General features: G+C 35.7%; 1 pseudogene; it reads right to left on the bottom strand.

Annotated features, from left to right (window-relative positions):
- Nucleotides 1-35,040: 35,040 nt before the first annotated feature.
- On the bottom strand, nucleotides 35,041-35,637 carry LOC107868842 (annotated as a pseudogene).
- Between the last annotated feature and the right edge of the window lie 36,452 nt (nucleotides 35,638-72,089).

Here is a 72,089-nt window from a genome sequence, read left to right as displayed (position 1 = left end):
TGGTTTAGTAAAAATTCTGTTTAGATTATGGTTTTTTTATATCATATAAAGAAATAGACTTTGAGGCCTACTCAATCCTAATAGTTAACTTATAAGTTGAAGTATGTCAAAATTAATCATGTTGACAACCAATTTTAATTCTCATTTTCATCAAATTAGTTTCTCGCTTCTTAATCCTGAGTACGTTGTCAGAATAATTTTTTATTTTTATATTAATTTTAAAAAATTTGACATCAATAAAAATATTATAAAAAATTATTATATCTATTACTTTATACTCTTTTTATTTGTTAGTCACTTTTACCTTGAAAAATATAATAACTGTTGATATCGTATCTGTTATATATAATTACTGAAAATATTTTATATTAGTAAATTAATTTTTAATTCAAACTTCAATAATATTTTATATTATTTTACTACTATAGTTACAGTTACAGTTTCTTATATTATGAATTGTAGCTAATCATATTAAATTATTTCTGTAATATATATAGAATTTTCTGTCATCATCAAACTAGAAATCATCTAAAAATATATGTTTAGTCTTTCCATTGATCATATTATGTGTAACCTAGTCAGACAACTACAGTTTAAGTAGAATTAAGTACATAGAAATTGAATTTATGATAGTTGACGTCTTGAGGACGTGGAGTAATATCTAATGATCTCGACAAATATTGTATCAATCCATTATGTCCCTTGGTGGCTTATACCAAGTATCACCTTGCATGAGTAATTCATACAACACCTTCATGTTCTATAAGTTGATCATCACCTCACCCATCCTAAAGTGGAATATATGAGTCTCAGATTTTCATTTCACAAATAGTGCAATGATCAATCTACAATCAACAATAGGTTAATGATATTTATAAATATCAAATAATTTGGATAGTTTAATCACTTTTATGACTCATGGATGGATTAGATCGTGCTTTATAAGGCCACAAAACTTTTCATTAGACTTCACTATGATAACTCTTTCTCGGTCAGCCTATATGTTTTGTACTCATACTATTGTTGCTGCATATTTGATGTAAATAGTGGTACTAGAAACCCTTATTGATTCTTATCTTTTGAGATTGTTCTTGATTCGAACTTATGGTGGCATCCTATATTTGAAGCATTAGCCCAACTTCATCTATGTTTTCTTTTTATTTTTTTGACATCGTAGATGTTTTGATGTATTAAACATTGATTTTCTTTAGTAAGCTCTTGCACTTGTGATGCTAGTTCTTAGGTGTATCTTGTTAATCCTATACTTATCATCTCAATTTATAAAATTTGTCTCAATACTACCTTTTGATGCCTTTATATTTCTACTTAATCATTTGACTATTCATTTGGATCAAATGATCAACTTATTCACAAGTTGAATAGGATATATGACATCATGACCTTAGATATCAGGAAAAAGAAAGAGATGAGTTGATATCCTGATTAAATGTAAAGAATCTTTTGTTCTATTTTTATGGTCGGTGAGTCATCCATGGCCCCACCCCTTCACCAAGGAAAAAATAAAGAAAGAGAAGGGTTTGACCTATGATGATGAATTCTCTAAAATCAATTCCTCAATTTTCAACATTAAGTACAGAAAATGGTAATCATTAGATATTTTAAATCTAACAAAAAAGAAATTAGTTCAGTTCAAACCAACAAGCATGAAGGTAGTTCATTTCAGCTTAAAATTATAACAATCGTAGTTGCAAATTTCACCTTTTTATATGTTTTAACAATTTCTTATTTCTCATAGTTGTTATATGCTATTTGTGAGTTGTGGGGATGATTGTGTAATTCTCGATGCATTTTGGAGTTACTAGGGTAAGTTTGAGGTCCTTAGAGGCTTTTAGAGTGACTAGTTTGATTGCAATTAATATATCGAGATGGACGGATTAGATAGTATTTTGAATAGTTTTATTAAATATGGAACATTGATTTTGGATTAGTAACATAGTTAGTTTGGGTGGATCATTTTTACAGATCTTGTATAGTGACCTTTGCAAAATATGAGACCTGGATAGACTTAATTATCTTAGATATGATTTATTTTGATGCGATCTTTGGTATGGATTAGTTAGATCCCTATCATGCTATTTTAAACTACTATGCCAAGACCGTGACCTTAGCTCCACTAGGTGTGCCAAGGTTGTCATGGAAGGGTACTTTTAATTCTGATCCAAAGGAAGTTATATCATTTCTATGTGCTTTTCACATGATAGAAAAGGGGTGTCTTTCTTATTTGGCCTATATTTGTGACACTAGTGTTTCTTCACTGCCTCCTTTAGATTTTTTTCGAGTTGTTAGGGATTTCCAAGATGTATTCCTTATAGATTGCCTAGTATGCCTCCAGATCGTGATATCGACTTTACTTTTAATATTGAGATGGTCACCAAGAGTTTTTATATTCCTTCTTATAGGATAGCCCTAGCTTAGTTGAAGGAACTGAAGGAACATTTGCATGACTTATTGAGTAAGGGTATCATTAGACCTAGTGTGTCTCCTTGGAGTGCTCTTATTTTTTTTATTGAGTAAAAAAGATAGTTTTATGCACATGTGTATTGAATATCAACAATTAAAAAATGTGACCATTAGGAATAAATATCCTCTTATTTATATTGATAATTTATTTGAAGAACTTCAGGGTGCTTCAATATTTTCTATGATTGATTTGATATTCGGGTATTACCAAGTAAGGATTAGACCTTTGTATATTTTGAAGACAATATTTTAGACTCGATACGGTCATTATGAGTTTTTGGACATGTCCTTTGGGTTGATCAATGTCCTTGAAACATTCATAGAGTTGATGAATCAAGTATTTCGATCGTATCTCTACTCCTTTATAATTGCATTTATAGATGACATCTTGGTTTATTTCAAGAATGAGGTCGATCATGTGAGACACTTAAGGATGGTACTTCAATGATTACGCGATGAAAATTTGTATGCTAAGTTCTCCACGTGTGAATTTTAGTTAGATTCTATTTCTTTCTTGGGACGTGTTGACCAACGATGGAATTATGATTGATCCATCCAAGATAGCAATGATTTATGATTGGGATAGACCTACTTCTCCAATCGAGATTTAGAGTTTCTAGGATTTAGTAAGTTATTATCAACATTTTACGGAGGTTTTTTCTTCTATAATGCCTCCGTTGACCAAGTTGACTTATAAAAAATGATGTTTCAGAGGTCGAATGCTTGTAAGGTGAGCTTTTAAAAGCTCAAGAAGTTATGGATTCGACGCCTATATTGAACTTGCCCAAGAAAGGTTTGGAATTTATCATATTTAGTGATGCTTTAGAAGTTGCAATAGGTGCTATGTTGATGCAGGAGGGCAAAGTTATTGCTTATGCCTCTCGTCAGTTAAAGCTTTGTGAGAAAAATTACCCTATCCATGATTTAGAGTTGGTCACAATTGTGTTTCTATTGAAATTATGGTGACATTACTTGTTTGGAGTCCATTATGAGATTTAATCATCGTAGCCTTCAGCATTTCTTCACCAAGCGAGATATTAACATGACAAGTAACGTTGGATTAAGTTGCTTAAGGACAATGATGTCACTATTCTTTATCATCCCGACAAGGCTAATGTGGTTGTAGATGCCTTAAGCCGAAAGGCAACAAATATTAGGAGTTTGGCTTATTTTTTGACCCAGGAGCGACTTTTGGCCTTAAAGGTTCAGTCTTTGGCTAACCAGTTGGTTAGGATTGACATTGTGATACTCAGGCATGTGTTTTCCTTTGTGGAATCTAGATTTTATTTGATAGAAATTATCGAGCTCAGCAGTTTGATGATGATAGGTTGGAGGTGATTCATAATAAGGTGTTAAATGGCAAGACTAAGGCAACATATCTTGATTTTGATGGTGTATTGAGGATTAATAGTCATGTTTGTATGCCAGGAGTTGGTGGATAGGTTAAATTGATCTTGGAGGATACCCATTGTTCTAGATATTCCATGCAACAATAAGAGACTAAGATATACCATGATATAAAGCAGCATTATTGGTAGGGTGGATGGAGAAAGATATTGTGGAGTTCGTGGCTAAGTGTCTAAATTGCCAACATGTGAAGTATGAGCATTAGAGATCGGGAGGTACTATGCAAAGGATGCCTATTCTCGTGTGGAAGTAGGAGCGGATTATCATGAATTTCATTTCTATACTACCTCTAACTTAAGGAAAGTTTGACTCTATTTGGATGATTGTGGATTGACTAACTTTCATACCTCTGAAAGCAAATTATAATGCAGAGAAGCTGGCCAAGATCTATATTAGGGAGGTTGTTCGATTGCATAGTGTCTCTATCTCTATTGTATCTAATAGAGGTACTTTTTTACGTTAGGTTTTGGAGTACTATTCAGAGTGAGTTAGGTTCTCAGCTTTATTTGAGCGCAACATTTCATCCTTAGATGGATTCTGTCACACCAAAAATTCGAACCAATGTTAGAACCATGCTTTAAATTCATGAAAAATCAAATCTCGTGTTTTGGAAGTTTATTGGTGATTTAGACATATGTTAAGACCCCACATAGCTCCTAGCTTATAGACAAGTCAAAACATCTCTTAGCGATTAAATTTTTGTGAAGTATATAACTATAGTCATCTTCAAACAAGCATAACTTTTGGTATAGTAAGGATTTTTGATATCAATATCCACCAACATATAGATAATTTAATTATCTTTCCAATGATACCAATTTTGTCTTAATTTGATATCGAGGTGAAAAGTTATGAAAAAAATACTAAAGCACTGTCAAAGCTGCCCAAACTATGACTCGTAATGTCTCAGTATGGGTCGTTAGGATAGAGTCATAATCTAGGCAGTAGAGGCTGAAATTGGACTTCTGACCACTACTCAAGTCACGACTCATGGCTAGACCCTTTGAGTCGTGACCTAAGTCATTGGGACTGCTTCCAGGCAACTTCCAGACGGTTTCTAAGGAATTTTTTTGGTCTTTTTCCACTATTTTAACCCTAAAATTAAGCTATTTTAAGGCTGAATAAAAACCCAAAACAACCCCAAATCACTCATTCTCAAAACAACTCATGAAATTCTCCAAGAACATGTAATTTTCTCTTCTCTAAAGCAAGATATTGGAGTTTTTCATTACCAAGTCCAAATCCTTAAAACTTCAATTCAAGAATCGACAGTAATCAGGTATGTGGGTATTCAATGAGGATCTCCTTTCATCCTCATGCCCAAATTATGATTTTTTTTATTGAATTTTATGATTTCCATAATCTTGGGCTTTTATCCAATTGTTATTTTGATCTTAAATTCAATTCTCCATGATATAATTTTCATTCATAAATATGTTTTAATGATTATTGATGACTTCTTGGCCCCATAATGTGTCAATATTGATATTCTCATGTCCATGCATGATTTACATGTTTTTATTCCAAATTTAAAGCATATGATCAAGTTATGAATTATATACCCATGTTTTTAAGATTTCTCGATCCTCAAGCTTAATTTCCTACAAGTTTTGGGTTTCAAGTCAAATATGAGTTTTTCCTAATTTTTTCAATTTATTTTGCAATTAAACCATGAATACATGTTTTTCCATAATAATAGCATCTTCCCATGTTCAAAATCATGAGTTTCTTATTATGACAAGTTGTTGAGTTTTTGGGACTAAATTGTGAATTTCCTCTTAGTATCAGTTAATGTTTTTAAGAATAGAGTTGGTGGATTATGATCACCCTATACCTAGGAAATCAGACATACATCAATTTACATGTTCATGATTACTTTAGATTATACTTGCATTATTATTTTCAGAATACCATGACTTGAGCAAATCAGTTATCAGTTTATGTTTTAGTTATACTTTAGTGTCTTTCAGCTGGGAGTAATACTTAAATCCGAGCTAACCTAGGGATGAAGTCTTACCCGCCAACTAAGGACTGAGACCTTTAGTAGAAGTTCCTAAGTTTTAGAACTATGTTATTGCGTAGGTTATGAGAGGTCACACACCATTTTAGGATTGACACTCTCTTAGGGGTCATATACTAGTAGAGGACTGATACTCTATTCTTTCAGGACATCAGATTAGTGAATCCATGCCATCCAGTGTTGGTACCCTTATCAAGGTACTAGCACCCCTCCAATTGGGGTTACAAGTTGGACCCCGATTAGCTCAAATTGAGGCATGTCAGTTGTAGTTAGCTCCCACAATTTGCAGTTCAGTATTCAGATTATGTTCATTTCAGGTTTCCATGACCAAGTGTTCAGTATATCAGTTATCCAGTTATTCAAATTATGTCAGTACATATTTATACTTAGTCTTGCATTTGATTTTCATGTTCATGCATTCATGCTTAGTATTAATACATAACCCTCAGTATAGTTTTACATCATATTTAGCTTTAACTTGAGATTTACACATAGTATTCATGTTTCTACCATATCCTAGTTTACAGAAATGTTTTGGTTCATTATTTAGAAATTTCACTATGCCTTACAGTTTTTACGTACAGACATGTTTATATGCATATTTCAGCAAATAGCTTATGTCCTTAGTTTTAAGACAGGTTTTACTTATTTTCATAACTAGTGCATATCTCACATACTCAGTACATTCCAAAGTACTGACGTACATATATGTGTCTGGGGCTACATTGTTTCATGATGTAGGTACCAGATATAGCCCACGCATCAAGGCCAGCCAGTTCATATCATTCAACCAGCACGTGATGAGTTCTCTTATTTCGAGGACTCTCGTCAGTTGAAGTTCATGTATTTTATTTTATTATCCTTATGTATTTATTAGGGATATTTAGGGGTCATGTACCGACTACCAATAGTCAGTATTAGTAGAGGCTTCATAGATAGCCAGTTAGAGCTGTTGTATGTAGTTTTAGTTCCCCATTCTTATAGATTATAGTATTGTAAACTTTGAAGAATAATGTTTTGAGACAAATTATGTCATTATTATGGTTCCTCTCAACAAATTTAGCTTTTACATATATTTTAAATCAGTTGCTCAAGAATCATGTCAGTACATGGGTTAGCTTGAGATCACTTGCGATTCTAAGCACTATGTTATGACTAGGGGTAATCTCAGGGTGTGACATAGATGGTCAGTCTTAGAGTACTATTCAAGTCATGACCCAAACCAGGGTCTGACCATGATCGGTATCTCAAGTCCCTCGTGGACCAGAGATCAGGCCCTTCATCTAGCCTAACCAACCACAAGTGTTGGATAAATTTAAAATATATAACAAGATAGCGTAGAATAAAACTAACAACAATTCAAGATATATCTATATGAACCACTGATAACCAGACAACCGCCCGTCACCAAAACACTCAACCAAACCACCCAAGTCCACAGTAATCTAAGAAACCCTATACAAAATCCAAAATTAATAAAATTTTAGGGCATGCCCTCAACAGTAGCCAAAAACAAAGTCTAAACAAGGTCTATTTCATAGGATAAACAAACCATAAAATACAAATTTTTGAAGTATGGAAGATCACCACTTCAATGTCAACTCATGAACTAACTCGAGCACCTGATCACTGCATAGGAAAAGTAGAAGAAGTTTTGGTACCTCATCGCGTGGGGATACAGCGTCCGGAGACGCTTAGTGGTTAGAGCGATAGAATGTAATTCAGGGATAAAGGAACAAAATAATTCCATGACAACAGTTCAAACCCAGTACGACATCCAAAGCATAATATCATATGAAATATATATGCATATATATATATAATGTCGCATGCCAGGTAGGGAACAAGGCTTAGCATGAACTTTCAAAACCTTCATCTTGGTTGCGTAGCATAACCTTCATATAAAATGGCACCCACGGGCTATATGGTCCCAGCTCTCCCCTAGTTGGAAGGGCCCAAGTGGGTGTAGCCACGCAAACCAGACACTATACATATCTGTATATGACTTTATGGGGGACTCGAACCTCCTGGCATAATTAAGATGACTTAAGCGTCAATGTGTACAATATGGGTGACTCAAACCTCCCATTCAAATATTCATTTGGGAGACTTGAACCTCCCGATCATATAGACACCTACATCAACTAGCACGGTTCCCAGTGTTAGTCCTTCAGAATCCACTTTCATGGCCCGACTTCACATACTATTTTAAAGACTAATTAAAACATTTATTTCACATACAAAACCATTAATTAATTTACTTACCAAAGGAATCCTGTTGGTATCATCATACCAGGCCCACTGCAAGCATACAATATGCCATAACCATCATTAATCAACTTGGGACTCAAATCCATTGTCCAAACAAAGACATCAATTCAATTCAATATTAAAGGACTCGAACCCATTTAGTATTTCAAATCAAATTATGACCAACAATGCCTTAATAAATCATTACCAATCATTAACATTCATAGGCTAATGCCTTAATTGAATACACAATTCAACATGTGACATGATCATTCTTATTGATATTTTCAAAAATAAGTTGAGGGCATACCATTATCAAAGCCAAAAACCAACAATTTTAGGGTTAAATATAACCCGCTTGTTAAACCATAATTACCAAGCACCCACATGTGCAAAACCATTAACATAACATATATAATCATAATCTAAACCATGAGAAAACAATACTCAACATTTTGCATTTAAACTTTCAATCATGGTTTTCAAAACAAGCATTAATGACTCATGAACAATGCTTAAAACATATGTGTTTAGTAAACTAACAATGAGGGAAGAGTCACATACTTGAGTTACGACTTACGAAGGTTCACAGAGATATTGGTACATCTTGTAAAGTGTGTAATGGATAACCAAAAGGTGTTATAAGATGTGGGGTCTTAAGGGATTGGGGAGAGAAATGTCTAAAATTCCCTAGCTTAAAAGCTGTAAAAATTCCACAGGTGGATATTAGTTAATCCATTGAGTCGTCAACACAACATACAACTTACCATTGAGTCATCACCAAGATAGAAAAGTAAACACCATACATTATTTATCTTATGACTCCCTTGCCCCAGTCGTCACTATACCATATGACTCGTATGGTCTAGTCGTGACCACCACAGAACACCAAGGGCTTGGACACTGGAAAACATATGATTGGACCTATCCACTCGTCACATAATCATATGACTCGTAAGGAGTCTCTCGTAACTAGGATAGAATTTGGACAGTAACACACTGGTTTGGCAAAGACTTGGGTTCCTAGACCCATCATCATACCATACCACTCATATGGTGAGTCGTCAATAGGGTAGTAAGCTCAACGCTCAGGAAACTTTTAAGGGTCAACGGTTAGGGCATTTCAGTCTCCCCCACTTAGGATCATTCATCCTGGAATAATGGGTCAATGTACACAAGCATGATTGGACTCCTTATAGCTCTACTCTTACCTTTGACTAAGTTAGTAAACAAAGATGCCAAGAAAATCATCCTTACCCTTAACACAAACAGAAGATGTAGATGTTAAGAATATGCACATACCTCAAACACGAATTTCCAAATAGGGAATTGGAATGGATACTTGGACTTCATGTCCTCCTCGGCTTCCTAAGTAGCTTCCTCAAACTTTTGGTTCCGCCATAGAACCTTTACCGAAGCCATGCCTTTCATTCGTAATCGACAAACTTGCCGTTCCAAGATCCTCATTGGGACCTCTTTATAGGACAAAGAATATGAAATATCAATGTTCTCCAAGGGAACAATCAATGAAAGATCACCCACGCATTTCTGCAATATTGGCACATGGAATACCGGATGAATGGAACTCATGCTAAAGGGAAATTCCAACTCATATGCAATATTACCAACCTTTTTAAAAAACCGAGTATGGGCTAACATACAACAGACTAAGATTTCCCGTCTTCCCGAACTGTATTACTCCCTTCAAGGGGGACACCCATAAGAACACCAAATCTCTAACCTCAAATTCCAAGTCCTTTCGTCTTACGTCGGCATAGGACTTTTGGCAACTTTGGGTGGTCTTAAGCCTATCATGAATCACCTTCACTTTCTCCATAGGTTGGTTAACCAAATATGCCCCAAATATCTTTGCTTCACTAACCTCAAACCACCAAATAGGAGATCTAAACCTCATTCCATATAATGCCTTAAACAGAGTTATACCAATGCTAAAATGATAACTATTATTATAGAAAAATTCAATGAGAGGCGAATGGTCAACCAACTACCACCAAAGTTGATTACGCAGGCTCGCAATATATCTTTCAGGGTGAGAATGGTCCTTTCTACTTACCCATCCGACAGTGGAAGAATGGCGGTACTAAGGCTCACTTTAGTCCCCAGACTATACTAAAAAGAGTGCTAGAAATAAAATAAAAACTGAGCGCCACGACCCAAAATAATTGAGACAGGTGCACCGTGCAACTTTACAATCTCCCAAAGAAACAACTTTGCATAGTCCTCGGCAGAATAATTACTCCTCACTGGCAAGAAGTGAGCGGTCTTAGTCACCCTATCCACAATGACCCAAATAGAGTCACACTAATTCTACGACCGCAGAAGGCCTGTAACAAAATCCATATTAATTACCGCCTACTTCCACATCGGTAGTTAACTTTCTTGGAGTAGCCCACTAGGCCTCATGTGCTCCACCTTCACTTGCTAACACACAATACACTTAGCCATAAAGTTAGCTACATCCCATTTCATGTTAATCCACCAATACATATCCTTGAGATCATGATACATCTTTATGGGCCTCCGCCAAAACCCTGCTTCATAATCTTTCAACGTCAGGAACACACAACCTTCTCTGGTACCTTAAGATACCATCACCACCGATCTCAAAAGCCATCACCTTCTTTTTAACCATATCATCTTTGATTTTCATCAAGAGAGGATCTAATACCTATTTCTCCTTTATTTTTAAACCAAGAGATAATTATGTCACATGTTACACAAACACACCACCATCTTCCGAGTCCAAGAGACAAACTCTAAGGTTAGACATGCGGTGAATATCCTTAATCAAGCCCCGCATATCCTTACCCATATGAGATAGACTCCCCAAGGATAATTTGCTATTAGCATCAGTAACTATATTAGCTTTACCTGGATGGTAGTGAAGACTCATATCATAGTCCTTCAATAACTCAACCACCTCTTTTTCATGAGAATAAGCTTGATCTGAAAAGATAACAACAAGAACCCCATATAGATAATGACGTTAAATTTTCAATGCGAGCACCACAGCTAATAGCTCCAAGTCATGAGTCTGATAATTCTTCTCATGAACCTTAAATTGCCTAGAGGCATAGGTAACCACCTTGCCATATTGCATTAACACATAACCCAAACCAACCCTGGATGCATCACAATAGACGATGAAACCCTTTATGCCTATAGGCAGAGTCAAGACCGGAGCTAGATTCAACTTATTTTCATCTTCTCAAAATAACCCCCACAAGCATCAGACCACAAGAACCTTACCTTCTTCTAAGATAGCTTAGTCAATGGGGTAGCTATAGAAGAGAAACTTTCCACAAACTTTATATAATAACCAGTTAAACCCAAGAAGCTCTGAATATCGGCTAGAGTCATGGGTCTAGGCCACTTCTTAACCATTACAACTTTCTGCGAATCAACTACGGTTCCTTCACTAGAAATAATAGGACCCAAAAATGTAGCAATGTTCAACAAGAATTTATATTGAGAGAACTTAGCATACAATTTCTAATATTTTAAGGTTTGTAATAAAGTGTGGAGGTGATCGCCATGATCCTCTTTACTCTTAGAGTATACCAAAATATCATCAATGAAGACAATCACGAACAAATCCATAAACCGAAAGTAGACCCTATTTATTAAATCCATAAATGCGCTGGGGCACTAGTCAAATCAAAAGACATAACCAAGAACTCAAAATGCCCATACCAGTATGGAAAGCTATTTTAGGGATATCCATTTCCCTAATCTTAAACTGGTGATACCTGGACCAAAGATCAATCTTTGAGAAAAACTTAGCACCCTAAGTTGATCAAACAAATCATTTATCCTCATAGAGGTTACTTATTCTTTACCGTCACATTATTCAGCTGTCGGTAATTAATGCACATACAAAAGAAACCATCCTTCTTATGTACGAACAAGACAGGTATACCCTACAGATACATACTAGGACGGATGAACACTTGTCTAAAAGATCCTTTAATTTCTCCTTAAGCTCCTTTATCACAGCTGGAGCCATTCTATATGGGAAAATAGAAATAGGACTAGTATCCGGGACAAGATCTATCCCAAAATCAATCTCTCTATTGGGAGAAATACTAGGAAGGTCATCAAGAAGGCCTCAGGAAATGCATTCACCACCTAGAAAGAATGTAAAGAAGGACCCTCCAAGTGAAAATCCTTAACCCAAACCAGATGATAGAGACACCCCTTGGAGATCAATCTTCGAGCTCTAAGATATGATATGAACCTCCCCTTAGGGGCTAGGAAACCACCTTCCCATACAATAACTGGCTAATTTAAGAATTTAAAGATGAGCTTATGGGTCCAACAGTCTAAAGAAGCATAGCACGAGTGCAACCAATCCATCCCTAATATGACATCAAAATTAACCATGTCTAATTCAAACAGATCCACTAAAGTCCCCTAATTACCAAAAGATACAACATAACCCCTATAGACCCTTCTAGCAACCACAGAGTCTCCCATTGAGATAGACACAGAAAAAGGGGTCCAAAATACACTAAGGACCAAAACCAAAAATGCACATCCATAAATAAGGTCATATAAAAAAGAGTAGATCCCAGATAAAGCAAATAGTACACATCATGTAAAAAGAGTTTCGACATACCAATAACGACATTAGGAGATGCCTGAAAGTCCCGACAAAAAGCAAGGGCATATAAGCTCTTTCGGCTAGTGTTGTACCAGAAGCAGAAGTAATACCCTTTGGTGCAGAAGCTGATGAAGATAAAAGTAGAACCTATTGGCCTCAGAAGCAACCCTAGAGGGATAAACACGTTGTATATGGCTAATCTAACCATAATTAAAACATTGATTTTTTCTTTTCTTACTTTATCCATGGTATAGATGAACATAGAATATACGATAGAGTGAACTGAGCCCTACCAGCCTGAGAATGGGAACCTTATTCCCTATACCCTCCATCATGATAAGAAAAATAATCATCCAATGACTTTGGCTAAGAATTATAAGACTTAGATAAAGAACTAGAACTCCTTCACTTCTTCTTAGGACACTTTCCCCCATCCCTACCACTCTGATGTTGACCTCTTCCCTGATTAAAAAATCTAAATTTCTTACTCTGCCTCTCACCAATCTCAGCCTTCTTCTTCTTTTCTTCCTTACCCTACTATATATAAACCATAAGCCGAAAAATATCCATATCTTTTTTCAATAAGGTAGCCTTACTCTCCAGAATTAAATCACAAGATAACCCAGAAGTAAACTTAAGCATTCTAACTCTAATGCTAGCCACCAACTCAGGAGAATACCTAGACAACTAATGGAATTTCAAGGCAAACTCTTTGATCGACATCCTACCGTGCGTTAAATTCACAAATTCCTTAACTTTTGCCTCTCTTCGGTGTTCCTAAGGAAAAAAAAGATCCAAAAAGGTACTAGAAAATTTATCCTACAATGCAGAGTCAGCATCACTTCCCTAGATTATTCCCATTTCTCATATCATTGGCCTGCCACATCCTTTAATTGATAGACAGTAAACTCAATTCCTTTAACATCTGATTCATGTATAACCCAAAAGATCTTCTCCATATCATTAATAAAAGCTTGAGGATCCTTCTCAACCTTAATACTAGTAAGAGTAGGAGGACTCAACTTCATGAATTGGCCAACTCTTGTGGCCTTAGAAGATAGAGTATTATGCTCGGACTGAGAAGTTACCAATTAAGCCAAAATATGAATAGATTCACAAAACTTAGAGTTTAACATATCGGCCTGAGGATCACAAAGAGGGCTAGAAGGAACTAGTGGAACTCCAGGAGGGCAATCAAAAACTGGACCTCAGACCAGGTCTGCACCCTATAAGCAGGGTGTGTCCCATCAATAGTATATCCAAGTAAAACAGAGGAGTTTCCATGTTATTTAGATCATCTAGGAGGCATAATCTAAAAAAAATGGGAATTAGAGAAATTCGAGACCTTACACTCTACATCTCAAAACAGAACAACAAAGAAAACATTTCTAAATATCTCATAGCCTCTCTATTATAAGTGTGGCATACTCACCCTTAAAATAGACTCTATTTGACATGGCATTATGGATACCCAATTGACCAAGAACCTAGGCTCTAATAACAACTTTTTTATGACTTGAACTAGGTCCTAGTCATGATGGGTATCTTAAGTACTACATACATCACAGATCACCCCCTTCATCTAGAACAACAAACACAAGTGCCAGATGAATTCCAAATATATAACAAGATAGTACAAAATAAAACTAATAATAATTCAAGATATATCTATACTAACCAGCGATAATCGTACAACAGCCCATCATCAAAATACTCAACCAGACCACCCAAGTCCACAGTCATCCAACAAAGCCTCTACAAAATCCAAAATCAATAATATGTTCAAACATACCCCCGATAGTATCCAAAAATAAAGTCTAAACAAGGTCTAAGACATAGGAGACAAGGGTTAAAATAAAGCCTTCCAAAATATGTAAGATCACCACTTCAATATCCACTTACGAACTAACTTGAGCACTTAATTACTGTGTAAGAAAAGTAAAAGAAACTTTAGTACTTGCATTGCATGGGGACACGGTGTCCGAAGATAGTTAGCGGTTAGAGCACTAGCATGTAACTCAGGGATAGGGGAACAAAATAATTCCATGACAATAGTTCAAACCCAGTACGACATCCAAAGCATAATATCATATGAAATGCATATATATATATATATATAATATTATATGTGAAGGTAAGGAACAAGTCTTAGCATGAACTTTGAAAACCTTAACCTGGGTTGTATAGCATAAATGTCACATAACAAGGCACCCATGGGCTATATGGGCCCATCTCTCCCCTAGTTGGAAGGGCTCCAGTACGTATAGCTGCAGGAACTAGAGAATATCCATATTTGTATATGCCTCTATGGGGGACTCGAACCTTACAGCATAACCAAGGTAACTTAAGAACAAATATATACAATATGGGGGACTCGAACCTCTCATTCACATATTTATTTGGGGGACTCAAACCTCCCGATCATATAGACACCTACACAAGCTAGCGCAGTTCTCAGTATTAGTCTTTCAGACTCTACTTGAATGACTCATCTATACATCTCTCTTTAAAGCCTAATTAAAATATTTATTTCACATACACAACCATTAATATATTTACTTAACAAAGGCATCTCATTGGTATCATCATACCAACCCCACTTGCAAGCATACAACATGTCATAATCATAATTAATCAACTTGGACCCGAATCCATTGTCCAAACAAAGATATCAATTTATTTCAACATTTAGGGACTCAAACTCATTTAGTATTTCAAATCAATTTTTGACCAAAAAGGCCTTCATAAATCATTTACCAATCATCAACATTCATAGGACAATGCCTTAATTGATAGCACAATTTAACATGTGACAAGATCATTCTCATTAATGTTTTTATAAACAAGTTAGCACATACCATTATCAAAGCCAAAAACTAACAATTTTAGGGTTAAACATAACCCGTTTGTTAAACCATAATTCCCAATCACCCACATCTGCAAAACCATTATCAAAACATGTATAACCATAATTTAAACCATGCGAAAATAATACTCAACATTATGCATTCAAACTCTCAATCATTGTTTTCATAACCACCATTAATGACTATGAATAATTTTTAAAACATATGTTTTTAGTAAATTTACAATGAGGGAAGAGTCACATGGTTGAGTTATGAAGGTTCACAAAGAGAATTCGATCTTTAAGCCCTTAGATGACCACTTTGAAGAAGCCCTAGCCCAAATTTTGTTGAGAAATTTTAGAGAGAGTTTAGAAAGTGTTTGATCTTATAAAGTATGTAATTGATAACCAAAAGGTGTTATAAGATGTGGGGTCTTAAGGGATTGGGGTGAAAAATATCCAGAATGCCCTTAGCTTAAATGTTGTAAAAAGTCCACAGGTGGCTACGAGTCAAGCCATTGATTCGTCAACACCACATACGACTCTAACTATTGAATCATCACCAAGACCAAAAATTGAACACCATAAATTATTCATCTTATGACTCCTTGGCCCCAGTCGTCACTAGACCATACAAATCGTATGGTCTAGTTGTGACCACTATAGAACACCAAAGGCTTGGACACTGGAAATATATGACTGGACCTATCCATTCATCACTTAATCAAATGACTCATGAGGAGTTTCTCTTAACCAGGATAGAACATGACCAATAACATATTGGTTTGGTAATGACTTGGGTCCCTTGACCCATTACCACACCATATGACTCATGTGGTGAGTCATCAACAGGGCAATGAGCTCAATGATTAGGAAATTTTCAAGGGTTAAAGTTGGGGTATTTCAATTCATGTTCTAGCGGACATGGTTCGAGCCTATGTTATGGACTTTGGAGGTCATTAGGACCAGTACTTACCCCTAGTTCACTTTGCCTACAATAATAATTATGATTCCAGTATTAAGATGGTGCCTTTTGAGGATTTATATAGAGAAGGTATAGATCCTCATGGGATGGTTTGACTTATTTGAGATGAGAACTTAGGTTATAGATTTTTATGGGATTGAATGGATTATGTTAGACTGATTCAAAAGACGCTTTGGGCTTCTGAGAGTAAGCTGAAGAGCTATGTCGATCGTTGAGCCCGTGATGTATCATTCCCAATTTAAGATTAATTTCTGTTGAAAGTTTCACGTATAAAGGTTGTGAGGAGATTTAGGAAAAAATAAAAGCTTAATCCTGCGTCTATAGGCCCTTTCGAGGTCTTTGAGAAGTATGGTGATGTGGTTTATATGCTAGCTTTACCTTCATATTTATTAGTTGTTCATTTTATTTTTCATGGCTTTATATTGAAGAGGTACTATCCAAATGATATCCATGTGATTTGATGGGATTTTGTTACTTTAGACCTCTATTTGTCCACTGATAAAGAGGAGCCTATTATTATCCTAGACAAGTAAACCAGGAATTTGAAGTTAAGAGTATTGATTCAGAGAAGGTCCAATGGAGAAATCATCTCACTGATGAAGTTACTTGTAAAGTTGAATCTGATATGAGGCGTAGATATCCCCAGTTGTTTACCGCTTCAGGAATTTATTTGCTTTTTAGTTTGAGGATGAACTAGTGTTTTGGTGGTGGATAATGTAACAACCTGATTTGTTAAATTTTTCTTATGTGTTTTGACCATTTTTCCTTTCCTCGTAGTTGTTACATATTATTTTTTATGTGTAGGATGATTGGGAAGCTTTTTGAGGCTTTTGGAAGTGATTTTGGAGAGTTTGGGACTATGTGAAGCTTTTAAAAAGCCATTAGTTTGACTTCGATCAATATTTTTGTTTTGGCTGATAGATGGTGATTTGGAAAGTTCCATCATATTTGAAATATTGATTTTGGTTTAGTATCACTGGTAGTTCAGGTTTGGAGCTTTTATTTTGTATTTTGACCCGCAATTTGAAAACTAGTGAAAATATCTAGAGGGGGTCTCGGGGGAAAATTTATTGAAAATAGATTCTCTTCAAAAATGTGACATTTTCATTTAGTTCAAAACTTCAAAAAAAAGTAGTAAATATAGTTTGTTCTAGTGGAGTCCAAAAAAATTTGGGGGGTCCATTAAGAGAATTCAAAGTCAAGCAAAACTCAGCATTTTGTAGATATCTAGTGCTTCCCAGATCCTTCATCTCGAATGTGAGCCCCAATTTATAAACTCAATAAGGGAATTCCTCCTACATCGTAATGACAAGGTGGTGGCCGTGAGTGCCAAGGTTAACCTAGTTTGGGTCTGGTCCCTTCCTTCTCCACGAACGTAATCTGACCTTTGTGAACATGACTGTTCTGGGTCAAGAACCTTCACGAATAAGAAAGCCTATCTATGAACATGACGGTTATTTAATTGGCTTGGTCAACGTTGGTCGTTGCAATTGCGGAGTTCAAGCTACGATATCAAGGAACTATTCAATAAATAATAAAAATACTTCTTTCTTACAATTTCCACCACATTTGTACCTTAGAGATTTAGAATTTGGATACTTTGAGGGTTCTAATCTCCATTCTTGTTTGGGTAAGCTTCAAATTGATTTTTCCACTATTTCTTAAAGATTATGTCATCCAAAATACCTTTTAATCTCGGTTTTAAACTAGAATTTGATAATTTTTTGGTAAATTCTTAAAATAGTTTCTCATCGATCTAAGCCTTGTTTTCAAATCATTTTTGCGTGGGTTATCAACTATATAATACTTTAATATTGGGAAACATGCTTCTAAATTAAAATTATAGTTGTACCCCTTTCATTTTTAAATCAATGTTTAAACTAATTTGGACCTATTTAAAAATGGCTAATATGGGAATCATTATCTTTATTTTGATGTGTAATTGATATTTTTGATAGTCTTAGCTCATGGAGAGACCGTTGGACAGGGATATGGCTCCATGTAAAAGGATTTTAGGCTTGAATTTTGGCACTTTGAGCTAGGATATGGCTTAACTTTCTTCAGATAGGGTTTGGCAGTTAATAAACTTGTAAAGCACGCTAAAATTTAGGAAATTAGACTTAGGATTGTATTCTAAGGTTATTATTTTTATCGTGTTGCTCGTGTGGGGACTTACGTGCATTGTATTGTTAACTTGAGAAGTGGTAAATGTCATGATACCTGTGTGGGGGTTTTCGTTAATGATTCAGGCCTAATTATGCATTATTTTCCATTATTATTGTGTTGCTTGAGTGGGGCTTGATTAGATATCATAGGCCTTATTCATGCATTTAATTGTCTGCTTCACATAATTGATGCTCAAATGAGGGACTTTAAATGACATTCTTTATCTTAAGTGATTGTTCATACCTGTGGTACCCTATTATGGCTTATATCATGATTTATTCTCATATGGAGGAGATTCTGAGCTCGTTCTTACTTGTATTTGAATTCATGTTTATCTTCATACTTATTGGTTGTGAGCATTATATCATCTATAGATGTTCATGATAACTTAATACCACTACGATATTTTGATTTTGAAAGAAAAATAGAAATTCTTTTTATAATACCCTTGGTCGAGATCATTTTTTATAAGGTGGGGTTGTGAGATAATGGAAAACCTAGGCCGAGGTCATTTGCTGGTAATATTGTTGAGATTATAATTATGTTGGGTTACGAACCCTCCATGGATCCTGACCAAAGCATTAAGGCTTGGAAGGTGTATATGTAAGTTCCACCATACTATATTCTTGCATTGCATTCTCATCCTTTAGTGTTTGCTTCTTGTATTTGTGGATCTCTCTCTCTCTCTCTCTATGTGTGTGTATGTGTGTGTGTGTGTGTGTGTGTATATATATATATATATATGTATTTATATATATATTGTGTATAGTTGCATTTTTGATATTATATTTTAAAAATGTTAGTAGAGACGGCGTAAGCTACAATTTGAAAAATTTTCTGTTTGCAGGTGACGTGCATAATATATTTTACTTGTATTATTTTCTACTTTGTTCAATTGGCCTACATACCTAATGAGCTCAAGTGGACTATACTCATCCTTTTCTTTCGATGTAGATCCTAGTTTAAGTATGATTTGCATCAGCTCAGTTCATGCCATTAGTGAGGACATTTTGAGGTACTAGTGAGCTTTAGAGATCAAGGCTGATTTTTGGACTTCAGCTTATGCTACTTTTCTTTATTTAACTTTTGAAGACAAAATTATGTATTTTCCATCAATCTGAGTTGTATTAGATGCTCCTTACACTTGATATATATATATATATATTATTTGAAGTTTCATTCAATTCATATTATGGCCTGACTTTGTCCTAGAATTCTCGCACTTGTGAGTTTATTTCTTTTATTATCTTTTGTTACTGTGGTGGTATTTTGGCTTACCTACTAAGGCTGGGCAAAAGTGGGTGCTATCATGACCTCAACTTTGGGGTTATGACACTAAACCTCATCACATCATTCATGGATGAAACGTTCAACAAAATCCTTGACTGGAAATATGCCAGCAAGGTGATTAATAATTGAGATTTGAGATTGTGAAAATATATGGTCCTATCCTAGAAGAGAGTTAGCTTAGAGGGATATACAGTACTTGATATAGAGATTATGAAGGAATATGTTCCTATCCTAGAAGTGAGGAGGCTCAAAAGGCATATACTAGAGCTATACAATTATTCATAACGTCATTATTCCACCATCATTGCATTGCATCGCATCATTTGTACATTTACTCATAATTTTGTTTCCATGTACTTTGTATCACTATATTTGTGTGTAGTTTTTCCTTTTTAGATTGATGTTATAGATTGTTAGTTGAGACGGTGTGATCTACCATTTGGAAACTGTTTTTGTTTATGGGTGGAAACAAGCTCATAGTATCTTTTACTTGTTTAGTTTTTGACTTAGCTCAGTTGTCCTGTGATACCTACTGAGTACAAGTTGACCATACTCACTTCTACTTTGGTGTGCTTTTGTTACAAATCCCAGTACGAGTGTGACACGTCGTGGCTAATTCAACTAAGAGAGCTATATCAAAGATCTGGTGAACTTTCAATCCGGAGCCTTATTCGAGCGTCCTTTTATCATTATGTATTTATTTATTATCAAGAAAAACTTATGTATTATTCATACTTCGGATTAGTATCAGATTCTCTTCATACTTATGACACCAAGTTTTGGGAATTGATGTATTTCTTTCAAATGCTTCTGTTATCTATGTATTATGGCCTAACTTTGTTCTTGAAGTTTCCTATTTATTATATTTCTATCTTATTTCAAGTTTCTTTAGAAAATGTGGGGTTTTAGCTTACCTACCAAGGCTGGGTCAAGATAATTATCATCATGACCTCAACTTTTGGATCGTGACAAAAAGGAATTATACAAGCTTTAACAGTGATCAATCGCAAACATACAAAAGGTTTTAGCTAATAGATTTGGAATGGGTTGCAAGAGAGATTAAGATTATTCACCTATTTCTCAATATTTTCTTGTTCCTATCATTTATATAAGTATCTCTTAGTGTGTTATCCTGGTTGCTATCTTGACTACTGCTACGATCACTAACTCATCATCTACTTCAACTGCTTTAAGAAGCGCTATGGTCTCATCGATGCCTTTTTTATGATAAATTTTAGAAAATCTTTTTATTTATTATTTAGTGTATTTGTTTTATCCTTTCTTTTGATATAAATTTGAGGTAGTAGAGGGGGTTATTAGGAAAAAGACGTTAGACAATTATTAAATATATTAACTCGATTAAAATCAACTTATTTTTAGAAAAAAAATAATATCATCAATGTGAAGAAAGCAAGAAATCTGATATCATATTCTAATAATTTCATATTGTGGCATTAATGAGTCTAATAAGCATAAAATGAAAAAGAAGTGCAAGAACAGGAGGTAGGAAAAATGTTGCATTTCGGGTTTACAAACTCTAAAATATGTCAAAACTAAGTCATTCTTTTAATAAATATAAAAAAACTCCTTTACCAAAATCAATACCTCTAACTTCTTATCAAATTAGAAGCGTGTAGGCTTGTTACCATTTTATTGGAAGTTCTGATCCTTTATATTTTTCGACGCACATTTCTTTAATTCCTTATCAAATTATTTCACAATTATTCAACCTTTACAAAAAATATAGAAGCCACCCATAAGCAGAAAAACTAAATGCATCATAATAAATTGGGTATTTTATAAAGGACTTTTTGTGAGGTGTTCACCAAGAGCCAAAGGCTCACAAGCAAATATTCAAGCACTGGTTTCAGTGCACTTGAATGTGAGGTGTGCCCATTACAAGGTGTTTGGTCAATTTTCTTATCAACCTACCCGCTACTACAGTTTGGTAATTGCAAGTCTACCTTGTTATGACCCAAATTATTGGATCGTGAGGGCACTTACTCTAATACACCTAGATAGGAGAACCCCTTACACCCCTTAAGAAGACATGCAAAAGTCTTGAATAAATAATGAAATACCAATCCTTATTGCAACATATATATTGAATGCAGAATGAAAGCTACCCCAAGGACCTAGTCTAAACAGGTATAAGAGATTCAAAATCAAGAATGACAAAACTGGAACAACTTCGACCATGAATGAGAGGCATAGAAGTTGTTGGAGATCACTATCCACGTCATCCATGAAACTTAAATTGATCCTGCAACTAGACTATACCCCAAAAAAGGTACAACAAGAGTAGTATTAGTACAAACAATACGTACCCATAGGTATCATCGGCCGACCAAGGTTAGATCACATAAACACAATGTAGAAATCACAAAAAATAGGGAAAATGATCTATTACCACCTTGAAATATACGCGAAAAGGTTGAAACACACCCGAACTTTAGAAGGGTCCTATTACCCCCTGGACTAATTAAAATCATATTTTTCACAACCTTTGTGTCTACGTGGCACACATGTGTGCCTACGTGGACCCTTCAGTGTATTGCGCCACGTATGTGCCACGTATGTGCCATGTAGGCACTAAGATTGTAAAAAACAAGAATTTAATTAGTCCAAGGGGTAATAGGACCCTTCTAAAGTTTGAGTATGTCTCAACCTTTTCATGTATAGGTCAAGGTGGTAATAGAGTATTTTCTCAAGAAAATATGACAACTTATATTACAATTTAATTCATAACACATTTTTATTCCTGTTGATCATTCATCACCTTCACATCAAGTGTCATCCTTTTTAATTCTCATTTGTTTAACCCTAATAGTTGTTAAGTCAATCTATTATACTTATGCCTCAATTAACCTCAGTAATAAATGAAACTAATGTAACGCCCCGAAATTGTTCCTGCGTGCATTAGCTCAGCGAGGAGGCATTTTATTTTATGTGAAAGCACGAGTTAGAAGCAGATAGAGACACTGAATACATGATAGATCATGAAAGAAGAGATAATTTCCTAAAATTCTCTATAACCTCTTGCTCATAGATGTGACGTGCTTCACACCGATGATCAACACTCTACATAACGCGGTTTTCTGACTCCCTAGGATGTTCTAAACCCTAGGATCTGATACCAAGTTTTTAACACCTTGAAATCTAATTTATCAGAACGCCACACGGTGCTTCAAACTACAAGTAGTCCTGAGCTAACGCCGGCTGCCTTCTACTAAATCTGAATTCTCAACATAGGAGAATATGAATGTAAAATCATAATAAATGTGAAAACTTGTTAGAAATGAATATTGAATTATCTACTAATAAACTGGAAATCTAAATAGCTAAGTCTCAAAACTATGAGGACTCACCAATTGCAGAGATGTATACAAGATGCTCGAAATCACTCACGCTGCTGAGACTGAGCACCTGAACCTACATTATAAGACAATGTAGAACATAGACATATATGTAGATCAGTACTTTGAGGATGTACTAAGCATATGGGGGTGAATGAAATAAGTAAACAATATCATCACAATTTATAAAATCATGCATGCTAAATGTAAATGACTCACACAGGCTTGAGTAATTTGAAAACTGAAGATCATAAATCATGAACAACAAATCATATAATATAAATCTTGTGAGCCATTACATTCAGTTCTAAAATCTGTTCTTTCTAAAACTACTATGTTATCTTGTAAATTGTAAGGGAAATACTTTATCTCAAGACTTTAAGAATCTTAAAAACCATATCTTCCAAAAACATATGTTTTTATCTTAAGGCTTTAACCTAATTGACTATTTTAAGAGTAGGGGACTTCTTTTGGGAGGTTCTTCTAACTAACATAAACTATGTAAGCATTCATGGAGTCTAACGTCTTGCCCAAGTTGGGGAGAGCTGTTCTACCCTTGCCATCAAAATAGAACTTCTTAGCTTAAGTGATCACAACCTTAGTCATCCACGTAGAAGTGGGAATAATCTTAATCCTACAAGGGCACGTAGTTCTGGGGCATGAAACCTTGGTAACATACCCATCTTGGTGCTAAATGCTACTCTCATTCTTATGCTCAGGATCTTAGAAAATCCACTTCAAAATAGGACAAACTCTTACAAAAAGACTAATTAAGCTCTTTCTTTTCTTTAAATCTCAAGTCATATAAACGATTTGGATTATTCATCTTAGCTCAAGAGTAAAAGATTAAATCTTTATCAAAAATCTGAGAATAATCTTATCATAGGGTGCTCATAGCACAAACAATCTTGAAATAACAATCTTTAATTAGGGCTTAATGACTCATGCATCAAACTCACGTTAAAACATCATCATATTCATACTTGGTAATGTAAACATATATAAATCAACTTAAAATCTGGAAATTTCTGTAATATAAATGAAAATATGAACATAGGCATGCAACTCAACTTCTAAATCACTTGAAATCTCGTAATCTTTTAAATAGCAATATTGGGTATAAACCTTAACTTCAATTTCATGGGAAATCACAAAAAATTCAGTAAGTTTGTAATTAAAATAAGTTTTGCGCACAAGGATGAAAGAATTAACCTTGTTGAAAAACCCCATATACCTCAATTGATGAACTAGATACTAAGACTTGAACCTTGAATCCCTATTGATGCTTTGGAGATGAATTCTCAGAGTTCCTGAATTGGGAATCCTTAATCTTGAATTTTCTTGGAGAATTAATGGAGAAATTGGGTTTTGTTAGAGAGAAAGTTTGAGATTTAGGGTTTTCTTTTGAGAGATAATGGATGAAATAAGCATAAAGTGCTTTGAAATATGCTTAATGATGTGTTTTACACGAACTGGGGCCCTGGGGATTGACCAAAATGACCTTGTTAAACTTTAAACCAGAACTAAAAAAATGACCGAAAATCTCAATTTTCTAGGCCATCGCAATGCACCACTATCGCGGTGGCTCACTGGAAAAGGACGAGTAGAAACTGAGCGTTCATCGCGACGTGCCACAATTGCGGTCCCCTTTGGATTGCCATTTTGGCCATTGGCGTCATGCACCAATATCGCGTAGGCTCACTGAAAATTGCCAAATATGAAATAGAACTCCTCCGTGATGATTCATTATCGTGGAGTCTCACTGGAATTTGACAATTGTGATTTTACACTTCTCTGCAATGCGCTACGGGCCCAAATCATAATGTTTTATGACTAAAACTTAAAATAGCCATAATTTCTTACTCGATTATCGAATTTAGGTGAATCTTATATCATTGGAAAGCTAATTCAAAGTCCTATACATTGGAGGGTCTAAGGCTAGAAAATTCTACATATATGGAAAGTCATTCTTTCTTGAATCTAATGCTTAACATTCTAGACGTTAAATTGAGTTAAGAAAAGTATGGGGTATTACAATATCTCCCCCTTGGAAACATTCGTCCTCGAATTTTTCTAGTTAGACTAAGAATACTAAGGAATTTGAGGATATATGATAGTATGCACAGCTGAAATAAATTATGAAACTAAATTTAGATCATTTTGAGCTTCTAGTAATTCTGTGAGTGCATGAGCTTATATGAGGACAACTATATAGCTAAATCTGTGATTAGAAAAGAACTGAACTAAGGAAAAGCATTACCTTCAGCTATATCTTAGTTTGCAGCAAAGAGGTGAGGGTACATGGCTCGCATATCTTCTTCTGCTTCCTAAGTAGTGCCCTTAACGGACTGATTTTGCCAAAGAACCTTGACCAAGGAAACTTTTTTGTTCCTCAGTCTATGGATCTAATGATCTAAGATCTCAACTAGAATCTCCTCATATGAAAGGCTATCATGAATATCTAAGCTTTCTAAAGGGACTACGATAGTGGAGCCGCTGATGCACTTCTTAACCATAGATACATAGAATACAGAATGAACGGCTAACAAGTTTGCGGGAAAATCAAGCTCATAAGCCACTTTCCCAACATGACTCAGAATTCGATAAGGACCAAAATACCAGGGACTAAGCTTTCCTTTTTGCCAAATCTCTTTACCCCTTTCATAGGTGAAATCTTTAGAAACACTAAATCACCAACCTCAAACTCGAGGTCCCTTCTTCTCACATCTACATATGATTTCTGATGGCTCTGGGCTATTTTTAATCTTTCTCTAATCAAATGAACCTTCTCCATAGCTTCAAACGCTACGTCAAGTCCAAGCAAAGCAGCCTAACCCACTTCAAACTAGCCTATAGGTGATATACATCTCCTTTTATAATGTAACGCTTAGAAAATATATCCCGAGACGTCACACGGTGCTTAAGACCATAAGAGATCCCAAGCTAACCCTTATACTGGCATAACTCATGAGCAACTGATTAAAACATATAAATCTGAAGAAAAATACAGAAATTAAATTTTTTTTGAGCTTGGTCAATACAAAACTACATTAAGATGAATACAACTTTACTTATACAGAACAAAACTAAAATTGAATACATCAACTATACTGACTGTCTATGAAGCCTCTATTAATACTGACTATAGATAGCTAGTACACGACCCCAAGTATCACTAATCAATATATGTGATTAAGAAAATAAAGAACATAAATAAATCTAACTGAAGTCCTCGAAGTAGGTGGACTCGTTATCTTACTGGCTGGAATCTACAACTGTCTGAATCTGAATGTGCATACTAAATCTTGTACCTACATTATGAAACAATGTAGCACATAGACATATATGTAGATCAGTATTTTCAGGATGTACTGAGTATATGGGGAATGCAATGCATCAGTAAAACATTATCTCATTATCATAATTTATAAAGTCATGCACGCTAAATATAAATGACTCATATATCTTGAGTAAATCAGAAATCTGAATACACAAATCATGAAGAGTAAAACATATAATCTAAATCTCGTGAGCCATTACACTTAGTTCTGAAATATGTATTCTGTACACATTCTCAAATCATATAGGCTAAGTGAAAAAGGCTCACCTTTATATGTCTGAAAACTAAAAGTTGTAAGTCAATAACTGAAATCTCAAGTAAATCAATATCTGAATAAGTTGGTGAGCCTTTACACTTAGTTTCTAAAATCTATATTTTTTTTCTTATTCTCAAATATTGTAAGCTAAATGAAGTCTGAAACTCATTCTGCATATAGATACTTTATCTCAAAGCTTTAAAATAATTAAACTTTTTTAAGAGTGAGGGACATTTTGGGAGGTTCTTCTAACCGGCATGTAAACCATGTGAGCATCCATAGTGTCCCACTACTATCCCTCATAAGGTTAGGGTTTTTCTACCCTTGCCATCGATATAGAACAATCTATCTCAGTGATCACTATCTCAATCATCCACGTAATGTGAGAATAATCTCAACCTACGGTGGCACGTAGTTCTAGGGTATGAAACCATAGTAACTTACCCAACTCAAAGCTAAATACTACTCCCAATCTCATGCTCAAAATCTCTAGAAAATTCACTTTAAAATAATCTCATGGTTTATAATAAAACCAACTATAAAATCTGTAATCTCAATCTGTAAAGTGGATTTCAATTCTATTGTGACCAAAAGGTCAAATCTTTCTCAATAATCTCAAAACATTCTCATCAAGGGTTTCTTATAGAACAAAAATTATCAAAATAACAATCTCAAATAGCGCTTAATGACCCATGTATAAATCTCATGATAAAACATCTCAAAATTCATGCTTGATAACATAAACATTCATAAATCATCTTAAAATCTAGAAATTTCAGCAATATGCATAAAAATATAATCATGCTCAAGTAATTCAACTTCTAAAACATTGAAAATCTCATAATCTCTTGAATAGCAACATAGGGTATAAACTCAAACATCAAATTCATTGGAAAACATATAAAATCATGTATCTTTGTAATTAAAAATAAGTTTTGGGATCAAGGACGAAAGAATTGTCCTTGTTCATAACCCCACATACCGTAAGGATGACGAAACTATTAAAAGATTTGACCTTTAATCTTGATTGAAAGAATTCTTGTAGAGAACTTTGAATTTAGAGCTCAACTTTTTTATTCTTGAGAGGTGACACTTGGATTTATTTTCTTGGAATTAGAGAAGAGATTTTGATTTGTTTATTGACTTATTAGGGTTAAGGGAGAGGAGTTTATGTGATTAATATATCATAAAAAAATTTAGAAGTGATTAGGGACAGTTTAGGAGGTGTGAAATGACTTCAACACCCTTGATATAAGTCAAAATGGAGTGTTTTTGGCACTTGAAAATGACTTAGGTGGCTCCCAATCAATCTCCTAAGTTAAGGTGGGTGACACCTTGTCAATCTCCTCAGTTTGTTTGGGCGGCGCCTAACCAATCGCACACACTTACTGCCTCTCACAAAAATGGGCATAACTTTTCGCTCGGGTATTGGATTTTTGTGAAATTGGTATCGTTGGAAAACTAATTCAATTATCTATAATTTGGTGGGTCTTGAGATGAAATATTCTATATACATAAAAATTTACTCACGTTCAAATATAAACCTTGAAGAATCAAAAACCAAACTTTGGACGAATTTAAGGTTCTTAACTCAACTTGGCTCTAAGTGATTTCTATAATTGTTTTTCACCTTGAGAGCTCTTCACACACTAGTATAATGATAATGAAACTAATATTCACATGGAAATAATTTATATTAGAGCTTATAGATGTCAGAACAATGGTTAGAATTCTAGCACGAAGATACAGGGTATTACACATAAAGAGCCTCAACTGGGGCCATTTGTATTCTAGAATGGTAACTGTTATTATAAGAGAACCTAATCAATGGAAATTGCTCATCCCAACTACCTTTGAAATCAAGAGCACATGCTCTCAACATATCTTCTGAAGTTTGGATGGTCCTCTCTGCTTGACCATATGTCTGAGGGTGGAAAGCTGAACTAAGATAGACTTGGGTACCAAGACACTTCTGAAAGGCTCTCCAAAACTGAGAAGTGAACTAAGTACCTCTATCTGAAATGATGGACAAGGAAACTCCATGCAGTCTGACTAACTCTCTGATGTACAGCTTAGCATAATCTTCAGCTGTGTAAGATGTGTGAACTGGCAAGAAATGCGCTAACTTAGTCAACCTGTCTACAATAACCTAAATGAAATCATGTTGATGGCGCGAACGGGGTAAACCAGTCACAAAATTCATATTCACCTCTTCCCACTTCCAAGTAGGGAACCAAACTCTTGCAATGAACCACCAAGTCTTTGGTGCTCTACCTTTACCTGTTGGCAAGTTGCACACTTAGTTATGAACTCTCCTTTATCTCTTTCCATACCATTCCACTAATAGATTTCCCGCAAGTCGGGGTACATCTTCTCTACCAGAAATTTGATATTTTTCGACAGCACATGTAGTCGGAATATAGTCAGAATATAAGTTATTTCTGATCACATTTCGACTGCTTAGTGGTGGTCGAAAAAAACTTATCGATAAAATTTTTTCGACCATATCTGTCAGAAATTTCCGACCACTACAGTCGGAAACCTTAAATTAAGAATTAAAAATAATTACTTAATAATTATAAATTTTCCGACCAATGTAATCGGAAGATTAATAAATAATTATTTAATATATAAATTATTTGTGACCACTATTGTCGAAAATTTGATAAAAAATTATTTAATGAATAAATTATTCCCAATCATTGTAGTTGAAATACCCTCTCATGTTCAACTAGAATTTAAAAATTACAAATAAAACCAAAACTTAAAAATTCAACCACTTTGAAGCATCCAAAACAAATAGCAGAATCAAATAGTTTAAGCATTTCAAGACAAGCCTAATGTCACAATCCAAAACAAACACCAATTCTAATAGTTGAAGTCTAAATGTCACAATCATAAATAAGAACCAACCCCTACAATCTAATCATCTGATTCACTATCTTCCCCATCCTCAAATACTTGTGGCATATGTTTCTTGACTAATGTTTCAAACTTGGCAAATTTGGCATCACTAACTGCACAGTGTTGCGTCAAATCTTCAATTTTTGTTCTCATCACTTCCATTTCTTCCGTATTTTGCAAAATAAAAACGAAGTTGGGCAACATTAGGGAAGAACTACTCGATGATTGGTTAACTCTAAGATCGTAGATTTACCTTTCAATGGACCACCTACCACAGTCGTCCTTATTCTAGTCATATCAGCAGGCGATGGTTGGACCATGGTACCATCCTCTAAAGCAAGTTGGGTTTGACACCAATCTTCAATGTTTTTTTTTTTGAAATCCTTTCTGAAAGAAAAATAATTTTCATTATGTAAACAAGCTAAGTTGAATAATAAGAAAATATTATATATAAATTTTATTATTTTATATATGCATCCTTAGCACACGGTTTGACCCATTCTTCTTTTGTACCATTCGAATTTTCTTCTTATGTGTCTCTTTGAAGGTCTTAGGAAGAGGTACATCTACTCGCCCATTTAAGAATTTCTGTAAAATTTTACCCATATATAGGTCAATGCTACTATAAAATTTCAGCTATGTCTGGACTTAAAGAACATAAAAAATTTATCATCACTCTCATCATCACAAGTATGCCTATACAAATGGAAAGTGACCTAATCATGTCTCGTCTGAGATTTGAACGCTGGTATCTCAAAGATTTTCATTCACTTCATTTTATGACAAAGAAAAAGAGAAAGGGATGTTGATATGGCTGTAGACACTAGCTTGCTAAACAAAAGTCAAACTTAACAAAATTGATGAGAAAAAAATCACAAGCCTGAGAATACTAAGTCTTATCTAATAATAATGATTACAAGAAATTTTCAACTTTCATTAATGGACATGCTAATGAAGAAATAGATAAACAAAAGTAGTCAAGGTATGTGTAAGCTGAACGGTTATCCAAAACACATAAAAAAGAATAACAAAGGCATAAACTTTCAAAACACAGAGTATTAAAGATAGAACTTAGAAAGAGGAGTACTATGCTAATCTGGAGTACCTGTTGTCTTTCAAAACATCGATATCCTAACTTAAAACCTGTACTGAAAGCTGTACAAATTTTGAACACTACATAATCCAACAACATAATGTAATACCCCACATTTTGGACTAGAATGGAAATCTGTCATTCATATGTGTAGATGTTCCAAAATCCTCAAATCCTATGTAATTTAGTTGGTTAATCAATTATGTAGTGTCGGAATCTATTTGAGTATGAATTAAGATCATAGAGGTCCCCTAACTCAAGGACGAGTTGAAAGCTTTTCTATCATTCAAGTTTTAGTGAGCGTCAAAACTTGGGCCAATTTCAATCGACCATAACTCCTTGTATTTATCTAATTAGAGGACCTACTATATATCAAATGAAATCTATTTGAATTATCTTTCCAAAGATACCACTTTCGTCAAAAACTAATATCAGAGAAAGGAGTTATGCCCATTTTACTCCAGCATCTTAGACTGGGAAACTGAGTGATGACATTCGTGATAAGCTGTCATGAGCGTGATGACCTATCACCAATGTCGTCATACCTGGTCAGATTTCTACCCCTGTGATGACATTTTGTGATAAGCCATCACGCTCGTGATGGCCTATCACCAATGTCGTCAACCTTAACTAGAAAATCAAAATTTTACCTTTTTGTAACGATATTTCATGATGACTTATCACCAGCTTGACGGCTTGTCACGGATGTCATCAGCTATTTTTTTTCAACAATTTAAGAATTTTTTTACAAGGGTATTTTCATCTTTTTTCATCTTTTGGAGGTCTCTATAAATATGAGGAACTCCATCCAAACCCTAATTTCATCATTTACTCTTCCAATTCCCTTAAGAAAAAATATCTAGGATTTTATTCAAGAACCCTAATCTTCCAAAAATCAACTATAAATTCTTCAATATTTCTTTAAGAATCAAGTTCCTCATAGTGTGGGCTTCGAGAATCATTTATTACAAGTGCGAATAGAGTCTCAAGCATTAGAATTAATCTAATTTCAAAGATTAAGATATGTAGATGTTGATTCTTGGGTCCCTTTCATCCAAGAAGCTCAAGAACCCTTTTAAAGTATGAAGATTTTATGTTTGTGAGATTCCATGATTTGTATGAGTTAAAATTGATGTTACATGTGTAGTTGAGTTTTGATTCATGTTTGTTTACAAGATTCATGAGCTTTGACCCTAGTAGGTGGAATCCATGTGATATTTGTGATGAATCTTCCTTATGTTGCTTTATATGTGATGTGTTCATTACTTTCGGGTGTATAAATGGTTGAATAAGCGAAGCATGTCCCCCATAGGTTTGATAAAGAGATTAGGTAAAGCATAAGAGCCATTATAGTATGTTGAATAGGAAACCCCAAATTGGGAGTTAGTTTATGCATGCCTAGTGTTTGATAAAATGCCCAAGTAAATGAATTATTCCATGGTAGTAGGAAATTCCCAAATAAGTGTGAACCCGTGCATGTCTAGTGTTTTGTTGAAGGACCCTAGTGAAAAAGTCGAGATGTGAGAGTAGTAAATTCCCTAATAATGTGCTCTTAAGATATGCTAAGTTTTTAATACATGCCAAGTGGTTAGCAAGTAAGTTATGACATGATAGTATGATGTTTCCCCAAGCCATTTGATATCCAAACACATGTCAAGACTGATATAGGTATGAAATAGTTAAGGTAAAACCTGGTTGAATGGAGTACAATTTAGTAGCATGTTTCCCCTATGTTATTATATGATTATGATTTTGAGATGCTTAAAGTGACCCCTTGGCAACTATGATGATGAATAGACGTTTGTGATCCTTAAATACTTGAGGTGATGTCTTAATGGTTGTGGGAATGAACATATGACATAATTCCTAATTACTTGAAGAGATGCTTTAATGATTGTGAAGATGCTTTAACGATTGTGATGATGATTGAATGCTTATAATGATGAAAGAATGCTTGTGATGATGAATGAATGCTTATAATGATGAACGAATGCTTGTGATGATGAATGAAAGATTGTGGTGATGACTAGTCAAGAATGATTTTGCTTTACTTTTATGCTATCGAGTCCTGGGGGTATTTATACCTGACAATAGAGTTGTTGTCTAGAGCCCATGTCAGTTTTTCGATAATTTCAGTTGAGCCATGATTCTCAGAACTCAGTGAACTATAGAACTCTGTATCCTCAGACAAGTGCAGAACTTAAGAAATCTCAATAATCTCAGTTATCTCTATAATCTCTATATCACTAGTAATCTAGCTGCAGTCCTGTAATCAGCTCAGATCTAATAGTATTTAAGTGATTTAATTCTAATCTCAGAAGTGATTCGAGTAATCTATTCAAGCTCTGTATCGTCAGTCAGATACCATGATTCAATACCATTTCTGTGAGATATGGAACTAAGTGATTTTAGCGTAACTCAATCAGATATTTTGAGAAACATGATCAGTATCAGATTCAGTTCAATTGTGTTTAGTTGAGAATTCAGTTCAGAGTCTTTCAGTTGGGAGTAGAAACTAGCACCGAGAGAGGGAAAGGATGGAGGCTCTTTCCATCAGCGAGAGAGGCCAAAGTTGTTAGTAGCAATCCCTGACCTCCAGAACTACGTAGCCAGCATAGGATACAGGAGTCACCATTAGGAAAGGTTGTCACCTCCAAAGAGAGAGAGTATTTGACTATTATATTGCCTTAGGTCGACATCTTAGTAAGGGTCATTCATCAGAGAGGATTGACCAGAGAGAGGTCTTTACCCATGGCATGGCATTAACACCCTTCCAGCTAGGGTTACAGGTTAGATCCCACCTATGGTAGGTTGGGGAATATCAGTTAAGTAGCTACTTCCCACAGTTACAGTTTCAGTTTCAAATTCAATCTTTATTTTAGTATCAATCTTCAAAAATCAGGACTGTCAGATACAGTTATTTATATTTATGAGGAACTCAGATAGTTCCATTAATTCATAGACCATCCCGTCAGATAGGCTTGGTCTCATATACAGTTATTTGATATCATATTCATAGATATGATAACATACAGGCTTGATCACAGTATCATATTTCTATTGAGTATTCTTGTTGTCAGATTTAGATATAATCATACTTCTTTTCTTTGATAATTGCTTCCAGAATAATCTGTTAAAAAGTTGATCTCTATCCTGTCAGTCAAAAGCAGTAAGCTCAGAATTCAGTCCTTGATATAAGTGCATCCAGACTTTCAGTTATCAGTATCAAATAAGTCAGTGAACCAATATCTCAGTATCAGTAGTGAGTTCAGTCTGCAGTAAAGTGGTATCCGAGTTTCAGTATCTAGAGTTGCGATGATTATGTTCATGGTCTGTGCATTCATGTATATGTTCTCATGCAATATCTTCATGATTATTCAGTTCAGACATTATTCATGCATGAGCCGTTGCATTAGCCAACCTCGTCTACATACTCAGTACATTTCTGTACTGATACATTTGCGCTATGGTGTTTTATTTGACACCATAGGTTCAGAGGCACAGAATCCAGAGTATCCTCAGCAGTTTAGTCCCAGTAAGCAGCAGTAGCAATGAGTCCTCTACTTTTGAGGACAAATCTCAGTTTACTATTATTACTTCAGACTTTGTTTATTTTTAATTGACGGAGTTAGTTGGGGACCTGTCCCATCAACTCCAGAGTTCAGACAATTTAGAGGGCTTTCAGACGGATGTATTAGTATTCAGTTTTTTGTATTATGAGTATTCATAGATGAGTTGAACCTTGTGGCTAGTTTCCACATTTATTTCAGATATTATGCAGTATACAGGTACAGATATCAGTAAAGGGTTAGCTAGTGGTCCTTCGGGGTCATAAGCACCGTGTGACATCTCAGGATAGAATCTTGGGGTGTTACACATAAGGACTTAAAGTCCACAAACTAACTCACTTGATTGAAGAAATCTCATCAACAAGAACTAGTGAACTACTACTACTAAGTCTCAATCCTCCTAGCAAGTCCTCGCTATCTATGTCACACCATAAACAAAACAGATATTAAAAAGATTATGTGGGCTAAATATTGCATCCAGCAGCCATCATTTGTTTAAACTCTTCAAAATTAAAAAATCCATCACCATCTTTACCCCTTAATCATTCTTCTACACTCTTTAACACTACAATTTACAGAACCAAGACTAATTAGAACTCTCCTCAACTCCTTAGCATCAATAAGCCCATTTTTATCATCATCAAACACAAGAAAAACTTCTCTAATTAACTCATCAATATCCTTAGTGGAATCACCAAAAACTTGATCTTTTTCCACTCCTATAACATTCAAGAGATCATCCAAATCCACAAATCCATCTCCATTACTTTAGCTAATTCCTCAGCAGATTTCAATTCTTGATGATATACAAGACTTAACAAAATCTCTTTTACCTCTAAAGGAGATATCTTTCCCTCTCCATTTGCATCAATAATTTAAAGACTAATTTCAGTTGACTAGAAAACTCCATAGCTGTAAAACCTGATAACCAACTGAAATCAGAAACTGTTCTCTTTGGTTTCTTTTTCCCTTTCTTTAAGTACTTAAATTGTCCAAGAAATTTCCCAACTGAGTTATTCAAAGCATTGAACCATATTCTAAAAGAATCCATATTATTATTGAAGAGTAAAGAAAAAAATAATTAAATAGTAAGTAGAATTGAAGAGAAATGAATGTGACGGTGGAATTTGGGAAAAGTAAACTGAGTTATTTGTCACTTTCTAATCATATATTATAGCCCTGAGACTGGTCCTACAGGAACTACCCTATATTTCTAAGTACTCAGAGTGAATAGATAGTTAAGCTACTTTCTGCAAGTTAGTAATAAGTAGCAGAAAATAGAAGAGGAAGAAGTCATGTCGTGGTTTGGGGTGTAGACTAATTCCTAGTGGGATATACAAATAATCCTCTTAAAAATTGCCAGTAATATTTGTAATTATGCAATGATTGAACATAGACAAAAACAGCGTGTAGAATGATAGTTCTATTTTTTCTTTTATCTTGTTTATTTCAAAGGGTTGTTGACTTTTCAGTTATCCATGAAAATCACTGGCATAGTAGAGAAGGAAACCACCCTTTACGAAAAATCCTAATCGCTATACTGCCTTATTCATCATCCTTTCAAGGCTTTGTTCATATGATACTGAACAAATATGGTGTGATATAGTAGGACTGTAAGATGGTTCAGATTAAAGCTTGTAGCAGAAAATCGCCGGTTCAATATATTTCAAAATTAAATCACAAAAAAGATTACTTTTTTCACTCTTTTCATGAAAATGGGGCTCAGATGTGTTCTATGACAAGGCAAAAGAGAAGCCAGCCACCCCATGGCTGCAAACACTGATTGTAGGGGAGAGAAAAGCCTCAAACATATGGCATACACAGTGTTTCCATGCCAATATATGGGTCGGGTCATTCCATGCCAGAATAGGTTAGCCCAGAAACAGAAATACCATCATCACTGCCTCTTTATGTAACTTCTATCAACACAGCAACACATACACAAAAAAGGAGACTTTCCTAGTTTAAAAAACCAAGTCCAGTGTATTAAGATCCTATTGTACATGAGTTTTGGAGAAGTACCGGACCACAAAGGTCTATTGGTTTTCCGACTCAACAAAAATCACCATCCAAAAGAATAAAACAGGTTAAGGAGGGCTTAGATTAGTTGTTTTAGAATAAAGAAAAATAGAAGCAACACCACCATGGCTATAGACACCAGTTTGTTATTCAAAGCCATAATCGGGTCTCTCTGCCAATATATGGGACGTGTTATTCTCGATGCTGCGAATAAACATAGTCCAAAAATGAAGGAAGCAATCATCATAGCCCCTTTACAACATCATTATCAGCAACAGCAGCAGCACAAAGAACTTCTTTCAATCTTTCTTTCCTTTCTATTTATTTCAAAGGGCTATTGGATTGTTTAGTTATCAATGATGAAACAAGTGTCTACAGCCATAGAATGGATTTAGCAAGCATATAGACTTTTTAATTTTTACTTTATTGCTTTTCATATACTTTCCATAGCGTCAAATTTCACGAATCTAAAATTGTATGACTAGAAAGGATGAAAAAATAAACATTCAATGTCATAGTTTGGACAAAATATGCAAATCACAGTCACACTGGTGTTTTGCCAGAAATTTTGACTTGTAGAGAGTCTCCACTTAATTTTGAAAAGAAATTAAGAAACCTTTAGAGAATTACTTCAAACGATTCAAAATAGGAAAATCTTTTTAAGTTAAAGATTCTGAATAAGCGGTTCCTATTAACATTTTAGGAAGGTGTTAGGCACCTAAAACATCAGCTAACTTGCGGTTATCCGGACTGTTTGAAAATCATCTTTGATTAACCTTGAAAATTTTGATTTTTGAAAAAGAAAAGCGATTTTAGAAATATTTTGGTGTTAATGCAAAACCAGTTTATAGCGACTTGACTAAGGATTTAACTAGGTTCATAAAACACATAAGGCAACAAGCGTAAAGAAAAAGGGGAAGGGGAGAAAGTAAGGGATTTAAGCCATTAGATCCAAATCAATAAGACCTGTCCTAGTCAAATTAGGCTTTCGACCCATTTCACCAGTCCTAAACTATTCTTTCACGCCCATTGCCCAATAATCCACTCCATGTCTATTAAATTTATAACTTTGGCTTCGAGACCCAAATGAACGAATAACTTAAACAAATGAATAAATAAATAAATACAATAAGAAATAAAATAAAAAGGGAATGAGACTTTTAAGCCTCTTAGTCGCTTCAACGATGGGACTTTAACCCATTTTCCTTCTTCTTCAACTTCTCGTATTCATATGTCATGCAATCGACTTTAGATTTTCCTTTGTAATCGACTCAAAGTAGGCCTCATTGGCCCATTATGAAATGCAAAGGGAAAGAGTCCGTTTGGACTCCAACGGATTTCCATGGAAAATAAGAAAAATAAAGAACATTAATGCATGACCAATGAAAGAAAGAAGAGAAAGAGAAATAAAATTAACACATAGCCAACCAATAGAAAGGAAAATAAAAATTAGTTTGCACATGACCAACAAAAGAAGGAAAGAAAAAGATATAAATGGCGCATAAACATTCGGCAAGCCTACTTGAAAGGTTTCAAGATCAAAATATTAAAGAAAACCCACAAACTCAACCAAAATTATATCATGACAGGGAACAGAACCAAAGTTCTATCAAGATTTGTAATTCCATTCGGGGAAACCAAAAGAATAGAAATATAAGGCTATATATCATACAATTTATTATCTAAACAAACATCTTAAAACCAAACTTCAGTAAAGTAGTAATGAAGGCAACAATCAAACTTTCAGCAAGTGGAAGATCTAAACATTTGATAAAAGAAAAGAACAAACTTTTCACAGAAGGTAATAATGTGCTTAACTTTATTAGGGGTATTTAACCTGCAAGCATGCGTGGACGAAAACAATGCAAATATAAGAATGAGAAGAGTTGTCTCTGGTCGACATAGCACCCTTTATTATAAATATCGCTTACTAATCACACTTCCTACATAAACTTACATTGAAAATGGATTGATACAGGTAAACACCCCAGCAATAAACATTCTTAAAACAAGCATAAAATCATTTTCAAGAAAACAATTAGAGTAGAATAAAGAAAGAATAAAAGTATGCACAATCACAAACACTGACCACCAAACAAAGAGTAAATGCAGCAAGATTCGTCAAGATACGCCCATAACTAGACAAGACTTTACTAGCAATTAAAACACTATAAGCGAAATAAAATTGTGATGGCAGCAGAACATGAATGTTAACTTATTTTGTGTACTATGCAATATTTTGGACCCTTACCTGACTTTATTGTATGATAACACATTATGACTATGCTAGTGTTTTTGCCATCCACCCTCTCCTTCATATTAGAAGTTAAAAGTCAGCAGTCGTGCAGGTTTGTGGCTTTAAATACAATACATCAAGCTTGACTCCATTGACTGCTTATATCTTGAGCATAAGACAACAAAGGTAAAAAAACATTGACTTCATAAAGAGAAGGAAAAAAATAAAAGCTTTCAATAATACCAAATAAACCGCCTCAAAGCATATGTTGAATAAACAAAGGAGAATTTTTAATATTATGGGAACAAAAATTCAGTCTTGCTCATGTTCTTCTATACATATATTCAGTACTAACCGAGATTATAAACACTTTATAATGAAAATCAATGACAATCATGGATAGAACACATCGTAACATGTAGATATTTTCAAAGAGCGTGTAGCTAATTGCCTTAATACGATACTAAAAACATGCTCTAAAATCCCTAAATTATAGCTTAACTCTAGCATTCATAGTAATTGCATTTGGCTCTACATAATATTACAAAATATGAAAACCTAACGGCTTTAAAAGCCTGCTACAGCAAATAATTCCCAGCAAGGAAAATTACTCATTCGACTACATCAGATACTCCCAGCAGAACATGATAATGATTACGGCTACATCAACTATGAAAAAGAAGAGATGAAGAAGAAAAGCGGTCAAATTTAGGGGAAAACAGAGTGTATTTACCTCTTTAAGGGCAGCAAATGGGATGATGAGCTATCGGCAGAACTGTCACCACCGTGAGTTGATGTTATCGATTCGAGAACTTTTGATTGATCGACCAGCTTCCCAGAAAGAACAAAAAAAGAAAAAATCTTCATAAAAAATAAACTATTTTGTTTTCAGAACTTTCTTCCTCTCCTCTTTTCTCCCAAACAAAATTTTTCCCGACCCAAGAATTTCTCTCTTTTTTTTTGCCTAGCTTTCTCAAAGAATTTTCCTTTCAAATTCCTAACCCAAGAATTTCCAACCCCTTTTCCCAGACCTATAATTTTTCAACCCCCTTAATTGCTCTATGTTGAGTTATATATAGAAAGGCATATAGGGGGTAAATTAGGGATTTCACAAAATAGGGGATTCAAAATTTGAATTCCCCCTTGCCCTATTTTTTCACTCGTGATTTGTACTCCATTTTGGATTTTTCAAAGAATTTCAAAATTGAGAATACTGAGAGAAACGGATTCTATTTTCACCAATCAAAATGGAACAAATTTGTCCATTAACCCCAGATATCTCGTAAAAAGGGGATATATACCTCAGCATGGTGAGGTGTTGATGTTGATCTGGATTTGATCATTATTGAGTTGTAAGTGTTGAATTCCTAGAAGATTAGTCGAAGCCGGTTGCAGGTTAGAGCAGAGAACTCGGGTTTGATATGGGTCAAGGCTGGAGCAGAGTCATTGACGTTGGTTCAGGTTTCACTGGAGTTGGCATTGTATGTTGAAAAAGATTTAGGAATTATTTGAATTTGGGGTTGAGAATGGTTTGGTTTTGTCAGATCGGGTTGTTGTTTGAATTTATTATCACGATTTGGTTGTTGTTATCGCTATTTGAAGAAGAAAGGGAAAAAAGGGTCAGGTCGGTTTGGTGCGGATTGGGCTTAGTGTGGCAGTTAAATGTTAGGTAATTTTGGGTATCATTTAGAAAACAATCCCAATTATTAGGGGTTATTCAAGAAAATAATTTCAACTCTAATTAGCCTATTTTGCTTAAATTTCGATCAAATTAAAAGTTAATTAGCCAATTGCATCACAATTGTGGCCAATATAACTTCACTTATGATCAAATTTTAATAGGATGGCCAATATACACTCTCTGCGAACTTATCCAAATAAATACTTTTGAAAAGTTCTCTTTATTCGATAAAATAAATATCATAATTTTATTAAAAATCGAAGCAACTCGAGATTAAACTTAGTCGTGGAGGGAAAAAATTAGGTGTCAATAACTGTCCACTCCCTTTGGGTAGGATGGATGCAAGTAATCCTGGGCAAAGGGAGGTTAATGTTCTTAATTTTTGTCTGACCATAGATTCAAAACTAGAGGAGATTGGTTTTCGCTCGAGTTTTGTGGAGTTATAGCCGAACCTCGGTATCATGTTTCCTACATATCTCAGGTTATATGAGAATTCAGGCCACTTGTAGTTCATAAATCTTGATTTAAATCACGATTTTGAATAAATTCACAAGCTATCTCAGTTATAGGGTTTATGATAAAATCAAAAAACTGGAGAAATAAAGGATTTTGGGGGAAGGTTGGAATATAGTAGAGTTTTCAACATAGATCCCAGCCTACATAGCCTCGAGACTTAGGGAATCAGACTGCTTATAGTTTGACTCAATTGGTAGAAAAAATTGTCTTTTATTTCAGACGATCTTTGGCTCAGGATGAGTGACAAGTTGATCGAGTTACGAAAAAGAGGCTTTTAACCTATTAACCATGAACATTGATCTCTTCACATCCATAGGTAAGAATTTACCTAGGAATAATTTCCAGAACTCTAGGAGTCCTATCACTCGAATTTGAAAGAAAGGAAAGACTACCATCGATGTAAGTTTAGAAGTATCTCGAAGGTGAAGCGGAAACCAGAATATCCTGGAAATACCCACATTCCTTCTAATAGTGGTGTGCTTAGATGGTGGTGGTGATCATTCTTTAGCTCACGACTAGAGAGTTTGACGTCCCTGTCTAGACTATGTCCTATTTTGCTGCTAAGAAAGAGTTCCCCGTTGTGCTACGTCCTATCTGAAGTCATCCGCACCTGTGGTTTTGATTTGAGAATTTCATCCTCTCGGATGCTCTCGACAATGCTTCAAGCAAAATGTGTCAGCACTAAACATAATTCATGAAAGAGGTATGTAGTCTTTTACCATATCTCCGCGTGACTTGTGGCCTGAAAAGCGGAGTCATCTCTTCATGTACCTATTTCGAATGAAATAAATGGCAACAACAAACATAACAACCCTCTTGGTTGTTGTATAATTATGACATTTATCGATTGAATATGTCTACTAAGTAGGGTGACCCTTTTGGACACTGGCGATACTTTATGCAGAACGGTCCCTAAAACCATGTAATCTTGTGCTGGTGTCGCAACCCTTTTGGTTACCTATATCACTAGTTGTATATGGAATGATAACCTCTCCGATTATAGCCGATGATCAATTTATAAATTTCCCTTAAATTGTCAATTTTTGGATAATCTTGCGCATTATTTGATGTTAGATACGAGGCAACTTACAAATATCCTTTAAATTGATAGCTTTTAGGTAATCCTGCACATTATCCAACCTTGGATAAGAGATGGCTTACGGATATGACTCTAATTTCTATCTTTCAGGTGTTCCTGCACATCATACGACCTTGGATACAATATGACTTATAGATATATCTCAAATTATTATTCCTTGGGTAATCCTGCACATAATCGATCTTGGATATGATGCGGCTTATAGAGAACCCCTGGACATATCAATTTGATAATCTCGCATATTCTCTAGTAAGATTTAGTTGCGACTTATGGATAACCTCAGACTATCGATTTTTGGGTGATCTTGTACACTATCCGATTAGGATGTTGTTGTGGCTTACAGATGACCTATAAGATATCAACTCATAGGTGATCTTGCACACTATCCAATTTCAAATAATATGACTTATAGATGACCCTAAAATTGTTAATTTCTAAGAAATCTTGCATATCATTCATCCTTAGATAGCGACTTAAAGGCGTCCCTTTAAATCGTGTGCTCCAAATGCATTCAGATGTTGATTCATAACATGATGAGATATCCTCAATGATAGTATTTGTGTCACGCATGTCAATAGATATTAAATGTTGATGATATCCTCGGCTTTAGCATTTATGTCTTGCGTGTCAACAGATATTGAATGGCCCTCTTGGCAATAATATGAAATGACCCTTTCGGCGATAATATAAATGGCCATCTTAGCAATGATATGAAATAGCCCTCTTGGAAATTATATGCAATGGCCCTCTTGGCAATGATATGAATTGGCCCTCTTGGAAATCATATGACATGGCCCTCTTGGTAATGATATGAAATGGCCCTCTTGGCAATGATATGAAATGGCTCCCTTGGCAATGATATAAAATGGCCCTCTTGGCAATGATATGCAATTACCCTCTTCGAAATGATATGAAATTACCCTCTTGGAGATGATAAGAAATGGCCCTCTCGGCGATGATATGAATGGCCCTTTTTGTAATAATATGAAATTGCCCTCTTGGCGATGATATGAAATAGCCCTCTCGGCGATGATATGAATGGCCCTCTTGGCAATTTGAAAATAGTTTCACCTGAGTTTGTTTGTCTGCATCTTACTTCCTACATGTACCTGTACTTGAAGTAGTCGATTATTAGATACAAAGTTGCTTTTGCTAGCGACCATATTTTAAGAAAAATTCTAAATACAATGTTCGTAAAGAAAAGAAGATGCCTTTGTTTGTCTTTCATGATGAAGAAATGGGATGTATAATTCAAATAATCCTCAATAAATGGGTTTTAAACCCATTTTCGGGCTACCCAAAAATACCATTCTTAAGTATTATATGCTCTGGCATGGCTCCCGACTAGCGTGGGGATTTTAGAAAGAAATGCTCATTTCGTATATCGATCCCTCCATCCATAGAAAAATGATTAGTTTGAATAAAACTTCTCTATATTGACTTTCTTTTCTGATCGGTTAGCTCTTCGCCATCTTTCAGGTGCCCCGTCACATTGGTACCTCTACCCTGGTTCCCTTCTCCCATAGACGCCCAGGCAATCACTAAGTAAAAAATTTGTAAAGATTTTTTTTTCAAAAGTAGTTTTTTTTTTTAGTTTCGAAAGTATCTATAAAATCTTTACAAAATCTCTGTCAGTCATGTCATGTACTAGCTCAATGAACGTCTTCCTGGTGGCTTTGACTATATCCGACGGATGATTTTTAAAACTCATAATCATTGTTGGAGGGTTCTTCAAATAGTTCTGTCATAGATGGAAATTGAGTTCGCCTAGACTTTATCGTAGCTGGTGACTTTAAGAATTTGACTTTACCCTCTGGTGCTAAGGAATTTGAAATGTATTCCAATATATTAGTGGAAATTTTGACTACCTCCTCAAAATTTCTGCCCTAGTTTAAAGTAGTTTGGAATGATATCAACTCGAGTAGATTTGAAGTCTTTGCTGATCTTCATTCTATTTGTTGGATGTTGATATTCTCTTGTGAATTTTCGAGATTCCTTCTCAAAATTCTGCCCCAGTTTTCATTTTCTAGGGTTATATGACGAAGCCGTTGGGGCACCTACATATCCCGTTGAAGCAGGAATCAGGTCAAACGTAGTTCAGGACTATGCTAAGGATATATAGAAAAATCTAATGGGTTGACCGAAGCCGAAATAGGCCGCCTATGTATCCCTTTTGTCAGGAATTCAGGTCATCACGTAGTTCATACATAAAAGGAAAGGATAAAATTTCCTAAGGGGTTGATCGAAGCCGACAGAGGCCGTCTACGTATCCCTTTTTTGGGAAATCAGGTCAAACGTAGTTCGTACATAAAAGGAAAGGATAAATTTTCCTAAGGGGTTGACCGAAGCCGATATAGGCCGCCTAAGTATCCCTTTCTTGGAAATTCAGGTCAAACGTAGTTCGTACATAAAGAAAAAGGATTCTAAGCAATTACACATTATAAAATACATTATTACAAGGCAATTACAGATAAACTAGGAACAAAAAACTAGAATGTATTTCAAACTATATTTATACCGCATCAGAATTGATTGGTTTGGACCACTCTTGGCCATCCATTTCAGATAAAATCAGAGCCCCTCCAGATAGTACCTTGAGAACTATGTACGGCCCTTGCCAATTTGGAGCGAACTTTCCCTTGTACTCTTCTTGGTGAGGTAGTATACATTTGAGAACTAATTGTCCAGCTTCAAATGTTCGAGCTCTTACTTTCTTATTGATGGAACAAATTATCCTATGTTGATATAATTGACCATGAAACATGAAAACCATTCTCTTTTCATCAATCAACATGAGTTGTTCACAGCGAGCGCGAACCCATTCTTTATTACTTAGTCTGGCTTCCTGAATAATCCTCAGGGAAGGTATTTCAACCTCAGCAGGTATCACAGCTTTATTTCCATAAACCAATAGATAAAGGGTCGCCCTGGTGGAGGTTCAAATTGTTGTACGATACCCTAGTAAAGCGTAAGGCAACCTCTCATGCCATGATCTATCATTTTCGATCATATTTCTCAAGATCTTCTTGATGTTCTTATTGGTATCTTCCACGGCTCTATTCATCTGTGGACGATATGCGGTCGAGTTGCGATGCACTATTTTAAATTGATCACAAATCTCATTCATCAAGTGACTATTCAAGTTTGCCCCATTATCAGTAATAATCAATTCTAGCACTCCAAATCAGCAAATCATCCTATTCCTAACAAAATCTGCAACCACTTTCTTAGTGATGGCTCTATATGAAGCAACTTCGACCGACTTAATAAAGTAGTCAGTAGCAACCAAAATAAATCTGTGCCCATTTGATGCCGGTGGCTCTATTGGTCCGATAACATCCATGCCCCAAGCTACAAAAGGCCAAGGTGAATTTATCGCATGAAGCTCATGTAGAGGTATTCGAATCAAATCTCCGTGTATCTGACATTTTGGACACTTCTGCACATACCTGCTACAATCATTTTTCATAGTCATCCAGAAGTAACTGGTTCTCAGGATCTTTCTAGCAAGGGAAAACCCATTTATGTGGATCCCACAAACTCCAGCGTGTACTTCTTTTACCAATTTATTGGCTTCGCAGTGTCGACGCATCTTAAGAATCCCAAATTTGGAGTCCTCCTAAAAAGGATTTCCCCACTTAGAAAAGAATTCTTCGCCAAATGCCGGATTGTCTTCTTTTGGTTTTACTGGACTCTTCTGGATATGTTCCAGATTCTAAATACCTTTTGATGTCATAGTATCATGGCTTTCCATCAGGATCCTCTTCAACGTGTGCACAATGCGCGGGTTGCTCCTTCAAGTTCTCCAAAGGATCAATGTAACTCTGATCTGAGTGCTGAATCATGGAGGATATAGTGGCCAAAGCATCAGCAAACTCATTTTGTATCCTTGGGATATGTCTGAAATCAACTTCATTGATTTTTCCACATAATTCCTGCACCAGTTCCACATAAGGAGTAATCTTGGAATTTTTTACCGCTCATTCTCCCCATACCTGATAAATCAGTAAGTATGAATCCCCAATGACTAACAATTCACAAACACCCATATCAAGTGCCAATTTGAGACCTAAGATGCAAGCTTCATATTCGGCCATGTTATTGGTGCATGGGAAATGCAACTTAGCAGTCACCGGATAGTGCTGACCCATTTCTAACACCAAAACTTCTTCAATTCCTGAACCTTTAAAGTTTACCGCCCCATCAAAGAAAAACCTCCATCCGGGATAAATTTTTGTAATGTCTTTTCCTACGAATAAAATTTCCTCATCTGGGAAATAAGTCCGAAGTGGCTCATATTCATCATTAAATGGATTCTCTGCCAAATGATCTGCTAAAGCTTGCCCCTTGATTGCCTTTTGAGTTACATACATAATGTCAAACTCACTCAGCAATATTTGCCATTTCGATAGATTTCTCATGGGCATGGCTTTCTGGAAAATATACTTTAATGGATCCATTCTTGAGATGAGTATGTTGTGTATGACGATAGATAATGCCTCAAATTTTTTGCGGTCTAAGTCAAAGCGTAACATATCCTTTCTAAGAGAGTATAATGGGCTTCATATGGTGTAAAATTTTTACTCAAGTAGTAGATGGCTTTATCTTTCCTACCGGTCTCATCATGTTGCCCGAGGACACATCCAAAAGCATTTTCTGAGACTGATAGGTAAAGCATCAATAGAATTCATTCTCTGGGAGGAACCAAAACCGGCGGGGTAGACAAATATTACTTGATGCGGTTGAAAGCTCTTTAACATTCTTCTGTCCACTCATTCAATGCATTTTTCTTCAACATCTTGAGAATTGGCTCGCATATGATTGTTGACTGAGCAATGAACTTGCTAATGTAATTCAAACGGCCCATGAAACTCATAACCTCCTTCTTGATCCTTGGTGGTGGAAAATCTTGAATTCTCTTGATTTTGGATGGGTCTAGTTTGATCCCTCTCCTGCTGACTATGAATCCCAGTAACTTCCCTGATTGCACACTAAAAGCACACTTAGCGGGATTTAACTTGAAATTGTACTTTCTTAATCTGTTGAAGAATTTCTCCAGATGGGTCAGATGATCCGAACTCTCATGGAATTTGATAATTACATCATCCACGTACACCTCAATTTCTTTATGAATCATATCATGGAAAATTGTCGTCATAGCCCTCATATATGTCGCACCCGCCTTCTTGAGACTAAAAGGCATTACCCCGTAATGATAAACACCCCAGGGCGTAATAAAAGTCATCTTTTCTGCGTCTTTCTCATCCATTAATATCTGATGATACCCGGCAAAACAATCAACGAAAGACTGCATTTTATATTTTGCACAATTATCAATGAGGATGTGGATGTTGGGCAACAGAAAATTATCTTTAGGACTGGCTCTATTCAAGTCTCTATAGGAATCTTACCGTCCTTCTATGGCACTGGGACAATATTGGCTAGCCATGTCGGATATTTTGTGAACTCCACAACCTTAGTCTGGATTTTTGTTGTCACTTCTTCCTTGATCTTTAGACTTAAATTTGGCTTGAATTTCTATATTTTTTACTTGACTGGATCAAACTCAGGATTTATCGGCAACTTATGCGACACAATACTGGTGCTCAATCCCGGCATATCATCATAGGACCAAGCAAACACATCAATGTATTCCCGCAACAGGTGAATGAGCTCTCTCTTTTGTGCCTCCTCCAGGTGGACACTGACACTTGTTTCTTTGATTTTATCATGATCTCCCAGGTTGACTATTTTAATTTTCTCTAGGTTGGCCTTCTCCTGATTCTCAAACTCCTCTATATCTTCAACTAATCATTTCTCATCACCTTCCTTCCAATCATCATTATTCCCTTCATTTTGCTCGTTTAAGTTTTGACATAACATGACATTGGCAGGTTTTGAGCTACTGTAATAAACAAAACAATCCAAGTTAGATAATAATAAGACAATAATAAAATATACGAGTAGTGGTGTTGTGAAAAATAATATTTTTTTAAATAAAGGAAGGCCTTTTCATTGAAATTTAAGAGATAATTATAAACTATGGCTCATGACTAGATCAAACACAAACCCATGCCTTTTGAAAGCAGTAAAAATACAAAAAGAAAATTTGAGATGTAAAGGGTGGATCATGGGGCCTCCTCTGGATCATCACCGATTTTAAAAACTATTAGTAATTGCCCTTTCATCTACCATGATGGGTGACGGGTTATGAATGGAGTGGAGGTCCAGTTTTGTAAGGCCTCCCCTAGTGCAATCTTTTTCACCCCACTGGACTTTGGGAAATCTTCTGGTACAGCATTGCATTCTTCGAACAGATTTCCTATCCCATCCCCAAGACCATCATCATTTGACATCTCACGCATGGGAAATGACTGGTACAGGAGCGGTAAGGGCCTAAACAGACTCGCCTCTGACTTATTCTCAATTTCATCCTCCTTGGTAGGCCGATATCCTAACCCATACTTAAAGGCTTTCTTTGGGATCATAACGGGCTTAATAATTCCTTGTAGATTCTTACCTAAACCTCGACCAGGCTCACACCCATATCTCAATATCACAGTCGCAATTATTTTGTAAACAGAAGGCATTGGAGCTTTGAGCACCAGATCCTTTTCCAATACATTTATAATTTCCACTGTATAGAAGCTACTACCCTTTGGAATATCTTCAACCATCGGCACATAACCATTAAGATGATTCGCTCGGCTTTCTTCCTCTTGGATGACTATTTCATAATCCTCCAAAATAAACTTCAATAACTGATGAAGAAGTGATGAAACTACCTTTGCACCATGTATCCATAGTCTTCCTAAGAGCAGATTGTAACTAGGATGAATATCCATAACATAAAACTTAGTCTTGAATTCAGCAGGTCTTATTTGGATGCGCAAATCAATTTCACCTATGGTATCTCTCTTCCCTCCATCAAATGCTCTCACATTTATATGGCTTTGGTGAATTTTCCCCAAATCATAACCCATTTGAACCAATGTATATAGAGGACAAATGTTCACACCAGATTCGTCATCTATCAATACCTGATTAATCATATAGTCTTGATAAATGACAGTGACGTACAAAGCCTTGTTATGCGTCGCTCCTTCAAATGGTAACTCTTCATTGCTGAATGATATGCGATAAATACCCATAATATTTCCTATCATCGTAGCCAGGTTCTCAATACTCATCCTTGTGGGAACATACGCTTTATCCAAGACCTTCAATAAAGCCTGTCGGTGGTATTGCAAACTCATTAATAGTGCCAAAATAGAAATTTAAGCTGGAGTCTTCTCTAAATGTTTGAAAATTGAATATTCCTTTGGTTGCATAGGCCTCCAAAATTCCTCAGCCTCTCCTTCAGTGATTGGCCTTTTCTGTGAATCCTTTTTGTTGGTCAATTCTTTAGGAATGTAGCATCTTCCCGATCGCGTCATCCCTTGGGCAGCTGCGGTCTGTACAATAAATTCCTTTCTTGACGGAGGAGGTCACACTTGAGTCGAAGCCATCACCACTATAAATGGGGCTTTCTCATTGACAATTAAGGCAGCCACAGCTCTCTCTATTTTTTCTACCTCTTCCGCCCATTTGTACTTTTCTGAATTCACCTTAGTAATAGTCTTGCTAGATGCCCATTCTCTTTTTATTTCAATTATGTTAACTGTAGGTCACACATGATTAGGCAATGGGTTACTATTGATATTGGGCATCGGTGACTGAAGTATGATGAACTTTTGATCAATCAGATCTTGGATCTTATGTTTTAAGATAATACAGTCCTCGGTACTGTGCCCTGCTGCTCCTGAATAATAAGTACAATTTTGATCAGGATGATAAAATTGGAAGTTGGGATTGATAGGCTTTGGCTGGATCGGTTGCAAATGACCGACATTTTTCAATCTTTCAAATAGTTAGGTGCGACTTTCAGCCAGCAGTGTGAAGTTTCGAGGAGGTTTTTTTTCAATGTTTGGACGCAAAGGTTCATAATGGTTCTGATTTGTAGGAGGAGACACTTGATGATAATTTGGATGTGCTTGGATGTTTGTTCGGTTGTTTAGAAGAGTGGATTGGACATGAGGCTGATAATTTGGTGGTGGAACTTTGTATTGGGGAAAAATATTTGGCTGTGGATCTTGGCATTGGGATTGGACATTTGGGAGAGGATCTTGGTACTGGGGTTTCATATTTGGGAGCAGAGTTTGGTACTAAGGTTGGATATTTGGGAGTGGATTTTGGTACTGAGGTTAGATTGGGAGTGGAGCTTGGGATTGGAGTTGGGTGTAGAACACATGCTGAAATTTTGGCAACGGTGGAAAAGAGAAAATATTCCTAGAGTTGAACCTCTTTGTCATTTTTGAAATAGAATCAGCAGAAACCGTGCCTACATCCTCCTTTTTCTTCTTCGAGAACATAGCAGTCCCAGACGATGTTGGGGTCTTGCCAATTTTTCCTATCCAAATACCTTCTTCTTGTGATTCTCCTATTTTTACCAAATCTGCAAAAGTTGCCCTGACAGCGGACACCATCCTGGTATAATATTCTCCTTCTTGAGCGTGAGAGAACATAGATACCATTTCTTCCTCAGACATAAGGGGTTGCACTTTGGCAGCTTCTTTTCTCTAACAAAAAACATAGTCTTAGTAACACTCATCACTTTTCTTTTTGATACGATCTAGTGAATATCGGTCAGGGACTATTTCAATGTTAAACGTGACCTTATCAAGGAAACCCTTGGCCAATGCTTTCCAACCAGTTAATATTTTCAGCTCCTGAGACATGAACCACTCTAAGGCTTCGCCACTTAAACTTCGGCTGAAAAGGTGCATCAATAATGCCTAATTTTTCCCTACCCCCACTATTTGATCACAATACCTTCTCAGATGGGCCATTGGGCTTTCGGTACTGTCAAACACTTTAAACTTAGGGACCTTGTACCCTTCTGGTAGATTTATTCAAAGGTGAACACATATATCATCATACCCTAAACTGTCGTGGTCCCTCACTCCATAACATTCTTTGATTCTCAAGATCTCTTCATTCATAGCTAGCAACTTCATTTCATACTCGGTCCTCCACTCTTTTTTCTTTTCCACGTAATGGTCCATCTCTAGATTAGGAAGGGGATTATAAATATCAGGGGATATAATAGCATGGGGAGGATTTGGAATGGAGGTTTGATTTCACAGATGAAAGAAAGTTGATTGGTAGGTGGGGAGGACATTTTGGAAATTGGAAAGGTTCTGTTGAATTTACGAGTAGTTTGGTGGAATCTGAGAAGGATTTTGTGGATTTGGAAATGAATTTAGTGGATTCGGGGATAGATTTGATGGAAGATTTGGTGATAGATTTTGTGAGTGAATTTTGTGGAATTGGGAGCGAATTTTATTGACTTGAAAATGGGTTCTAGGAATTTGGGAATAGATTTGGAGATGGGTTTTGTGGGGTTAGAGATGGATTTTATGGATGGTAGACATCTGGGTTATTTTCGCGATTGCTATTTTGGAGAATTTGAGGAGTGGAGTTAGACAATATATTTTTTAGATGATCCTCGAGAATAGGTGTACTAAGGGGAGGAATTTGGAGTGGAGTCCCGTGTCCTCCTGGAGCGGGAGCATTGACAGTGATGGACAGGTTAGCCAAATCTCGAGTGTGATTTATTTCCTCCTGAAGCATTTCTAACTTTCTTGCGAGTTCTGCAATCATCTCACTCTGTTCTGCTATTACATTGTCCCTGATGGTCAATACGTTTTATTTGTCATTTCCAGTCATTATTGAATGATGGTCCGAGGATGGAATTTTGTGCGCTTTTGACTGGGTGAAGTAGGGATGTTCTGCCAGCTTATTTCAACACGGAGTAGTTTTCTATTATCTGTAAACCAAAACAACTCAAAGGTAAATGTGTTAGTTTCCACATGTGATAAGCAATGCAAAATACTTGACAAGAAATAGCCACGTAGTGTTGTTTGTGTCATAGCCAAATTCATCCATAGGAGCATAGCGGATAAACTTGCCTTTATCCAAACAAACGCACATAAACACATAAGACAGTTATATCACATAAAAACATTATAATAATGTGTATCCTAAATGGGGTGACCCTTTTGAGCAAAGGGTTTGGGCCTAACGATTTTTGAAGAAAAATATATGCTTGCTTAAGTTCAATCCATTATCCCCCAACTTTTATAGACACTAAAAAGGGAATAAATGCCTACAAAAGATAACAAAAAATGGATACAATCTTTAGGGAAAAGGAAATAACACAAAAGAGAATAAGTTCCCACGCAGGAGAATAAAAAAAAACTAGCTACTGGACGCTCCTTCGTTTGCCTTTGCCTTCTTACCTCTGTTCACCTTCTACCATATTTGATACCTATTAATGATCAGATGACTTCCGCATAAAAGTGCCTTTCTATCGTAAGATACTTTTCCTATACTATCGAGTTGGGAGGCCATGCTATCATCCAAATCGATTAAACACTGCCTAGCATCATCAGCCTCCTGCCTAGCTATTTTCAACTCTTCCCTCAACATATGTATTGTTAAAGCATCTTCTACATGCATTTGTCTAAGCACGATTTCACTTTTCTAAAACTCATCTTGAATCCTGTGGAGTCAGATCTGATGCTTGGATTCTACATCCATGACCCGAGTGGTCACGTTCGGCCCCAGAATCAATGCTTCGGTAAGGCTCTTTGTTAACCACTCCTTGTAAGTGTCGTTGACTTCATGTTCATACCCTATACGGAAAGAGACTTCCATCCACCTTCTTCATCTACATCTATTTATCATGTAGTCTTTGAGCAGGGGCTCTCTTTCATCATACTCAGTGAAGAATATGAGCATAGAATCGATTTGAGGTATCTCTTGTTTGATCTCGAATTGCCTAAAAACTCTGCCAAAATTGTAGGGAGGGGTTCCCCTGAGACCCGAAAGCACTAGAAAAGGTCATTTTCCCCCTCGAATAGTGTATTTCCCTGAATGAAGATAGTTAATGGACCATTGCACATCGTCATCTCTTAATTCCCCAAGAGTCTTTAACCAAAATTCATGAGATTCTTCACTTTTGAACTTGTGTAGAAACAACCACATGTCGTGCGATTCTAGCAGATTCTTTCTTGTTTTGTGATCAGGTTGTACCTTTTTAGGATTTTTCACTAAATGCATCAGCATCTACCATAACAATATTAGGGTGCAGCCTTGAAAGAAACGATTCTCGACTTGACATGTTCCTAAAGCTCGATATATGTTAGCAACAATCATGGGAGCTAAGTTGTGGAATACATTTTTTAGAATTATACTCCATTCCAAAGAAGAGTGCATGGGTCACTAAAACAACCCTTGGATGAATTATGCCATTTTCCCCCTGTGGGGACACCATGGTTCCAAGTAGGGATACCGTAAACGCAAAGGCCCTCGTGTCTTTCCATTTTGCTTCTGACTCAAATTTATGTCCAAATTTGTGAAAAGCATTGAATCTTCCGAACCGACGATACAACTCATAAAAAGTAATATTTGCTACATCACCTAGCCAGGTGTCATTCTCAAATAAAAATAGCTCTTTGATCTTTTGACGATCCCACACAATTGGGACTAAAATGTTCTTATCAGGTGTCTCCTTTCTCTTGAAACACATTTCGGTACTCTCATAAAAAATCAATACCTCTTCAATGGTAGGAGTCAATTCAACATCCCCAAAGAGAAATACCACATTTTAATCATCCAAAAAAGTTGTTAGTACATGGATCATTTCAGGCCAAGCATCCCTCTCGATCAAAAAAGGCAGATGCTCAATGTGTGTTCTAACAATCTTTCTCTCTTCTGTGCTCGTGTAATCCCACCATAGTTTCAAGAAATCATCGGGTTTAGTAACCATCTTGAACTTTTTGAGGGAATGTAGTTGAGCCATATCCTACACGAAAATAGGCAAAGATAAGCCTTCCCCCATCCCCAAAGGGTAATGGATTGAATTAGACAAGCATCTATATTTTTTCAACACATAAATATGATTCGTCTGTTAATTGAATCGGGGTCAATAGATGTAGGGCAGGTTTTCTAATGGGCCCAATACCCCGCTCGGGTATTGGGTCATCCTAGATTATGCCTAAAATAAAATTTTGGTTTCGTTCTATCCTAGGTGTCTAGAGTGGGTTTGAATATTGGTTCTCAAGTGGACAACTTGAGTTTAAAAATACGAACAGCCATCAGATGACTCACGTACTAATAAGCCGTTCGTATTTCTAACACATTATTGGAATTGAACAATAGCGGCCGGGACATCCACAAAACCCCAAAACAGTTTAAATAATGCAGGAATATGCCATGAGATGCTATAGTTAAACTTTACAGAATCAAAATATATAAATAGTTAAACAAAAGATGAAATCAAACATTTGGTTAGAACCTACTTAAAAATCCCCAACAGAGTCGTCATTTCTATTTTGCTGGAAATTTTGACTTGTAGAGAGTCACCACTTAATTTTGAAAAGAAATTAAGAAACCTTTAGAGAATTACTTCAAACGATTCAAAATAGGAAAATCGTTTTAAGTTAGAGATTCTGAATAAACAGTTCCTATTAACCTTTTAGGAAGGTGTTAGGCACCTAAAATGTTCGTTAACTTGCAGTTATCCAGACTGTTTGAAAATTGTCTTTGATTAGCCTTGAAGAAGTTGATTTTTGAAAAGAAAAGCGATTTTAGGAATATTTTAGGCCATTAATCCCAAATCAATAAGACCTGTCCTAGTCTAATTGGGCTTTAAATCCTCTTTGTCGCTTCAACGATGGGACTTTAACCCATTTTCCTTCTTCTTCAACTTCTCGTATTCATATGTCATGCAATCGACTTTAGATTTTCCTTTGAAATCGACTTAAAAATAGGCCTCATTGGCCCATTATGAAATGCAAAGGGAAAGAGTCCATTTGGACTCCAACGGATTTCCATGCAAAACAAGAAAAATAAAGAACATTAATGCATGACCAACGAAAAGAAGAAGATAAAGAGAAATAAAATTAACACATAGCCAACCAATAGAAAGGAAAATAAAAATTAGTTGACACATGACCAACAAAGGAAGGAAAGAAAAAGATAAAGATGGCGCATAAACATTCGGCAAGCCTACTTGAAAGGTTTCAAGATCAAAATATTAAAGACAACCCACAAACTCATCCAAAATTATATCAAGATAGCGAACTGAACCAAAGTGCTATCAAGATTTGTAATTCCATTGGGGAAACCAAAAGAATAGAAATATAAGGCTATATATCATACAATTTATTATCTAACCAAACGTCTTAAAACCAAACTTCAGTAAAGTAGTAATGAAGGCAACAATCAAACTTTTAGCAAGTGGAAGATCTAAACATTTTGATAAAAGAAAACAACAAACTTTTCACAGAAGATAATAATGTGCTTAACTTTATTAGGGGTATTGAACCTGCAAGCATGCGTGGTCGAAAAGAATGCAAATATAAGAATGAGAAGAGTAGTCGTTGGTTAACATAGCACCCTTTATTATAAATATCACTTACTAATCACACTTTCTACATCTTACGTTGAAAATGGATCCATATAGGTAAACACCCCAGCAATAAACATTCTTAAAACAGGCATGAAAGCATTTTCAAGAAAACAATTACAGTAGAATAAAGAAAGAACGAAAGTATGCACAATCACAAATACTAACCACCAAACAAAGAGTAAATGCAGCAAGATTCATCAAGATACGCCCTTAACTAGATAAGACTTTACTAGCAATCAAAACACTATAAGTGAAATAAAATTGCGATGGCAATAGAACATGAATGTTCACTTATTTTGTGTCCTATGCAATATTTTGGACCCTTACCTGACTTTATTTTATGCTAATAAATTATTACTATGCTATTGTTTTTGCTATCTATTCCTCTCCTTCATATTAGAAGTTAAAAGTCAGGAGTCGCGCAGGTTTATGGCTTTAAAGCCAATACATCGAGCTTGACTCCATTGACTGCTTATATCTTGAGCATAAGACAACAAAGGTAAAACAACATTGACTTCATAAAGAGAAGGAAAAAAATAAAAGCTTTAAATAATACCAAATAAACCGCCTCAAAGCACATGTTGAGATAAACAAAAGAGAATTTTTGATACTATGGAAACAAAAATTCAGTCTTGCTCATGTTCTTCTATACATATATTCACTACTAACTGAGACTATAAACCACTTTATAATGAAAATCAATGATAATCATGGACAGAACACATCGAACATGTAGATATTTTCAAAGAGCGTGTAGCTAATCAGCTTAGTACGATAATAAAAACATGCTCTAAAATCCCTAAATTATAGCTTAACTCTAATATTCATAGTAATCACAATTGGCTCTACATAACGTCACAACACATGAAAACCTAATGGCTTTTAATGCCTGCTACAACAAATAATTCCCAACAAGCAAAATTACGACTTCGACTACATCAGATACTCCCAACAGAATATGATTATGATTACGACTACATCAACTACGAAGAAGGAGAGACGAAGAAGAAAAATGATCAAATTAAGGGGAAAATAAAGTGTATTTACCTTTTTAAGGGCAGCAAATGGGACGACGAGCTATCGATAAAACTGTCACCACCGGGAGTTGATGTTATCAACTCAAAAACTTTTGATTGATCGACCAGCTTCCCAAAAAGAAGAATGAAAGAAAAAATTTTCACAAAAAATAATCTATCTTGCTCTCAGAACTTTCTTCCTCTCATCTTTTCTCCCAAACAAAATTTTTCCCGACCCAAGAATTTCTTTTTTTTTTCCTCTTAGCTTTCTCAGAGAATTTTCCCCTCAAATTCCTAACCCAAGAATTTCCTACCCCTTCTTCGAGACCCAAAATTTTTCAGCCCCCTCAATTGCTCTATGTTGAGTTATATATAGAAAGGCATACAGAGGGTAAATTAGGAATTTTTGAAAATAGGGGATTCGAAATTCAAAATTCGAATTCCCCCTTGCCCTGGTTTTACACTCGTGATTTGTACTCCACTTTGGATTTTTCAAAGAATTTCAAAATTGAGATTACTGAGAGAAACGGATTCTATTTTCACCAATCGAAATGGAACAAATTCGACCATTGACCCCGTATACCTTGCCCAAAAAAAAGGGATATGTACCTCTGCTTGGTGAGGTATCGATGTTGAGCTGGATTCGATCGTTATTAAGTTATAGGTGTCGAATTCCTAGAAGCTTCGTCGAAGTCGGATGTGGATAGGAGCAGAGAATTTGGGTCTGATATAGGTCAAGGTTGGAGCATGGTCATTGACGTTGGTTCGGGTTTCACTGGAGTTGGCGTTGTACGTTGAAAAAGATTTGGGAATTGTTCGAATTTAGGGTTGAGGATGGTTTGGTTTTACTGGATCTGGTTGTTGTTTGGAATTGTTGTCCCGATTTGGCTTTGCTATCACTATTCAAAGAAGAAAGGAAAAAAAGGGTCGGGTCGGTTTGGTGAGGATTGGGCTTGGGGTGGCAGTTAAATGTTGGGTAATTTTGGGTATCATTTAGAAAATAACCCCAATTATTTGGGGTTATTCAAGAAAATAATTCAACTCTAATTTAGCCTATTTTGCTTAAATTTCAACCAAATTAAAAGTTAATTGGACAATTGCATCGCAATTGTGGCCAATATAACTTCACTTATGATCAAATTTTAATAAGATGGTCAAATTAGATCGAAATTCGATACGACTTAACACCTTGTTTAATCCCGATCTTCTTGATTTGATAAACTAAAACAAATATTTTTTCAAATAAATATTTGTTGAGAATAAATTATATTTAAATCAAGATTTTAATCCTTTATGTTAAACCTTGATTAAAATCTGATATTTTATTGAAAATTGGTGTTTGAGTACCAAAACTATATAATTTCGTATAATTGAATACGATAATATATAGTCGCTGCAAACTTATCCAAATAAATACTTTTGAATAGTTTTCTTTATTCGATAAAATAAATGTCGTAATTTTATTAAAAATCGAAGCAACTTGATATTAAACTTAGTCCTAGAGGGAAAAAATTAGGTGTCAACAACTGGTTTTTTTTGTCAAGATTAGAACAATTTTTCTTATTACAAGCATGTATCAATCTTTTATCCCATCTGGTAAAAGCTATAAAGATAAATAGTATGATATGTCACTGCAACACCTAGTCCAAAAAAACTAAACGAAAGATTCAATACTATTCTAAGAAGTCATTCAATAGTAGTGTGAACCAGTATCATAGACACCACCACCTGGTTATTGGACTCTTCATTCGTATCTGTGATCCCTTCCACTATTTCCAAGAAACTGAGCATTCTCCCTATAAGAGTCATAACTGTCAGCATTTTAGGCTGCTTGTCGTTCTGCTGGTGAGTTATAGGCAACTTGTCACATTGGTATTTAATAACATGGTACCAAACAACCACACTCTTATTTTGTACCATACCAAATGACACCTAATTATTTTTCCCATGTTAGATGAAACTCCAGGTAGATTAATCTCAGACTCTAATAGATAAACTTGACTAGGCAACACAATATCAAAAATTGTTCAGGGGTTATGTAGCCAACTTTCAATAATAGGCTCTTTCGTTTTGCAAATTTTGTTGCCCACACGCATCTCAACTAATTCTGTGGTGTACCTGCTACCTATCACCAACACAAACTCTATCTACCAAGGCTTGAATAGAGATGGAAAGAAATTACTTGGTTTTTTGCCTCTGCTAGGATTTGAATTTCATGGTTAGACTTTAGCATAAAGAAATCTCTTAAGGTAAAAATTTCCTTGATGATAGCATACACTTTGACCATTCGAAATGGATAGCTAGCTACAATCTCCCACTAGCACCTTAACTCTCACAGGTTAGTTGTATGATAAGGTAAACAGATATTTTCTCTTCACCTATACCCCTTCATTTACCATCATGTAGCAGAGTAAAACATGGTAACAGAAAGTCATATGTATGTTTCATAACAGAAAGTCATATGGCTGCTTATAGCAATGATCACATGTTTGTTTCCTAACTATGAGAACATGACAGAAGTAGAAATTAGAAGAAATACTTCGCTTTTAGTTCAAATTAGAAAAGATGCAGTGGTTGTGCTACAAGAAATTAGTCCCTAAGCACAACAGTAGTACACTCAAAATTCTTCCATAAAACCTAGGCATTACAATACTCGTCCCGATCTACAAAACTTAATACAACCTAAACATTTTACATAATCTTATAAAAAATTCGTATTCTGTTTTTAAATTAAGTAGGAGATTTAACATCCAAGAAATAAGCTGACCTTTTTTTGGTTTTTTGGGTCAATGTTGAATGACTTGAAGTGCATAAAGGCAATCATATGACTCATCTAATCGACTCCACTCTATGCATATGCTTATTTTGTTTGGGTGAGCACGCCTCACAAAATAAACAAAAAATCTATCATAACTAGGATATGCTATATTAGCAGTGTCTGGTAATTTTCCTCTTTTATTTAACGGTAGAATTGATTGTGTTTAGAAGAACTCAACTGAAGGAATTTAAAGGCACATCATAAAACATACACTTTCAGAAATTCCAGTCTTTAAACAATTTCATAGCAAAATCTATTAAAGAAGTATAGGTGTTGCCCCTCCCCCCCACACACACACACAAAAGAAAGGAACAGGTGTTTGCGACATGAATTTTGACACTTGAAAAAGGCTTTGACACGAACAAAGAAGAAAACAAAATAAAGTACGAAAAGTAGAAAACCCACAAAATTTTACACAACATTTGACACACAAACTCACTGAAACAACACCAATATCTTCAACAAATGGGGGTAGCAACTTGTAAGCAAAAACAAAAATAAAAAGGGAGTATCAAGAAGAAGTTGTCTTGACACTTGATAATCAAAACTATTGAGTCACGAAAAACCCAAGAGTTGTCGTGAGCTTCTTGTTGAGTCAAGAAAAACCCAAGAGTTGTTGAGTCATGGAAAACACTTGATTAAGCTGTCGTGAGCTTCATGTTGAGATTGAGAGCAATGTTTGTGAGAATGAGAGGCGTATTGAGAGCTTGAGAGCAACATTTGTAAGAATGAGATATTGAGGGAAATACCTAAGTAAACAATGGACTCGGGTTGGTAAAATTTTGGGCCGGTGCAAAATTGAATATATTTAATTTTTCGACTACTTCAGTCGTAAGTATTATATATATTTAATTATTTAATTTTGACTACATCAGTCGAAAGATTATTAATTAATTAATTATATTATTAAATAACTTTTCGACCATTGTAGTCGGATATATGTTTAATAATATATTTAATTAAATATTAATTTTTTGTATAAGGGTTTGAATATATATTTAATAATATACTTACTTAATTATTAATATTGTTTCGATCATTTCAGTCGGAAATATTTCATATATTTAATTATTAATAATTTTTCAACTACTTTAGTCGAAAATATTTAATATATCTAATTATTTAGTTCCAACTACATTAGCCGAAAGATTATTAATTAATTAAATATATTATTAAATACTTTCTGACCACTGTAGTCGGATAAATGTTTAATAATATATTTATTTCATTATTAATTTTTTGTATAAGGGTTTGAATATATATGTAATAATATACTTACTTAATTATTAATGTTCCGACTACTTCAGTTGGAAATATTTAATGTATTTAATTATAAATAACTTTCCAACTACGTCACTCAGAAATATTTAATATATTTAATTATTTAATTCTGACTACTTCAGTCGAAATATTATTAATTAATAAATTAAATATATTATTAAATAACTTTCCGACCACTGTAGTCGGATAAATGCTTGATAATATATTTAATTAATTATTAATTTTCTATAAAAGGGTTTGAGTATATATTGTATTATATATACTCGTTTTCTGTATAAGGATCTAATTATATATATAGTAATATATTTATTTAATTATTTAAGTTTCCAACTACAGTGATCGCAAATATATTTAATAATATATCTAATTAATTATTAATAAATTTTCTAACTACAGTAGCCGAAATATATATTTCTCAAAATTTACCGCCAAATTTTCTGACTATTATTGTCGCAAATAGTATCGAAAAAATATTTCGTAACAAATAAAAATAAAAAATTAAATTTTTCAATCGAAGTAGTGCTTGGTGGCTCCTTGATGAATGGAATAACGTGCACCATCCGCTTCCGCCATAATCCGCTGTCTCAAATCATCAACACATGGCACACATAATCTGCTCTGGTATCTCCACACGCCATCTCCTCCTAGGAGAAAACCTCTAGCATTTGGTCTTTAACTAACACCTTCAGTTTGACCAAACTAGAATCCTTGACTTACTTCTCCTTCACTTCCGAAACTAGGGAAGATTCGGAACTACTCTGAACCCAAACATTCCCTTCAGCTAAATCAACCAAAGTAGCACCCAATCTATCCAAATGATGAACTTCTCGAACTAACTCTTTCTTATCTTTCTCGATATGAGCAACACTGCCCATAGACAATCTACTAAGGGCGTCTACCACTAAATTGGCCTTGTCCGGATGATACAACACACTTATATCATAATCCTTCAACAATTCTAACCACCTTCTCTGACTCAAATTCAACTATATACTGCAATCTTTTGTGATCCGTGAACACATCAACACGAACACTATACAAATAATGTCTCTAGATTTTCAAAGCAAACACAACAGCAGCTAATTCAAGATCATTAGTTAGGTAGTTCTTTTCATGAGGCATAAGTTGTCTAGAGGAATAGGCTATGACCTTACCTCTCTAAATCAGAACACAACCCAAAACAACTCTAGAGGCATCACAATATACCACAAAACCATCCGTACCATCTGGTAGCGCTAAGACTGGGGTTGTAGTGAGTCGAGTCTTCAACTACTAAAAACACTTCTTACAGGAATCTGACCACTAAAACTTAACTTTCTTTTGGGTTAATCTAGACATAGGGGATTCTATAAACGATAAATCCTCAATAAAATGTAGGTAATAACCAGTTAGACCCAAGAAACTCCTAATATCTGATGGAGAAATAGGTCTAGGCCAATTCCTTGCAGCTTTTGTCTTTTGGGGATCAACTCTAATGCCATCGGCGGAAACAATATGACTGAGAAAGGCTACTGATCTTAGCTAAAATTCACACTTGCTGAATTTGGCGAACAATTGATGATCTCTAAGAGTTTGCAAGACAAATCTAAGATGATATACATGGTCATCCTCACTACGGGAGTACACAAGGATATCATCTATGAATACTATGACAAATATGTCTAGATACTATTTTAACACTCGGTTCATGAGGTCTATGAAAGTTGTTGGGGCATTGGTTAGCTCGAAAGACATGACTAGAAACTCAAAATTACCATAACGGGTCCTAAAAGCTGTCTTTGGAATATCACATTCCCTTACTTTAAGCTGATGATAGCTGGATCTAAGGTCTATCTTTGAGAAATAAATTGCACCTTGGAGTTGATTAAACAGGTCATTAATTCTAGGAAGAGGGATTTTTTCTTGACTGTAACCTTATTTAGCTGACGATAGTCAATTCACATTTACAAAGGACCATCTTTCTTTTGCATGAATAGGAAGGGAGTGCCTTATGGAGAAACATTAGGCCGTATGAAACCTTTATCTAAACGATATTTGAGTTGCTTTTTCAACTCCTTAAGCTCTGCAGGAGCCATATAATATGAAGGGATAGAAATAGGTTGAGTAGCTGGGAGAAGGTTAATACCGAATTCTATTTTCCTATTGAGAGGTACCCCTAGCAAATCTTTGAGAAATACATCAGAAAACTCACTGACTACACTGACTAACTGAATTGCTGGAGTCTCCAACTTAGTGTCTTTGACTCAAACAAAATGATAGGTACACCCTTTCGAAATTAACCTTCTGGCTTTAAGATAAGATATGAAATGACTTTTCGAAGATACTGAATACCTGACCACTTAAAGACTGGCTCATCTGGAAACTGAAACTTCACAACTCAGGTGTGACAATCTATAGAGGCATAACAAGAATGGATCCAATCCATAATAAGAATAAGATCAAAGTACACCATATCTAACTCTATTAGGTCTGCTAACATGACTTTATGAAAGACACTAACAAGACACTTTCTATATATCTGTTTAGCAACAACTGACTCACCCACTGGGGTAGACACTAAGAAAGGCTCAGGGATCTTTTCAGAACTTATCTCAAAATTTACTGCAACTAACAGGGTCACATAAGAGAAACTCGACCCAGGGCCTAACAATACATAAATATCAAGGTGAAAGACACGAAGTATACCAGTAATAATATTTGGTAAATCTTTCTGCTCCTGGTGGGATGGTAAAGCGTAGAACCTATTCTGGCTTAGACCGTCACCGGTACTAGATAATGCACCCTGAGGAGGGACTGGGAGACCTAAGTGATCTGGTGCACTAGCAGTCTGAGTCTGGGGATGGACATATCTATTTCCCTATCTAGCATGCAGGAACTTTTTGATTTCATGACCCAACTGGCCATAACCATAAAAACATTTTTGACTCCACAAATACTCACCCGGATGGGTCTTACAACACTTATCACATGGAGGATAACTAAGCCTACCACTCATACTATTTTAAGATCTAGACATAGAAGACTTACCCCACTATTCCTACCTATTTCTGGGTGTAGGAGAACTGGCTGAAGAAGGTGCGGGCATAGATGAATGATTCTGAAACTGTGAATGATTTCCTCCTTGAGATCTATCCTGGCCATACTCAAACTGCCCTGTTCTGGCCTTCTAATTTACTCTCTCTCTCTCTTTACTTTAACTTCTCTACCTCAATCTACTAAGTATGCATCATCAACCTAGAAAGATCCATGTCTCCAATGAGCATAGCAGCCCTACACTCCTTAACTATTCTCCCAGACACACCAATCACAAACTTACTTATGCTTGACCTAGGGTCAGCCATCTGATCAGTGGCATACTTGGACAACTGGTTAAATTTGAGGCAATACTCTTTCACTGTAATTGAACCCTACCTTAGGTTTATGAACTCTTCTATCTTGGCTTTTCTCATCTCATGTGGGAAGAACTTGTATAAGAACACATTCTAAAACATCTGCCAAGTCATGAGAGTTGTATTATCCTCTCTACATGTTTATGCTTTGTTAGATCCTGGGACTTCACTTTTATTTGTAACCTCCTACATAGCTGTGAATTTTGGTGTCAGTCCTAATACTTTAGCAGAACCCTTCTTAGTGTCCACTCCATTAGGTGTCTCTATTGTAGCCAGGCAAGTATACAAGAACTATTTGATCACAATATCTCATAAAGTCACTTCAGTTGATCTTGTGGAGTTAGAGATGATAGATTTTGATGCCATTCTCAACATAGATTGGCTCCACTCATGCTATGTTTCAATTGATTGTAGAAATAGAGTTGTTCTTTTTTAATTTATACATGAACCAGTCCTTGAATGGAGAGGTAGTACTTCAACACTTAGGGGTCAGCTTATATCATACCTTAAAGTGAGAAAAATGATATCCAATGGGTGTGTCTACCATTTTGTTTGAGTTAAAGAGACTCCCAGCCTCGATTTAGTTTTAGTAGTATGGGAATTTCTAGATGTGTTTCCCGAAGTTCCTCTTAAAAAGAAAATTGACTTCAGAATAGACCTTCTTCCAGACACCTAGCCTATCTCTATTCTGCCCTACAAAATAGCTCCAACTGAGCTTAAGAAGCTAAAAGAACAGTTGAAAGATCTCTTAGATAATGGATTCATCAATCCCATTTTTCCCCATGGGACACTCCAGTCCTTTTTGTGTGAAAGAAAGATGGTTGTCTTCGAATGTGTATCGATTACCATCAGTTGAACAAAGTCACCATAAAGAATAAGTACCCACTCCCTAGAATTGATGACTTATTCGACCAAATTCAGGGTGCCAGTTATTTCTCTAAGATAGACCTCAGATTCGTCTATCATCAGCTCAAAGTCTGAGAATGTGACATTTCAAAAATAGCTTTTAGAACTTGGTATGGTCACTTCAAATTTTTAGTCATGTCGTTCAGTCTAACTAATGCCCCAGCAGCTTTCATGAACTTGATGAATAGAGTGTTCAAGCAGTACTTAGAAATGTTCATCAAAGTCTTCATAGATGGCATCATTGTATATTCCCAGAATGAAAATAATCATGCAAACCACCTCAGAATAGTATTGCACACTCTTAGAGCCCATCAAGTGTTCATAAAATTTAGTAATTGCAAATTTTTTCTAAGATCAGTAGCTTTTCTTAGCCATATTATTTCTAGTGATGGTATTAAAATTGACCCCCAAAACACCAAAAGCGGTGAGAAACTGGCCCAGACCTATTTCTCCATCAAATATGAGGATTTTCTTAGGTTTGGATGGCTATTACCGATGGTTTGATGAAGGGTTTCATCTATTGCATCCCTTATGTCCAGATTGACTCAGAAAAAGATCAAGTTTTAGTAGTCAGATTCTTGTGAGAAGAGTTTTCAGGAGTTGAAGACTCGAATCACCTTAGCCCCAATTTTTACGATGCACGATGGTCCAGATAGGTTTGTTGTTTACTGTGATACTTCCAGAGTTGGTTTGGGTTGTGTTTTGATACAGAGATATAAGGTCATAGCCTATGACTCTAGATAGCTTAAACCCCAAGAAAAGAATTATCCAACCCATGACCTTGAGTTAGCAGCTATTGTGTTCTACTTGAAAATTTGGAGGCATTATCTCTATGGGGTACATGTTTATGTGTTCATGAGTCACAAAAGTTTTCAGTATGTGTTTTTACAGAGAGAGTTAAATCTCTATCAAAAAGGTTGGTTAGAATTATTGAAGGACTATAATATGAGTGTGTTGTATCATCCGAGCAAGGCCAATGTAGTGTTAGATGCCTTTAGTAGATTGTCGATGGGTAGTGTTTCTTATTTTGAGAATTATAAGAAGAAGTTAGTTCAAGAGGTTCACCAGTTTTCTAGATTAGGTAATTGGTTGGTTGATTCAGCTATGGGTAGTGTTTGGGTTCAGAGTAGTTAAGAATCTTAATTGGTTGCCAAAGTAAAGGAGAATCAGGATAGGGATCCCAGTTTAGTTAAGCTAAAAGAATTAGTAAGAGATCAAAAAGTTAAGGTTTTCTCTAAGGGGAAGATGGTGTGTTGCATTGTAAGGGTAGACTGTGTGTTTCATGTGTTGATGATTTGAGGTAGGGATTCTTGAAGAAGTTCATGGTGCGCGTTATTATAATCATCTCGGGGTCACTAAGATATATCATGATCTACGGGAAATCTATTGGTGGAGTGATATAAAAAAGGATATTATAGAGTTTGTAGCTAAGTGTACTAATTGTCAGCAAGTTAAGGTTGAGCACCAAAGGCCTAGTAGTATTATGCAGGAGTTCAGCATACCCACTTGGAAGTGGAAAGAGGTGAACATAGATTTTGTGATAGGGTTGCCTTGTTCACATCGCCAGCATGATTCGATTTGGATTATTATGGACAAAATGACCAAATCATCCCATTTCTTACCAGTCCATACTTCTTATTCGGCTGAGGATTATGCCAAGATCTATATTAGAGAGTTGGTTAGGTTTTATGGAGTCCCATTTTCCATTATTTTGGATAGAGGTACTTAGTTTACCTCATATTTTTGGAAAGCTTTTTAGAAGGGTCTTGGTACCCAAGTTCATCTCAGTATAGCCTTTCACCCTCAGATAGATGGTTAGGCAGAGAGGACCATCTAGACCCTAAAGGACATGTTGAGAGCCTATTTTATTGACTGTAAGGGTAGTTGGGATGATCAGTTGCCATTGATTGAGTTTTCCTACAATAATAGTTATCATTCCAGTATTAAGATGGCTCTATTTGAGGTTCTTTATGGGAGGAGATTTAGATCTCCTATTAGTTGGTTTGAGGTAGTTGAGACCGCATTGATAGGGCTAGATTTAGTATTTTATGCATGGGAGAATGTTCAGCAAATCATAGAGAGGCTTAAGACAGCCCAAAGCCATCAGAAATCCTATGCAGATATGCTTAAGAGAGATCTCGAGTTTGCAGTTGAAGACTTGGTTTATTTGAAAATCTCTCCCATGAAGGGAGTAAAGAGATTTGGCAAAAAAGGAAAGCTTAGTCCCCGATATGTTGGCCCTTGTAGGATCTTTAGCCGCTATGGTAAGTTAGCTTATGAGCTTGAGTTGCCTGCAGATTTGGCATCAGTGCATCCAGTATTCTATGTTTCTTTATTAAAGAAGTGCATTGGCAATCCATCTGTAATAGTCTTTTTAGAAAGTATGGGCATCCAAGACAACCTTTTTTACGAAGAAGTCCCAGTTGAAATCCTTGATTGTCATGTTCATAGACTGAGGAACAAATAAGTTCTCTTAGTCAAAGTTCTTTGGCGGAACCAATCCGTTGAGGGACCCACTTAGGAAGCAAAAGCAGACATGCATACCAAGTTCCCTCATATTTTCTCTGTAAACTCAAAATCAGTACAAGGTAACAGAAGGTAACAGTTTTCTCCTTAGATTATCTCTTCTCTTTTATAAGTTCCAGCCATATAATCATCTTCATTTTATCGCATGCATTCATGAATTAGTTCAGTCAGTCAATATGTTTCAGACTCAGTCATGTAATCATGTTTTTAGTAATGCATACTCAGCATATAATCTCAATACCTCAGTATTTTTCTCAACTTATTCAATCTCATTCGAGGATGAATGTTCCCAAGGGGGAAATATTGTAATACCCCATATTAATCTTAGCTCAATTCAGCCCATAGAGCCTGTACAATAGTCTTAGAGCCTAAAAAATTAGCTAAGTGTTGGGAACTTAGTTTTATTTTTGGCCTCTTAACTTTGATGATTTTTAAAATTACCTTCCCGACCCCAATACAATGATTTCTAAGTTAATTTATGTTTAGGGGTGTAAGTAGCATGTCTCGAGAAGTTTTGAATTTCTTGGACCAGGATTGAGGCACATTTAGATTTTATTTCTAGAGTCTCACCACGATTGTGCTGCGTCACGGTGGGTATAGCGATGAGGGGTTCATCGCATCGTGGTGGTGGCCTAATCGGTGTTCCAATTATGAATTTAAATCCCACATAGGCAGCCTGTTCTTTTCACATTGCCCCAATTCGTAAATATATGGGATTTGGCTTCGGTTGAAGCATATCATGCCTAAAATCCCTAAATTTACTCTCAAAGAAACCCTAAGCTCTTCCCTAGTTCATCAAATTAAACTATATCCCTTTCAAGAAAAACAAGAAAACAAGTTTCCAAATTCAAGAATCTCTAAGGAAGTTTAATGGATTGTGTTTCTTTTCAAGAGTTAAGCTTTTAAAGTATGTTAAATGTTCATCCATGGCCCTTTTCAGCCGTGGAGTCCAAGAACCTATTTTCATGTTATAAATCATGAATTCGCATGTTTGCATAAATTATCTTCATGAAGCTTTTATGAATTTCAAATATACATGATGTGTACAGGTGATTTTCAATTGATCTAGCCTTACACATTTGAATGACGGAATTTGTCATGTTAAATCATTAATTCATGGTCTTAGTGTTGAAGTTGTACTACCATCATATGTTTTAAGTATTCCCATGATTTAATTCATGACTCTCGAGTGTTTGATGAAATGCCTAAGTAATGATTTAGGAGTAATGCTTACTTATTACGGTTTAAAATGCTCTCATGTGTTCTTATTGTTATTGCTATAGAGTTTTGGGTGTTATGAATACCTGAAAACTTTGTTGTTTACATAGTGTCAGTATTTTTAGAATGGTTTCAGATAAACCATGAGCGTTATTAGTCCAATCAGTTATCAGGCTTAGTTAAACTTAGATTAGTCCAGAATTCAGTGTCTTTCAGTTGGGAGTAAACCTTAGCATCGAGTGAACATAGGGATGAAGTCTCCCACTTTAGTAGGCATAAGGCACTTGTCTCCACCATCAGTAGGTATGAACCATTGGTAGCAGTACCTAAGTTCTAGACCTACTGCGCCACTGTAGACTTTGAGGGGTACCCCATCAGTTATGGATGACTCCCTAGTCCTTTGGAACATCATATTAGTGGATCCACACAGCCATTGTTAGTACCCGTGGTACGGTACTAACACCCTTCCAACTGGGGTTATAGGTTGGACCCTGATAGTACATTGGGGTATGTTAGTTATAGCTAGACCCCACAGTCTTAGTTCAATATTCAATACAGAGTACAGTTTCAGGTTTCCTTGACCATAGCATACAGTTATTAGTTATTCAGAATTAGAATTTTAGTACATCAGTTTACAGACTATTTCAATATCATGTTATATGCTTGGTCATTCATCCTTAGATTTTTGCAGCTTTTATGAACACTATGCATCAGTTATCTCATGTTATTCATTCAGTCAGTTATTATTCATGTACATAAGCCCATGCATCTCATCCTGACCTTATTTAGCATACCAATACATTCAAAGTACTGACCGCATACTCGTTTCTTGCGCTATGATGTCTCATATTAAAGGTCCGAACTCTCAGGTTCCCGACCGCACTTAGGCATTCCAGCACATTAGCATCAGTAGCAGTGGTGAGTCCTCATATTCTGAGGGCCGATTATGTTTATTTCAATATTTCAGTTTAGTAATCAGTCGGAGTTAGTTAGGGACTTGTCCCACTAACTCACAGTTAGCCAGTTAAAGGATTTCAGACACTTTCAGAAGGTTAGTCTATTTTTTAGTTGTTACTGATCGTCTTTACAGTATTATTTTTAAGATAGATGTTTTCAGGTTCATTATTTCATAGATTGTTTTAGTAAGTTATACCTTATGGCGTATCTAGGTTTATTTTCGCACATGTATCGTTATTATTAGTATTGTTCAGTGCTCACAGTAGGTACCAGCTCATGGGTTAGCTTGGGTTTACGTGTGATCGTAAGCACCGTATGGCATCCAGGATGTACTCTGGGGGAGTTATAGTAATACTATACAGAATCTAAGAAATGGCAGTCACTATGTGGCCATCACCACTCAAAGTGGTAAGGTCTCCTATCATGACCCGAACTAGGGCCTGGCAGTAATAGGGATCTCAAGCCCGCCAGGGACCGGAGTTCACCCCCTGACACCTAACCAACTAACACAACATCCTCAATGTCGGATGAATTTTTTAAATATATAACAAGATAACAAAAGGATAAGCTTAAAGATATTTAAACTATATCTAAAATTCGTCAACCGAAAACCGGTCAAATCACCTACTAACAACACCCAAGCCCATAATAATCCAATAATGCCTTCTAAATAAGGGACCAAAACTGAATACCAATAAATTGTTGGGACATGCCCCCGACTATAACCAAAACAAGTCTAAACAATCTGAGACACAAGAGACTAAAACATGAAATGTAGACTTCTGATGTATGGAAGCCCACCACTTCAATGTCAACTCACGAACTGACCCTAAATCTTAATCACTGTGTAGGAGAAGTAGAAGTATGGGCAATTCCAGCTTCGTGTGGGGATACAGTGTCTGAAGATGGTTAGTGGGTGAACACTATCATGTAACTCAGGGATAAGGATACTATAATGCCATGATCTACAGTTTCAACTATATATATATATCACATGTCAGGATAGGAAACAAGGTTTAACATTTACTTTAAAACTTTAGAATTGATTGTGTAGCTCAACCATTATATAATAGTACAAACAAGCTATATGGCCCCAGCTCTCACCCCATGGTTGGTCCTCATTAGTGTAGCCATATGAATCAGAGAAAGATCATATATATATGCACGGGAGACTCGAACCCTCCCACCATATTCTAAGGTGACTTAAGCACCTGATTATGAAATGTGATATGGCGGACTCAACCCGCCCATCATAATAATAACAATAGGGTGGACTCAAACCACCTGGTCAAAATTAAGGGGACTCAAACCTTCAAGCCATATTGCACCTTGCATCGGCTGGTGCAATTTTCAGTGACGGTCACTCAAACCTCCACTTTCACAACTCAACTACACTACCCTCTTTTAAAGCCTAATTAAAACGTTTAACACATATTCCCATTTACATTAAACCAAGTACACACCAAGGCATCCCATTGATATTATCATACCAACCTCGCTTGCAAGCTAATATAACTACGCCGTGTCATCTACTCAACTAACTAGGAATCGAACCCATAACTCAAAAGATATTCAAATAATCAATCATCTGGGACTCAGACCAATTTAATCAACCGAACCCATGAGGTTCCAATTCCACTATTTAGACATATCCACCAAGGCATTTAAAGGAAAACTTACATGCTTATTTATCCTTTTTATGGTAATCCAATATTACAAGTGGGTATACCAAACTATGTGACAAAAACCCTTTTCATTGACAATTTCACCAACATGTTGAGGGCATACGATTTTCAAAACCATAATCAAGGCAAAATCATCAAACTGAGGTTTAACCATGACTAATTAGTTTAATCACTATTCCCATTCACCCACAAGTTCAGAATCATATTTAAAACATGAATAATCATAATTAAACCATGGGACAACATTGTTCAACAATAAGCATTCAAAACCCTCAACCCTTATTATAAACCAATATGAATATCTCATGAACAATACTCTAAAAGATATGCTTTGAACAAATTAACAATGAGGGAAGAGTAACATGGTTGAAATATTCACATTTATGGAGAAGAAACCTTGAATTGGGCCCTGGATGCTCAATCTTGACAAAACCCTAGATTGCTTGACTTGAGAGAACTTGAGAGAGGGGGAATATGCTTTTATTGTGTTATGGGTGGGAATAAAGTCTCATAAGATTTATAAGTTGTGGGTTATGTTTAGGGAAGTAGGTAAATGTCTAAAATACCCTTATTAAAAGCTGGTAATTAAACTGTCAATCTTTCTGAGTGACCTTATAACTCGTAGGGTCACCCTATGACT

This window comes from Capsicum annuum, chromosome 4 (genome assembly GCF_002878395.1).
Source record: "Capsicum annuum cultivar UCD-10X-F1 chromosome 4, UCD10Xv1.1, whole genome shotgun sequence".
Lineage (NCBI taxonomy): Eukaryota > Viridiplantae > Streptophyta > Magnoliopsida > Solanales > Solanaceae > Capsicum > Capsicum annuum.
Note: the sequence above shows the minus strand (reverse complement) of the source record. Positions and strands in the feature narration are given on the sequence as shown.